This window comes from Magnolia sinica, chromosome 2, assembly GCF_029962835.1.
Source record: "Magnolia sinica isolate HGM2019 chromosome 2, MsV1, whole genome shotgun sequence".
Taxonomy (NCBI): domain Eukaryota; kingdom Viridiplantae; phylum Streptophyta; class Magnoliopsida; order Magnoliales; family Magnoliaceae; genus Magnolia; species Magnolia sinica.
This window is the reverse complement of record NC_080574.1, coordinates 113,258,630-113,319,577: the sequence shown is the minus strand read 5'-3', so window position 1 is coordinate 113,319,577 and position 60,948 is coordinate 113,258,630. Positions and strand designations below refer to the sequence as shown.

Genomic DNA, 60,948 nt, shown 5'->3' with positions numbered 1-60,948 from the left:
ACTCCTTAGTTCCTGAGTATCAAACATCGCATTCAGCCGGAGTACCCAAGACCCTCTATTGGGAACCCGGATTGCGTACTGAGTAAACTTTGCCGGACTCAACCTGATGTACGTGTCTTATCCACGCCGTCCATCTGTTTTCCAGATCATTTTAGAGCATAAGCCCAAAATTCAAGCATATCCAAATCTCAAGTGGACCACACCACAGAAAACAGTGGGAACTGAACGCCTACTGTTGAAAACTTCTTGAGAGTTACAGAAGTTTTGGATGAAGTTGATATTTCTGTTTTCCCTTTATCCATGTCTGTGTGGCTTAATTAACAGGTTGGATGACAAATAAACATCACTGTGGGCCCTAGGAAGATTTCAACGGTGCACGTTATTATCCCCACTGTTTTCTGTGGTGTGGTCCACTTGAGCTTTGGCTATCTTCAATTTTTGGCCCATGCCTTACTAATGATATGAAAAAACGGATGTACGGTGTGGATAATCACATACATCACGGTGGGCCCCACAGAGTTTACTCAGTACGCACCTCTCTTGCACTTTCTTGAATTGCCGACATTTTTGCTTGTGGCAAACTATAACATGGATGGATCACAAAGACCGCAAATGGGAGATGACCGTTGAAATACCTACTTTCTAAACATTTTTTTTTAAAAAAAAACAGAAAAAGTAGAGAAGATTTTGGCGGGACCAGAGAAGATAATAAAAGGAAGAACGGTATTCTAGAAGTAGAAAGCATAGGACAAATCGCTGTGAGGAGACGGTGGTAGATTCCACGCCTTTCCCGCTGTTTTTTGTCGACTTCAAATAGCATCTTTGGAAGCAGTCCAACTGCCTCAAACCAATATTTAAATTAAAAAAATAAAAATAAAATAAAGTAGGAAGACAACCTAGGACCCAATGCCCAAAAATTCTCGTATTCTCTCAAATGCCAATGGGAAAGAGGACAAACACAATACCCCAGCTTGTTTTTGGTTTTTCTCTCAAATCATGACACCACCTAATATCCATCCCTGCATTCCCACTCCCCTCCCACTTTATATTCCAACCCAAACCATCTCTTTTCTTCCCTACCAACTCTCTCTCTCTCTCTCTCTCTCTCTCTCTCTCTCTCTCTCTCTCTAAAAATGCAAGATGCTGAAGAGGAGCTCTTGAATCTTCACCTATCCATAGCCACTTATGCCGGCAAGGACCGCAAGAGGAAGAGAATCCAAGACTTAAACTGTTGTAACCAGTTCAATGGCTATGACGGGAAGGTGCTTGGCTTTCTCCGAACGAGGGACCACATGTTGAAACTAGATCCGAAGCGAGACGGGGTGGAAGATGGAAAGGGCCTCCATTTGATCCATTTGTTGCTCGTATCTGCTACCTCAGTTGACGAGAACAAGATCGCTGCGGCTTCAGAAAACCTGACCGAGTTGTACAAGAATGTCTCCGTGAACGGCGATTCAATCCAGCGGGTCGCCGCTTATTTTGCCGACGGTCTGGCTGCAAGGCTCCTCACAAGGAGATCTCCCTTCTATGAAATGATCATGAAGGACCCCACTCCCGAAGAAGAGTTCTCAGCCTTCACCGAGCTCTACCGTGCGTCACCTTACTACCAATTCGCACATTTCACTGCTAATCAGGCCATTATTGAGGCATTTGAAGATGAGGAAGATCACAATAACCGAAGCCTGCATGTAATAGACTTCGATATCTCATATGGGTTCCAATGGCCTTCTCTAATTCAATCTCTTTCGGACAAGGCATTAAGTAGCAACGTCCATATCTCTCTCCGCATTACCGGATTCGGTAGAAGCTCTGAAGAACTAGTCGAAACCGAGACAAGATTAATGAATTTTGCAAAGGGTTGCCACAATTTGGATTTCGAATTTGAAGGCTTGTTAAGAGGATCCAAATCCATTAGCATTAGTATCAAGAACAATGCAACTGTTGCAGTGAATCTGGTTTTCTATCTACATACATTGGGAAGTTCTTTGCAGATTATTGATGCATTGAAGGCGGTTTATTTACTGAATCCTTCTATCGTAATCTTGGTAGAACAAGAAGGTAGCCGAACCCCACGAAGCTTCCTATCGAGATTCATGGAATCTTTGCACTATTTTGCAGCCATGTTCGATTCGTTGGACGATTGCCTTCCATCAGAGAGTGCAGTAAGGCTGAGCATCGAAAAGAACCATCTTGGGAAAGAGATCAAGGGCATGATAAACTGCGAGGTGGGACACGAGAATTATCAGAGGTATGAGAGATTGGAAGCATGGAAGGAAAGAATGGAGAGTGTTGGTTTTAGAGGAGTTAAGCTGAGTTCGAGGTCGGTGAGCCAGGCAAAGCTTCTTTTGAAGATCAGGAGCCATTGCTCTCCTGTGGAGGTTGATGGAAGGGTTGGAGGATTTAAGGTTTTTGAGAGAGATGGAGGTAGGGCCATCTCTCTAGGATGGCAAGATAGGAATCTGATAACAGCCTCTGCATGGCATTGTATCTAAGGGGACATCTCGTATCTGATCTGGGACGTCCATCAGATGCAGTCCCCGAAAAAGGTCAGCACACTCACCTTGGAGCAATCATACACATCGAAATTACACGGTGTGGCCCGCCTGGCATGAACGGATAGGATTTTTGGGCTGAGGAACAATAATTGCGACTCGGGATGATGGAACTGCATGCACTGGCGCATTCCTCCTTTTCTCCATGCATGTGCCTATAATAACATTCATCATCAGCTCTGTATTGTCGATGGAGGTCTCAGCTCGAACTTGCACTCGACATCCCTTGGTTGGCTTTGATTCATGTCTTAAGTGCATGTTGGTGTTGATTGTAATTGTATTAAGACTAACACTTAGATTAGAGTATTTCCTTTATGTATTGTTACACTAATTTATAATAATCTGTGCCAAAACTTGTAATTTTGTATCAATTATCATCATGATTTCCCATTTTATGTGTTATGTATCTTTTTTTTGTACAAGGATGTTTGACTTGCTTAATGAATGGAAAAGAAAGATTTCCCATTTTATGTGTTGTGTATCTTTCTTTGTACAAGGATGTTTGATTTTCTTAATGAATGGAAGAGAAAGAGTATTGTTGAGAGAGAGAGAGAGAGAGAGAGAGAGAGAGAGAGAGAGAGAGAGAGAGAGAGAGAGAGAGAGAGAGAGAGAGAGAGAGAGAGTTTTCTCAGCTCTCAGCGTGATCGCCAAGTTAAATTCTAAAAGATTTTGTGATGTTTAGTTGGACGAGGTGTAGGTGGAGTTTTCTCAGCATGATCGCCAAGTTAAATTCTAAAATGATTTTGTGATGTTTAGTTGGACGGGGTGTAGGTCTCGAATTTGGCAACGCTGAACATGTGTGAGGGTTGTGGGCATGCCAGAATGATTGGGTTCGATTCAAATAGTGGTCATCGATAGAGCTAGGCATCGACTCGAGTCGGATCGAGTTAGGGCTGACTCGACTTGATCTGGTTTTGAAATATGCCTGACCCAAACTCGACCCGACTTCAGTACTGAGTCCAGCATGCCTGACTCGTTCCGAGGTTGGCATGCCTTGGACTGATCCGAATCGAGTCTGAATTGGTCAAAAGTACCAGGTCGAGACGAGTTGGTATCGAGTCGGATTGAGAGATGAGGGAGGGATGAAGGGAGGGAGTGGTGAGGGGAGAGAGAGGAGGAGGAGGGTAGTGCTGGTGGTGGGTGGCTGCTGGACTTAAAAGAGGAAGATGAGGGAGGAAGAGAGGAAGAGGAGGAGGATGAGGGAGGGAGGGAGAGAGTTTGGGTTCGAATCGGGATTAGATGTGGTAGGTAGGGTTAGAGATACTTAGAAATTAGGGTTATATATATATATATATATATATATATATATATATATATATATATATATATATATATATATATATATATATATATATATATATATATAAACCGAATCCGAGTCGAGTCGGGTTTTGTATCGAGTTTCGAGTTGAGTTACTGGGTAACTTAGACTCGACTCAGTTTGAGTTCGGATTGGGCAAAGCCTACTCAGTTCGGACTGACTCACCCATTCAGTTTAGGTTGAGTCGAATCTGAACGAGTCGAACGAGTCGAGTCATCCCATGCCTAGTTCTAGCCACCGACCCTTGGCATCGAAATAGAGTGAAGTTCGGTCATAAGCTTAATCGTTCATCTATTCAGCCAATTGTCGTATGCTCGTTACTCGGGTGATTGGCAGAGGTTAGGGCTCTTCCTCCAAATGAGCTATATTTTACATTGAACCTTCAAGGACTTTCGAAGGTGTAACGGCTATCTGCTCAAAATGGAAAAGATTAAAGAGAGATGGATTCAAGAAAAAGGCTTGTGTCTTACCATTATGACGGGATCGCCAACCTAGCTGAGAACAGCAAGGTGCTTCCGAGAGAAACCTGGTGATTAGTGAGGCAAAGACAATACCGGGAATTACATGTAAGGTCGGCCTTATGCATGAGTGTAGGCGGATGGATTCTTAAGCTAATGTTTTTTTAGATTTGGCACGCAGGCATAGATGGAGTAGAATTATAACTAATGACTATGGCCTAAAGCCAGTCCGCCATATATGTAGAGATGGACTTAGACTAGATCTATACTAAGGGTCTGCTACTACTAAGCAGTGGAGAACTAAACCTAGATCCATAGTGCTGCACTGTATTTGTAGTTGAGTTTTCATGTTCGGAGGAGATCCTTTTCTCTAGATTTGCTTCTTCTATTTATAGTTTTTTTAGTGAGAGATGGAAGAACAAATGCCAGTCCACATGGTGCCTTCGCATGCAACCAGCTGGAAAAAGAGCAATTACATTTCATTAATCATAACCTTATCTTTGTTGTATGCTTAGAACGTGTTCTAGGGATGACATGACTGGAACAACTACTCGCCTTTATCCAGAGAAAAAAAATGCCGAAAACACCCTTGGAAAGATGAGCCGATCCCCGAATCCCTAAGCATGCATCTCAAATATCTTCTGTGCCACGTGACTAAATCTACATTGTTTATCTGATTCGTATAGATTTTGGTATAAACACTACCCCCTCACATTTTTTGTTATTCGACAAAGAATGGTTGGAAATGTGGTCATGCACTAATGAGCTGGCCACGTGCCAAACTCTGATCTGCTTCTTAAATGTTAAACGGTGTCACTATCCTTTTATTCTTTTTGTCATAAATCTCCATGTGTCATATAAAAACATTTTTGTATGTCTGAAACATCTTTTGTCCCAAAATTTTTCTTCCCTATACATTTATGTTTCATCTTTCTTTCTCCAAAAATCCTAAATTTCTTCTTCACTGCTTGCTACTGGCTCCGAAGAAATCAAAGCTTTTTGAGATTCTGTAATCTCTTCTTTTGTTACTTTGTTAGAACTGCTTTTCCCTCTTGCTTCTGCGGATGTAATCTTCTCTTCTGATTATGATTCTACCTTATATCATAGTCCAACTTTTAATCCCATTTCTTCTCCCGATCTTTCTAAAATTCCCAATTTCTTCCTGACCGATAAGGGAGAATAATTTTTTATTTTCCATGAGTCTTTTAATTAGAAGTATTGAGAGACGGATAAAATTCCCTAATTATGCTCGAAACCTCTTGATGATTGGGTTGATTGGTACAAACGTGTCAAAAAATAAGTTTCTCATTTAATGGACCGAGATTGGCATTGCTGAATGCATTCATCTGTCAATCTACGAGATTAAACTTGATCCGCTCTTCTATCTCATCAATCTCTTCCACGGGTTGACTGCTACTACTCGCACCCCTCCCCCTCTCCTCATTTTCCTTTGAGTGGAAGAAGAAGTACATTCTCCAGATGTCAATCTGTATATGGCATCTTAAAGTTGTGCACATGTCAAGTCCGTGCCAGCATATATCGAATCATCCGTTTGTATGAGCCAATCGTTATCTGCATGTAGCTCATATAAGTAGATAGGGTCAAAGAAAGTAGGCTTTTCTTTCCTAATATAGAATCGTTCTTACAATTTCTGATTTTATTGGAAGAAGACCAAGTTTTTTAGTTTCTTTTGCTTAACATGGTTCCTTTTCCTGGTGTAAATTTGCATGAAAGAAAGTGCATTTAACATTATCTATTTAGCTAATTAGCTTACACTTATAAGTTGAAATTACAATTATCAAACTGTAAGTCTGTAACATACTAACATATTAACATTTTCATTCCAAACTTACCGCCTCAAACGTGCTCTAGTTGCGCTCGTAACTACTAACAGAACAAATGAGTCTAAGAATTCGCATGGCCAGCTTCTTTAGACCTGAATTGTAACACCCCAATTCTCGAAACCCGAGTACACTACTCGTTTTCCAAAAGCCTGATTGTTAACCTTTAACTATTCCTCAAATTTCATATATATATATTTTTCTTTTCTTTTTATCAGAGTTAGTAAACTAGCGGAATGCAAATCAAGTCATGAATGGAGTATCGCGAGATCCTCTGACTCCTCCTAATCCACATGAACACCAGTATGTACATCATCTATGTCTCCTGCACATTGCATACTGTTCGATAGCGTTAATGGCTATCCAGTGAGGTATAACCCCCAAGATTTATCGCAGCATCAAGATAATTAAGCATAGTTATCAGAGACAGTATATAATAAATATTACACAATGATTATCATGGGAATCAGATAAGGTTCATCAGATACGCATTCATTAATGAATCACACAAGATAATCTTGTTTAAATGCATGGATGCATGCACATGCTCATAGACCTGGGGATACACATCCAACTGGTAAAAAGTCACCCAAGGTGAACTAGCCATCCAGAAAAGTACTCAAAGGTACGTCTAAGGATAATCAGCCACCCGGAAAAGACTATATAGACCGCCCGTGGTAGATTAAATACCTGAAAAAGGCCACGTAGACCACCCGCGGTATATGAACTACCTGGAAAAGCCAATGTAGACCACCCGTGGTAGATGAACTACCTGGAAAAGGCCATGTAGACCGCCCGCGGTAGATGAACTACTGGAAAAGGGCATGTAGACCGCCCGCGGTAGATGAACTACCTGAAAAAGGCCTTATGCCATGAAAATGCATGATTAACCCAACCATTATTAACCCAATTTCAAATAATCAATTTAGGAAGCTTAAAGGTCACTATGGGGGGTTTGTTACCTAGCATAGGTCGACCGCTTAGGCATAGTGTCCCATTCTACCATCCCTGGCTCATGAGATTAATAAATGAGGTGTTTAAAGGTAACCTACTCAACTAGTGGCCAATTATAGTTTTACAAGTGAGACTTATCATCAAAGGATTATTTAATAATAATTCATTAAAGCCACAAGGGCAAATAGCCAATCAAAGCCATAAAGGGCAAATGGCCTATTAAGGCTGAAAAAAGGGTAATTAACCAATTAGAGCCACTAGGGCAAATACAAACCACAAAGGCAAATAACAAAAGCCACTTAGGCAATAAATGGTCCATAAGATGATAAGTCCACCATAATTTTATTCAATTCATTACACAAATGACCACTAATTCGAGGACCTTTAAATACGCCATAAAGTAATCGCAAATGGTAAAATATGTCACGTACAACGTCACTAACATTTACACATATAAAGTGCACATCTTAAATCAGATTAGAGATACTAGAGATTCATAGCATGTTAAATTACTTGAATTTAAATCTAAACATGTTGCATTTATAAAAGATTACTTAAATGGAACTTACATTAATCATTATTTTCATATTGCACTATATTAAGTAATCAACAAATTAATTAAACTAAGCTAACTATTATGATGAAGGAAAAGCTTGAAGGGTGATCCTCACCTTCAAGAGTCGGTTCGTCTTCCAGTAACGCTAGAGATAGTTGTACACACCCTAGGATCAAGATCTAACAAAATTAGAATGCTTTAAGTGGTTAGATTACAACGTAATGAAATTTATATGGTTAGGATTAAAGTTTAATGTTTAGAACATGTAACTTTTAGGGCTTTATCCAACCATTTAAATCTAAGTATAGGTCTTAGAACTTGAACTCTAACTTTTTGCGTAAGGAATAAAATAATATTACTAATGATAATTTGTGAATTAGTATTATTTCTTCCCAACAATATTTAATATGATTTTCATAAAAACGAGAGTTTAGTAAATGCTAAATGATAAAATAATTATTAATAATAATCTAATAAGAACTAATATTAATATTTATACCAATCTAAAATGGAAATGACAATATTATCTAATAATGATAATGATTATAATTATAATAGCTAAAAATAATGAACCTAGCCATACTAATTATTCTAATGATAATAACCAAAATTATAACAAAAGGTAAACCTCGAAGTACCTTGTGTCGAAACTCGACCTAATAACGTCTGAAATCGACCAATCAGTGACTTAAAGACCTAACTTGGTTTTGAACTGAGTCAGCTCAGTGACTCGCCTCACTTCCCCTTCTTCTCTCTTTCTTACTCTCCATCATCATCTTCTTCTCTTTTCTTTCTTCTTCTCCATTCAATTCACATCCATCCAATTTACGGGTCTCAACAGAACTCAACTCGGTGGAATACAGTGAGTTAACTCAGCTGTAGTGTGGAGTGCCTTAAACAACTCAGTTTCGAACCCAATTCGATTCTCGATTTTTTTTTTTAAGAAAGAGCACTATTTTGCATTAACCAGAAGCCAGAGAAATTACAAGCACTGAACTTCGGGTGACCAGCAAGCCACAAAAAACCAAGGCTCAACTACCTATCATAAAGAAGATATACAAGGAGAAAACTCCAAAAAAAAGAAACAACCCCAAAAGACTAGCCCAGAGGCCAATTCCGAATCGCCCCAAGCCCTGCTCTATCGAGGAAAATGAGGACTCTAACCACCCGAGGGAGGTCAGACGTGGAGGACAAGAAGGCAGAGTCTTGCTTGGTCGAGCCCTGCTCTATCGAGGCAAATGAGGCCCCTAACCACTCGATTCTCAGTTGAGTTTCTCTGCAACTTATTGAAGACGCACCATCAATGGAGCATTTTTTTTAATAACAATATTTCCATTAACGAGAAATCAACAGATTTACAGGAAACGAGCTTCAGGAGGGAACCCAAAAAAAGCTAGACCTCTCTTATCATATACCCTACACATCAACAAGAAAAACAACCAAGACAGGACCGGGGTCCACTAAAAAGGAGCAGATCTGAGGGTCCCCAATTTGGACCTGTCTAGAACGAGCATCCCTCGCAGATGCCATGGAAGAGAGTGAGGATGCTCGTGAACCAAGTCCACTTGGTGCTCACTACCCATCCGCGCCAAAGCATCCGCAGGCCCGTTCCCCTCTCTGAATGTATGGGAAAAGGAAATGGAACACTCCTTGAGAAGGGCAGGAATCTGGACAACCCAAGGACTCATTGTCCACGGGATACGGGATTTTCTAAGAATGACGCTAAGAGCAAACTCGGAGTCCGATTCAACAATGATATCCTTAAGACCCCTCAACAGACAAAAATAGATGCTATCATGTATTGCCCTCACTTCTGCAATATTATTGGAGCACACCCCATAGCCTGAGGAGAAGGAAAAAATCATATGGCCAGTGTCCCCATGACAGACACCCTCGCCTCCTGACAGGCCCGGATTCCCTCTAGAAGAACCATTGACGTTAAGCTTGACTCACATGGCTACTGGCTTGTTCCATCTGATTATATGACACCTCATCGGTCTATCCTTGGGCGAGGAAATGCCCAAGAACCTTCTGCCCCTGCTCGAGTTCTAGTTAATCACTGCATCCTTTTGAAGGATAAGGTTTGCCCACCATTTAATCCGAGCAATGGAGGACGCGACCCTCATCTTGCGACCCTCGAATTTAGCTTCATTCCTAGCACGCCATAATTCCCAGTAAATGAGAACAGGAAGAAGGTACCTGATAACAACTGGGGCACTGTCCGTAGTCTCCGCAAGACGCCACTGCAGCCATCTCCCTAGGACGTGTTGATCTTGCATGATTGGGATCGCACAGTAGCCACCAAAATGGGACCATATGGCAGCCGCGTGCTGACCGTGTAGGAACACATGATCAATAGTCTCAGTGTGCGGCGAAGTTTGTTGAACATCACCCGAGTAGCAGTTGCAAATGGACGCCAGAGCAACTCCTCTGGTCTGCACCTAAGCTTCCACTGCAATTGCCCCATTCAGTAGCCTCCAGCAGAAAATTGACATTTTTGGGGGCAGGTTTTTGATCCACAGCCACTTGCTCCAGCTAATGGTCGGAGAAATAACCTGACTCACCTTCCAAGACGAAGAAATGGTGAAAACGCCTGACGGGTCAAAAGGCCAAAAATGTACATCATCTGCATCTTCATTGATCGCGAAACCTTTATTAAAAATGTAAGAGAGTACATGGTTGGGTAGGAAAGAGAGAACTGACGACGGAGGGAGAGGGCCTGCCGTGCCCAAGAAGTCTCTAAGCTTAAATCCCTTAGCTCCGTGGGAATAGGATCGGGAATGAGGCATCGAATAGGACCTAATCTAGTCCAATTTTCCTCCCATAGATTTATACCCCCTTGCCTCACCTTCCATTGAACACAGTTGGCAATAAAGGGGAAAAATTGCCTGATTTTAGCTCGCAACGGGAAAACTGATGCAGAAACACTAAATGGGGAGCCTTCCCTTAGATCCCTATGGTACTTGGCCCGCATAAGAGAGGCCCAGGGACTGACACTCTGCCCACACTTCACTTCCCATGCCATCTTCATCCTGAGAGCGCCCAGAACTTCTTTTAGATGCCTGATCCCAAGTCCCCCTTCTTTTAGGGGTCTAGCAAATTTTTTCCAAGCTACCCAATGCAGTTTATGTTTGCCATCTGACCACCCTCAGAAAAAATTTGCAAAAAGCCTTTCCAATCTTCTGATAACTTGACTTGGAACATGCATAGCTGACATGGTATGGATGGGGATAGACCCCAGAACATGCATGATAAGAGTCAGTCTACCCGATTGAGAAAGGAATTTAGACTTCCACCCACTAACGTGACACGTGATCTTGTCTATCACGAACTGGAAATGAGCTACCTTTGATCTACCTCGCTGAAGAGGCACTCCCAGATACTTCACTTCATCAGACGCCCTCGAAAAACCTAAAAGACGTTCAATGTTTCTGGCCCTCCCAGCTGGTAACCCCTTAAGGCTGAAAAAATAACTCTTCCTGCAGTTGATTTTTTGCCCCGAAGCTTCCTGGTACCTTTCTAGAAACCGTTTGGCTACCTCGAGCGAGCTGCGACTCCCATTAAGAAAGAGGAGAGTATCATCTGCAAAAAGAAGGTGGGAGAGGGTGGGGCAGCCACGTTTCTGCTTGAAGGGCTGAATTATATTAGCTTCCATTATGCTTTTCAGACCTGCTGAGAAGGCTTCTGAGGCGAGGATGAATAAAGAAGGAGAAAGAGGATCACCCTGACGAAGCCCTCTCAACGAATTGAAGAAACCTGCTTGCTCACTATTCACCAAAATAGAGAACCAGTTATTGGCCCAACACTGTTCCACCAAGGAAATCCACCTTTCACTAAAGCCGAACTTGGAGAGGGTTGATTTCAGGAAATTCCAATCCACACAATCATATGCTTTTTCCACATCCAGCTTGATAATAATGATATTTCCCCCGCGCACCTTTCTGTTAATATCTCTCATCAACTCTTGAGCCAACGCTATGTTACTAGAGATATCCCTGCCTTGAACGAAAGCCCTTGCTCCTTTGAAATCAGCTTTGGCAGGATTTTAGCTAACCTTGTGGCAATAACTTCAGCGAATATCTTGTAGATGACATTACAAAGGCTGATTGGTTTGAAATCCGAGAGGCGGAAGGGCTTTTGGGGATGAGACAGATCAGGGAGGCGGAGAAGGCTCTCCGCATCTCCCCACCCGCAAAGAAGGCAGCCACAGCTTTGTGAATGTCTACCCCCACCGTATCCCAACAATCCATGAAGAACGCCACTGAAAAACCATCCAGGCCAAGGGCCCCATCTCTCGAGGACGCAAAGGCCGACTCTTTAACTTCAGCGAAGGATGGAGCAGCAAGTAAGTTCAAATTGTCTTCCTCTATGACTAGGCAGGGGATGTGATGGGTGAACTCGAGGTGGGAAGAAGTGTCTTCCGCCGAGAAGAGCTCCTGAAAAAAGGACACCGCTACTACCTTGATTTCATCTTGCGAGGAGAGGACATTATCGGCGTTGTCCCGGATGGATAAAATGGTCGCTCGTCTAGCTCAGTCTCTTGCCGAAGCATGGAAGAAGCTAGTATTTCTGTCTCCCTCCGATAACCAAGAATTTCTCGCCTTTTGTTTCAAAAAGACCTCCTCCATCAGTTGGAGATGATCGATCCTTTGTCTGATAGCCACACTCTATTGAATGAGATCATCCTCAACCTCATTCTATAGCCGCGCATCAATGAGCTAAAGGTCTTCCTCCACCCTTTGGATTTAATGGAAAATATTTCAGAAAGTTTCTTCATTCCATACTTTCAGAAGCTTCTTGCACTTCTTCAACTTGAGTTGCACATTTATCATAGGCATAGGGGAGCATTCTCCCTCCCATGCCTTCTTGATCAGTTGCTGGAAAGGCTCATGCAGTGACCACATCCTTTGGAAGTGGAACGGCTTGACCTTAGGCTAGAAATTGCTAGGGAAAGAGAGCAACAAAGGGGCGTGGTTTGACTTATTCCTCTATAAATGCTGAACTTGGAAGGACGGAAAAATAGTCCCCCAACAGATGTTGAACAATACTCTATCCAGCCTGGCCTAAACGCGGGCTGCCCCCTCTCCGTTGTTGCACCATGTAAACCTGTTGCCTGAAAAGCCTGCGTCCTGCAAAGAGGAGCCTTGGACTACCTCTAAGAAATCAGTCGAACTATGCGAATCAGCCATCTGGGCCCCAGCTTTTCATTCACATTTAAGACCACGTTGAAATCTCCTCCAATTGCCCATGGCCCCCGAATCGAGCTAGCCAAATTTGTAATCTCGCTCCATAGAGATCTTCTCTGAAACCTATTGCAACTAGCATATACAATGGATATGTATGTCGGCTCCTGAACACCCTGCAACGTCAAACTAATCGAAAACATTTGATCTGATGAATTGACAACAGATACATTAAGGGAATGGTGGTGAAAAACCCAGACTTTACCCCCTGCGTCGAAGTTAGAAAGCGAGGAGTGAAACCCGAGCTTCAGCCCGATAGTGACTCTTCTATCTTCTCTCAGCATTGGCTCCAAAATGGCAATAAAGCAAGGATTGAACTTCTGGATAAGGTCCTTTAAAGATCTCAAGGTAGGCGAATTACTCACCCCACGAGCATTCCAAATGATGGCTCTATCCATCCGTAACGCATCCGGAGTTCACGGCCCTTCTCTTTAACCTCCTCAGTCTGCTAGTCCATATTCCTGCTTCAAAACACTTGCTAGATTTTACCGCAGCGGTTTTTCTGATTTTCTATTTTTGATTGGCAACTGGATGTAGGGATGGAGAACCTGTTGAATCTGCTGCTATTGAATTATTTTGTTGATGAGCATCCTTCTCACCCTTGTCCTTGATAGGGACTGAATTCTGATCAGGGTTAGCGGAGTATAGCTTCTGGAAGAATGGCGAGAGATCTACTACCAGCTGGGGATGCGCCTCATCATCACTGGACATCACGTCTTGCTGCATTGGATAGTCAGTAGCACCACTCACTAGCTGAGGTTTGAGCCAGGGAGGATCTAGCCATTTGCCAGGCTCCGGGTGCATTTTCAATGGAGCGGCTCCAACAGATCTGGATCTAATCTTAAGAGGGAGTTTAGAGCTGCTGGCCCCTGAGAGCTGAGGGAGGGTTGCTTCAATCTGCAGGTGATCCCCCAGCTGAACCTCAGCAGCTAAGCTGGGGACCTCCGTGGAAGGGAGAACAGATGCTAAACAGGACATGTCTGATCGGAACGCAATCCGTTGGACGAGAACGACCCGTAACTGAGTCAAACAGGTTCGAACTTAGCAAGTTACTGAGTCGACTCACCCGTCCCACCATTTCTCAAGCTTTTCTTCTTCTCCTACCTTTTCTCTTTTCTAGCTTCCTTCTCATTTCTCCCCTTGAAACCTTATGAATAGACCAGGGAAGACTCGGACTCGAACTGTGTCGTCTTGACTCAGTGCGGCACAACGTGTCGACGACAAGGTGGAAAACGGCGCTACTCTCTCGATTTTCTCTCATTCTCTTACTGGCTTTCCTTTTTCCCAGAAAGGGATGCCCTAAAAGACAGGCTTTAATAGGCTATGCTAACATGTTTCTAGATGTTTCTATTGCCACTAATATGCGAATTAGTTACAGGTTTAGTTGCATAAGCCGGCAAGATATGAGATGATTTTATTGTATTCTATTCGCAAGGCTGCGATCAGACTATTTGGATGTTCATTTGAGGCTATGAGCCACCAGATGGACAATTTAGATCGAGGAATGGGGCCCATTTCCTAAAGATGGGTGTCCACCGTTAAACGGAGAAGAGGATGGGGCTACTCATGGTGGATTTTGATCGGCCTCATCATTCTTCAAACCAATCACCATGAAAGGTGCAGATAGGTCATAGTGGCCTTGTGGGACCCATCTCTTGAATGACGGATGTGGTTTTTGGGTGGTTTGGGCTAATCCTATGGCTGTGAAGGAAAGCTTCCGACGGCGGCTGGAACCCTAATCGTTTCTTGGGAAGCTTCTAGGCTCTAGTTTAGGGCTTACCTGGATGCACGGGATTGGTTAGAGGAGCCACGTATGGTGAGGATGGGATTCCACTCTCCACGCTAATAGCTGAGTCGAAACAGAAAAGATTCTGTCCTAATCCTTTCCAACTAGGAAAACCCTATCTTGGAGGGTTGTGATTGTCCATGACAGCTGCACATGGCTTGCTAGCTCAACTAAGAGCAGAATTTCCTCTTTCGGAACACCTATTTGCACGCAACTTGCTTTGTGGTTGAGATTTTAAGTCCGTAGTGTATGGATATCATTGGAACTATCAGGGTTTGGTCGAAATTTTCTTCTGAACAAGATAAACGGCTTGGATTTCTTGAGTGATCACTTTTAGTGGACCATAGCCAACGTACACGGATGATGCCCATTCAAATCGGGTTCGGGCGGGAACGAAAGTAGAGAAAAATTTCTCTTTTTTAAGCAATGCTCGGGTCAACATTCGTTTGACCAGCTAGCTGGTTCAGTGTACTATGAGTGCATGTGCACGCTGGTATACACACAACTAAGGTGGGGTCCATTGTAATGCTTATGAGAAGTCCGCTCCATCCATTTGATACTATGGGTCCAATCAAGGCCCTTGGCCAACAGTCAGGCAGATCCAAGGCTCAATGGGCCATACATTTGCATTTTGGCCTTCTAATTGTGGATTCTTGTCGATTCTACGATTAGATCGCATTTGATTTGATCGTCAACGGTCATCAGGGTTTGTAGTTTAATTTTGAGTAGATTGGGTAACCCTACAACTTGATTAAATGGGCAGTTACGAGATTAAATGACTAGATCGATTCATAATTGATCCTCTAAGGTCTAGGGGTCCTTTAAACAATCTAGATGAATCTAATAACTGGTTTTAATGGTTAGAACCTTTATCGAATAATGTAAGCTCTAATTCTAATAACTAATCTCACACCCCTCGATTAATTGATAATTTGATGACCAGGTCTTGAAGTCCTACTATAAAATTATTCTAAAATCAATTCCTATTGGTTGTGAGTGTCCTAAATCTTAGCTAGGTGGGAAATGTAGCTTTGATTTATAATTAGATAGTCGGATGATTAGATTTATGGATAAATATTACTCTTAATGTATAAAGTGTAAGCGAACGAATAAAAAAGCTAAGTACTTTTGGTAACACCCAAGTTCTTGAATACGGGGTGTTACATGAATTCTTCTTGTTCAGGTCCATTTCATAGGCAGCTCACTAGTTAGCTGAGAAAAATAATTTAAGTTAGACTTTGTAAATTAGATTATATATATAAAGACATTTATACTACTTACTAGGAAATTTTATTGTTTAATGCCTGATGAAAATATCCCTTGAGAATATGCCCTCACTTTTTGTATAGAAGTCCAGTAGAGTTGAGATCTTGTCATGTTTTTCTCTATATGGAATCATTTTTTATAACATATCAATAAATTCAACCATATGTATAGTAAGTGCTTCTGACATATTAAAAGAAGCGAATAAATAGATTGGGTTAAGGATGTAAGTAGCCGAATATAATAGAGATGACATTTAGTTGCCCCATCTTTTATTTACAATATCTATAATGAGCTTGTAATTAAACTCTCTATAGTTAAAATAGTTCATGATCTTATTTCTCGCCATCTCCATCGCATCATATATGTAACCCCCATTGGAGGCTTCTTATCCCCGTCCACCAATCACAATATAGTGACTAAGGGCTTAGATGCTTTTAACGCCTTTACCACTTCAGTACAAAACTTTGGGAAAAGAATTTTTGTTGAACTTGTTTCCCTTCAGCCTTCTTTGACCAAGGCCCACTTGTAAAATTGGCCGATACTACAAAGCTTCTAGTTTCTAATATTTTTGCATTTAATATTTGTAGTGTTAAGAAGGGTGTAGTGAAACGGTTGACTGTTGAACGTAGTAAGTTACTCCTAATGTATTTTCTCATTTGACTAAGAAGAATGCCATTTTTGTACCTAAAGATCGTGATTCTTCTAACCGTTGCAATCACATTTAAAAATAACATACGTATATCTTCTAACATTAGATCAACACAATGGGGTGCATAAGGGCTCTAAAATAAACGGCATCTCTTCTCCATAAGAAGATGACTGATGGCTACATATGAGGCTGCATTGTCTACAATTACCTGGATAACGTATTCCTTACTTATTTTCTCAACTACACTATCTAGTAATTTAAATAAGTAATCTTCAATATGCGAATGACCCAATGCATCCATAGACTTGAAGAACATTTTCTTAGCAAGACAAATCATCAGAAAGTTAATAAGAGATCAACCAAATCTATCAGTTTATCCATCGGTCATGAGTAAACACCTATATATTTTTCCATGATTCTTTATATTCAGCTATGAATGATCGTGTATAATCAACTTCTACGTTGAGGCACATCTCCTTCATTTTATGATAGGGAGGCTTAAGCTCAGGTCTAAATCGAACTCTAGCCTTAACTATAACTTTAAAGCTTTTCGATTTAACTATATTAAAGGTAATGCCGGTTTGGTAAAACCACTTAGTAATATATTGAATAGTGGTTTTTTTATCTTTTTGTTTATACTAGTTTTTTAAAGTTCTTTAAACCGACCCTTTACATCGACCCCTTTAGTCGACCATATTCTTGGGGTGTGGTCTATACCATCTATCTATAAGCCCATGCTCTCGATCTCTTTTCAAAAATTGTTGGTGATTTAAACTGGCCCGTTGATGTAGGGGAAGTAGGACTAGCTTCATCAACTACGTTTATATCTTCGTACGTATCTTATTCCATATATTCCTCTTTATGTATGGTATTATTGCATCTCTTTCTTGATTATTTATTCATATACATTATGATCTCCCTTTGAATTTCTAGAGTAATTTTGTTGCATGCTTTTGCATTTGACCCTAGTAAATGTGTAAAGTGTTGCTTGTATCGCGTAATGCCACCGGAACCCACATACCAACATAACTCACATAATATGTGAATCTTATCCATAACATTACGATAGTGCCCATACTTTCAACTCGGGTCATTTGACTTGGGTTTAAAAGAGGGAGATTAGGAAGTAGATATGGAGTGTGGTGTGGGTGTGTGTTTATTCTTCTTATTATAACTTGTAAGTTGTAAACTAATAAAAATTAAAGTAAAGAGTCAAGGCTACAGAGATGGGAGAGGGAGGGAGAGAATGAGAACTAGAGATTAAAGAGGGGGGGGGGGGGGGTTACACACTTACACTAGTACTAGAAACGGAGAGGGCAAATAAAAGAAAAAGAGCGGGAGTTAGAGTTACACTTGTAGTAGAAGAGGATACACATACACTCAATTACACAAATTACACAATTTAAAATTCATAAATATATTCTTATTTTGACTCTTGAATGTTGTAGACTTGTAGTTGTAATCTTGTACTCTTGTTGCTCTTATAGAATGTAAATTCTTACCTTCTTTGAACTCTTACTTGATTCTTAAAAGTTGAATCTTATGAATCTTCTTGTAAGTTCTAAGTTGTAATTTGTAACAAACCAAAAATAAAAAATGTTTTGAGTCACTTGACTCTTGAATGTAAAGAAAGAGAAATTGAAAGAGATAGATAAATGTGGAGATTAGAGAATGATGAATGAATGTAGATTGTTAGAATAAAAATGAGAATCTAGAGAATGATTAAAGAGATATAACACTACCAAAAAAATGACCAAAGGCTACGGACTATTTTGGTTTTTGGCTACGGCTATAAACCGTAGCTCATTTGCTACGGATTAAAACCGTAGCTAAAACTGTCCAAACCGTAGCAAAAAGATAACTCCGCCAGATGTACGTACAACCTTGGATACGTCATAAGGGACTCCACGAGGCCCATTAAAATGTGTGTGTTCCATCTAATGCGTCTATCTATTTTTTAAGAATATTTTAGGCGTGAACCCAAAAAATGAAGTAGATCGAAAGCTCAAGTGGAACACACGGTAGGAAAGAGTGGAGATTAATCCATTGATCAATGGTGTGGTTCAATTAGACCTTTGATTTGCCTAGATGTTGGGTTCATTTCCTATAAAAAAATATTACAAAATTAATGGACGGAGTGGATATATCGATTACATCAATATGGATCCCACAAAGCCCTTGACAAGGCCATCCGTCCAGATCCCGTCAAATGTGAGCCGTGGAGGGCCTATTATGGATTGTTCAATTGCTACGGTTATTTTATCTTTTAGCTATAGTTAAAAATCGTAACAAGACCGTAGTAGGTAAAAAATGCGAAAAACCGCACTGCCTTTTGTCTTTTCCCCCTATCGTGAAATTCATTTCCCTCCACTCACTCACCCCTGTTCCCTCTCATGTCCGTCCCTTTCTCTCCTCTCTCTCCCTCTCTCTCTCAATCTCCCACACCCCTCTTCTCTATCTCTCTCAATCTCAATTTCACACCTCCCTTTTCTCTATCTCTCTCTCTCTCTCATATCCCATTTTCAAAGCCCTTGCAATCTTCTCTCTCTCTCTCTCTCTCTCTCTCTCTCTCTCTCTCTCTCTCGCTATCTCAACGGACGTGGAAAGGTGAGCGATTTCTCCTATTCTGTTTATTGATTTCCTTATGCATGTTTTGTGAATCTTCTCCGATTCTCGACCGAAGATCTCGATTATCAGTGAAGAAATCGAATCTTTCTGTTATGATTTTTGAATTTATCACCTCGTTTGTTGCATTTCCTACGTGTTTTGCTCTTGTTTATCCATTTAGGGTTTTGTTTATGTGGTTAAAACTGTTTGATAACATCTATTATATGAGCCCCCTCAATATCTCCTTAGTACGCCAAAATAAAATTTAAGCCGATCTAAACTCAGGTGGGCCACCATGTAAAAGCATGCCTAAAGCATCTCAAATCACGTGGTGTGGTCCACCTTAGTCTTGGAATGGACTAATCTTTGGTGTGTCCGTCTATCCTATTTGGGCGCATCTTCCGAATGGATTGGATGGCAGATATGAAACACGATGGCCCTACATATAATGTGGAAAGTTTTTAATGATGAGCAACCTCACCTCAACTGCCCCATATGGTTTGGCCCGCCGGAGCTTTGGGTTGACTTGATTTTTCGGCACCAAGGAAATTGCATGGTGGATGGATTGCAGCACGCAAATGGTATCTAGCATCAAAGAATGTTGCTGGAAGCTTTTTGCAGTTCTGATTTTTCTTTTTTGTTGGTTTGATATTCTTTAATATTGATATGTAAACTCCAAGAACTGCAGCATTTGTTGTTTGCTACAGAGGACTTGGATGATACTGTGGCAGGGTATGGTGGGTGATAATCATTCATGCAACCACCATGCACATGGTCCACATTTTGCTTTTTGTGGATTTGTTTCAACTCCGACTGTCCAAATTATGGTAGTGTTGTAATGGAGTGTATGCTGGATTGACTATAATTCTTCCATCATTGGGAATCAGCTGGCTAGCTAGAATGAGAAATTTCCAACTCACATAATTCAATGGGCATGTCTATTGATTGGACATTATGATTGTCAAGTCAGTGTGTTTTTGTAGCAATGACCCACCCCAATGGGTCCACACATTGGACTGACTGGAGTGAGTATGTGTCTGTATCTTCCAGGTGGATTCATGCACAATATGGTCCATCAAACTCTGCCCTTGGTATGATACAATTCTTCTTTTCTAACACATGCATGCATGAAATCACCACTGTTTATGAATAGCTACAGATATTCTTCTGATTGCATTATAATACAGAGTGCTCCGCCCTTCTGAAACAATTATGGATAATTCATGAAATTTTTTAGGAAAAAGGATTTTCCTGAGTAATTCACAAATTATCTGCCAGCTATGAATTATTCACAAATGAGTGCCAGGCTAACTTCATAAGGATCAAGGGACCTGAGCTACTGACTATGTGGTTTGGAGAGAGTGAGGCTAATGTGAGGGAGATATTTGCTAAAGCTCGCCAATCAGCTCTGTGCGTGCTTTTCTTTGACAAGCTTGATTCAATTGCAACCTAGGTAATCTATGCTCTGTACTTAACTCTTATTGTGATCCCTGATGTTCCACTCAGGGAATCAAAATTGTCTTGGAGAGTAACTCAGCTATCTATCAGATCCTAAATGTCACATTCCAGCATGGTCAGAATCCATGCATGTATGATTTATAAAGGATTTAACTCGGAATGGTGATGGCTGAAACTGAGTCGACTTGGATGAGTTGGCTTGGTGTCAGGAAGTGTTGATGCCATTGTTCTAGTTTGCAATCTCCACCCATAGCTGGGGCAACATATAAAACTTGTTTTTGTTAAGTTACTCAGTTTCTTCTCAATTGCCTTAGTATTTTTTACTTGCTGATTTCGATAAGATTGTCTGTTCAATGTGCACAGAGAGTTGGTGCAAACACATCTTCTAAGTCCCACCATCCAACAATTTGTGGGTGTGAATATTAGCATGCATTTCAAACTTGAGTATTGAGAATTCAAATTTCAAAGTGCCTATGGATTCCTGCCAGCTACCATTAAATGGTGGGAGTTGATGAATTGTTTGGTCCTTCTATATGATGGTTGGCTTTAATGTATATTTTTTAGTTGTGGCAGTGTAAATTTTTTAGTCCACAGAAATCTCATTGAGGGGCCAAAGCATTTGGATATGTTTGAAGTTGATTCACGCTTCCACTGCCGCCATTTCTAGGACTGATTGACGCCTCACCTACACTAGTACCTACATGGTTTGAAGCTCATATTGGATGAAGATGGTAATTTCATATCACAATCTTAAATAGTAATCTAAGAAAGAACCAGTTGGGGTGATCTCAGCAATGGAATTGGCCTGTTTCTCCATGTCAACTTGTACTATAGACTCAACATGTCAAATCTAAATGGAAGTTCTTGACCATCAAATCTGTCCTTTTCCCAGGCTTTTGTTTTATTTTTACACAATCATTTATGTATAGGCTATTGATCGAAGTCTATGGGCATGCTCCATCCACACCGAGATCCATCAAATCAAGTCTGGATTAGCACCTGCACTGCTTGTAGAGAATTGACCCAAGACAGTTTTCACACCCCAATGCACCATGGTGCCCATTGCTTCTGTTCTGCTCATGGTATGCTTTAACACAAAGAGCAGCACATTATTTTTAGGTTTTAATTTGATTATTATTTTTTATATATGTTCTTACTTTTATAGGATAATCTACTAGGAATACTGAGGTGATTGGACATGATGTAGAGAATGGTCATGAATGAAAATATATTTCCCTTTTATGGATTTTTGCAATTCAATTAATTAGTGCATCCAAATGCAGCCCAAATGTAACCAACATAAATTCATTAATTTGGTTCTTGTTTTCAATAGGTTTGCTGGTAATTTACTCAAGGGGCAGACAGTTGGAGTGATTGAAGCAGGTTATATTGGATGAAAGAATAAAATCTATTGTTTCTATGTTTATTTCCAATTTAGTTTATTCTTTGATGCACTTAATGATTTGTTAGTGATGGCCTTGATACATGAAATCTAGAAACTCCTGCATCAAAAACCAATGAGAACAGATGGATAAGAATGAAGTGCAGCCACAAGGTCCTTCCCAATGCTCCAAAGACAATGGCCACATCAAAAGAACAGGTGGTCTTCATCAATTCAACTTCTGTGATTCTCTTTTACTCAGAACTAGTCTTTATTTTTTTTTTCTTTTTGAAAAATTCCCGTAATTTTTTCATCTTGGTTTTTTTCTTTTAAGCTATAGATGCCTTTTTCTCATCTTTGTGGTGACTAGTCAATGGTAAAAAAAAAGAAGAAGTGAAAGTCTGGTCAAAGACTCCATGCGCAGAAGCTGTTTCTTGAGGGGATTGAATTTGTTTGTGTTTTTTGAGTATTGGTCCCTTTATTTGATGTTTTATAGGCCTTTGATGGAGTGGAATGTGGGAAAGATTGGATTTTTGAGGAGTTGGTTGAGACTTGAGAGTTTTCTGTTGGTGGAGGCTTTTGGCATTGAAAGTTGGGATTTTATTTTATTTTTTGGTCTGAATCTTTGTTTTTGGACATTTTTTATCTGAAGGGGTGTTTGGTTTCTCGGTTTTTGTTAGAAAAAGGGGACTTGAAGTTAGAGGTTTTTAGGTTAAAAGATGGGGTCTTTTGTCTGAATTTGGGGTCCCTTTGGTGTTTTTGGTTGTGGATTTGGAGAATTGAAGTTGGTTCTTTAATTGCATGATGCTTGACTTTCACTCCGCTTGCTCCCTACTCTGCTGTCAGCGCTCTTGCCCCTTTGATCCTCGTGATCGGGGTCAACATGGTGAAAGAGGTCATCGAAGATTGGAAGTGGAAAATGCAGGCAATTTCCTTTCTGAATTGATATTATTAGTACTTCTTTGTATATCTGTAATATATATCTGTATGCATTGCTATTGATAGGGGATAATTCAGTAGCCATTGATGCTTGATGTTAGTGATGGAGAGCTGACAACTGGATGGGTTGAACCATCTAATCACTGCAATTTTTGGCCTCTAGCCCATCCATATATGGCTCACCAAATCAACAGTCCCAATCGCAACATATGTTTTCCAGGTCCACTGTGTAGGAGCTGCATAGATCTTTAATGGCAAAAACTGGGCCCCACCACCGTATAGGTGCTATGGCCTAAGAACATGTAATGATCCTGCTTTCATAACAGAATTTATCAATCAAAAACAGAACAAATGGGAGAAAAATAACTGTCTAATGTTGAATATTTCAGGTGAAGTTAAGGTTAAGATATGTCATGTGTTTGCATACCTCTAAAGAAAAACATAAAATAGTGTGTTGAGCCCTACCCATCTACATGCAAGGACAGATAACAACATGGAATACAAGCTCTGGCCTGAAAATAGGATTGTCTCTCTCGAGGTGGGCCAATGTTCAAAACAAATGGATGGCAATGAAAGAATGTTGTAATGTTCATTTGTTTGAATATTGTAGCTCACCTGATGAGTGACACTTTTTTTCTTTCTTAAATGTAGATCTAAATAGTACACCTAACTAGATGGAAAGCTCGGATCTTGCACACATGCTTCTGTGCATTTTGGATGGGCGGAGCTCCACATGTAAGCTTTTAGCAGGCCAAAGAAATTTCACTTACGCAAGGCTGTCAGTGGCCAGGCCCAACCCTATTTTATAAATTTGGCTTTCCTCATCATGGGGTTTGACCCATTGACAGTCTCACAGGATAGTATTGATCTGGTACAAATTTTGGGCATAAAGGCAAAGATGCTTTATCCAAGGGTTCAACTGTTTACTAAGTCAATCCCAAAATCAGATTGGTTGAACAATCCTAACCTTTGATTTGTTGGAATCCAGTAGTCAGATAATCAAATAAGTGGAACCAAATAGCTCAAGGGGGATTTTAGGGCTGGATACAACTATGGCAGGGCCAAACAGTTTAATGGCCTGAGTCAACAACCCATGCCATGGGGCCACACTTCAACATACACTTGAGGTCGTATTTTGTACAAATGACCGTTTTCTTTTAGAAATCATTGGATTCTTGGCGACCACATGTAGGGCTGTCAATGAGCCAGGCCCAGGCCAAGCAAATTTTTTTTTTTTTAATAAGATCGTCCTGATGGCTCGGGCCTACCAATTTAGAGTCTAGGCTGAAGCCAGCCCTGGGTCTACTGTTTTAAATGGTTAAGTCTCAGCAGCTTGGACATGTCGACTTAGAGTCGGAGGTGATTTGTGTTGTTGAAACAGATTGGGTCTAGGCAAGTTCGTTGACTTGGACATGTCGCATGGGACTCGATCCAAGTCTTAAGACCATGATTTGGAATGATTTCCTCATTCCCCTCCCTCTCAAGTAAGGCTGTTAACTGGTTGGTTTCAAGTCAGGTCCAAGTGTATTCATACCTAGACTTGCATGAAGTGGTTGTGCTTGGGTTGTTGCTTTTAGTTCCAGGTACTGTGTTTAAACCCAGATCTAGTTAGGTTTGGATACCCTCTTGTCTTGGGACCTTGTATTTGGTTAAGGTTTGGATTTGTTCCAGTTTAGGGCAATTTGGATTTAACCATTCATGTATATTGTTTCATTCCTTCATGTGATATACTCGGAAAACTATTGATTTCATCAATAGGTATTTAAAGATTTTCAACTTATCATGTGCAATATGTTGATTTATAATATGTTAGCACCAATATGATTTCAGCAAGCATCCATGAATTTGGGGTTAGGATTTTTCAGCCAAAATGATTTTGGTATTATTACATATCTATATTTGAGTCCCATAATTTGGATTAATTAATTTGTGTTGATGTACCCATCTTAACTGAACCTGATCCAATTCAAATTATCACATGAGACCTGACATGACCCTTAAAAAAATAAAAAATAAAAAATCAGGTCTAACATTGTGGACCTATGACTAACTTGAATTTTAAATGGGTAAAGGAAAAAAAAGAAAAAGAAAAAAAGAACCATGATCCATTTAAAACCGGATCGGTAGTGACCCTGATCCACTTTGGACTGCTTGACTGTAAGCAAATTTTGTGACCTTATGAACAAGTTGGATGAAAATTAGCCATCATAGTAGCCCTGTGAAGGTTTCAAGGTGGGTGTCATTATCCCTACTACTTCCTGTGGTGTTGTCTACTTGAGCTTTGGAATTGCCTCATTTTCTGTTTCATGTCTAAAATGAGCTCATAAATTAATGGACAGCTCTCCATTCTCATTTTTCTCAGCCCTGCATTAAGAGTAATAATAGCACACTAAGAGAATGCCGCCTCTCCATTCTCATTTTTCTCAGCCCTGTAACCCAAAAGAAATTGGCAACTGCAACTCAGCAACATATCAGTTGTTTGGATGTGCCAATCTATGAGAAAAAGAAAACACAAAAGAAGTTCTAAGTACTTCCTAACAGCTACTTCTTGAAACAGTTCACAATAGAAAGCTAAGGTGCATACAGCTGATTAGTTTAGAGGATATTCCACGGTGGGATGTGAGAGTTCTCAAAACTACAACTAAGAGAACTGAAATTCACCATAATCCATGGGTTGCAATCTGTGTTATGATACATTCATGTCTCTGATGCCCCACTGAGCTTGTACACGTTGGTGTTCATAGACAGAATAAAAGATCATAGGCATGTGAAGGAAATGTTAAGGCCCTTTTCGTCAGAGGCCTGAAAATGAGTTCATCCCATTTTAGTTAACAGTAATTATGTATTACAGATCCTGATCTGTAATACATAATCACTGTTAATAAAGAAGAAATAAACTCATTTTTAGGTGTCTACCAAATAGGGCCTACACAACAATTAACAGGAAACGTATCTGAGCTTAGAGTAGGCAATTTGCAACTATTTTTTCCAGAGAAAAAAATAGTTACAGGGGTGGATTGGATTATGTTATAGGCAACCTGCAGCTTTGGTATTGTTCGAGAACATAGTATTAGTGTAACACATTATATGCAACCTGTGACTTTGCTTATTGCATGCTGAATTTCAATTAGGATAAGTGATGCCCATGGATCAGTAATCCAGACCATTCATCCATTGCATCCCAGTGGACAGATTGTGCCTTAAGAATCCCCTGGATTTGTTGCATCCTTTTAGCAACAAATCTGGGACTTTTCTCAATTGGAACTGACCACCTATAGGCACCTATACTGCTATCTGTGGTACAAGACATTTTTTAGCTCTGAGATGTAAAAAAGGTTTTTTTTCCTTTTCTTTTTCCATTTCGTGGCTCAACACCCATACTGCAAATTGTGGTAGAGGTGCCTGGAGGTTATCAGTTCTCTTTTTTAATTCAGTGCGGGTCACTTGATTTTCCTACTATAGTCCACAAATGGAAAGGTTAACATTGTCTCACAGTAGATTCTTTTTTTTGCTAGTTACGTTGTTTGTCGAAGATCCTGAAATTTGATATGGGTTTCAGGAATTTGTAGCCCCAAGCAAATCACTGTTCCAAAATTGAAAGCCTACCTACTGATTTGTAGCCCCAAACAAATCACCAAAGAAGAAATTGATGTATCAACTCACCAATCGAAAGTTTCCCTATGCAGGTAAGTTGTGTACACATATCCCTTTTTATTTTCAAGGCATTCCCTTGATTTATGCAAAACTAATCTACCCAAAATTTATGGACAACTCCCATTGCCTTTGATCTACTAGAACTAGCATCTGTGGATTGGCAAAAGTGCGAATGCACTTGGCGTAATAATTATTAGCGGTGAGGATCTCCCACAATATTGATAAAACTCTATAAAATAGGAAATAACTCAAATTATTATCATAATATGTTGTCTACTCTCTTGGGGCTGTGTATTGGGGCTCAATACACAGTCATATTGTTGTGTATATTCTACCATATGAGGAATTTCCTACATATATACCATCAATATGATTGTTTTATTTATGCACAGAGATAGACATGCTCTAGGGAGTAACATGAAGAAAACGTAGAATCAGTATATATAGGGAGTAACATGAAGAAAACGTAGAAACAGGTCCCCTGGAAATGCATATGTTGAAGACGATGCATCAAGTGCGAGTTATTTCCTAGTAAGCGCAGTAGTCATCGGTGGCACTGTCACAGTTGAAGGTTGCAGCACAAGTAGTTTACAGGTATTACAACTCTCTTCCATGTCTGCATTTGCTGCTTTTTGTACTCATGTACATATCATCTCACAGATCTTACAATTAGACTATCAGTATTGGACATGACTCCATTTACATTCAACATCAAACTGGCTGCAGTTGCTTCTTGTAAGGAACACATAAATTATCTGGAGCAATGGCTGAACGAAAATCTGAGCACATACAAGGATACTTTTTTTGAGGTGATTCACATGCTTTATTTCATTCCCATTGTATGAATGAACTTATCCTCAATATATGTTGCATTTTTTTTTTCTCTCTTAAAGCTTCTTGAACATGAAAATGTTTAGAGCCCACTCATGGACATGTCTTTCTTTCTTTTTTCCCAGGATTGCCTCAAGTTCTTAAAAGAAGTACCTTCTGCAACAACAAATGATGCATCTGCCAATCCTTTCCAACATTCCATTGAAAATCCTTTTGCAGATTTTCTATACATTAAATACCATTGAAATTCCTTTTGCAGATTTCTAAGGAACAATGGAACAATGGAAGTTGTTATTCCAAACTGACAGTTGTTATTTAAATATATCTGAATGTTGTTGCTGTACAGAACAATGGTAGTAGATTTTTGAAGTGTGTGGAACAGTTGTTGGGGTATGAAGGGTTTGGTTGAACAGTTGCTGTTGTATAGAATAGTTGGTGAAGGGTTTTGTAGATTTTCAGAGAGAGATTTGAATTTAGCTTTGTTCTTTTCCTCTTTTTTCTTGAATTTGAGGTTGGGAGTTTGGAATTTCAGGTCCTCAGGGAGAGCAATGGATTTCAGTGTGATCTTTAGTCTTTCTTCATGAACTGGAAGTCAGTATTTAGAATTCTTCAAGAAATATGACAGTCCCGAATAAAGTAAGTTTGCTTATTCTATGTACTTGCTATGAATTTCTTAAATCTATATATGCTTTCTCATCACTGTGCCTTCTTTTCTTGTAGTTCTTGAAGAATTCTTTCATTTAAGACTTGAGTTCTATGTAAAGAGAAAGGTAAGCTTTGATCTAGGCCCCCCATTTTTCTTTTTGGTAATTGAGAAGATGGTAGTATTGACTTACTACTTTCATGCAAAAAGTAATGTTCGATAATCTTGAAATAAAGTTGTTGAGATTGTCTAACAAAGTCAGATTCATCATTGGGGTGGTAGAAGGAGAGATTATTGTGAGTAACAGGAAGAGAGCGGATCTGGTTCTCGAGTTGCAGCAGAAGGGTTTCACACCGTTCCTTAAAACCAAAGGCATTGATACTAGCAAGGCAATGGAAACAGAAGAAAATGAAGAGACACCGGAGGTGGGAAGAGTTGCAAGAGCAAGTGATTACGAGTATCTACTGTCGATGCTGATTGGAACCTTGACGCTGGAAAAGGTTCAAGAGCTGTTGGCTGAAAAGGGAAAGCAAGAAATGGAGGTGGAGGAATTGAAGAAGGAAACTCCAAAGTCTTTGTGGATGAAAGATCTTGATGCTTTCATTACGGCACTTGATGTGAGTCTCGTCTAATCCCAATTTGAGGACATGACTTTCCATTTATTTTTATTTTTTTAGGTCTTTCTTGTCTGATTTTCAATCGATGCAGGCATGAGAAGGAAGAAGCCCAGGTGGAGGAGGCGACAGGACAGATGGAGGGTAGGGAAGGTAAGCCTCTGGCTAAGGCTTCTAGACAAGTTGGAAAGAACCCAAGAAAGAACAACACCAAGAAAGCCAATGAAGCAGATACTGTTGTTGAATCTGTAACATCAGTTAGCACAACAGCTGAAACTGGTAGGCATCATTCTTTTCTGATGAATAAAAAATCATCTTTGTCAGTAAGCCAGTGTTTGGACGTATACGCCAATCGGCAGCAGAGAAATTGAAACCCGATTGGCGTGTTTAAACGTACATGCCAATCGACAGCACAAAAATTGAAACCTGAAATGGGTGGATTGTCAGTTACCATTTTTTTCCCATCTTGAAGATTTCATTCATCTCAATGCATGTTATCTTTTTCTCTCTGTAGGACATGTTTCCGAGGGGGGCAAAACCCAAAGGCAGGGGAGCTCCGAAGAAGGCTCCTGCTAGAAAGATGTGCTTGCAAATCCTGAAACTTCTTATTTCCCAAGTATCTCCCTATTTTTGTGGACTTCTCATTGCCTTTTTGGTTTGGGTCTTTCAGTAAAAAATGCCGACTGCCGTTGATAGTGAAATGGAAGATGATGAGGTGCTCGAGCTGAAAGAACAACTGGCAGCATATAACATTGATTCTCCTTTAGATCAAACAGGTATATGATCATCCATGTGCAGTAAGCTTTCGGATCAAAGCGAAGCTGAGAATAGGGTGTTAGTTGATTGCAAATTGATAACCAGTAGATGCACATCCATGGAGTTTTCGCTTGCGATTGTTGAGAAGCTATTTGGCTGCGAGAAGGCATTGGATCGTGCTGTTAATGAGAACTTTAAATAGACATATAACTATTATGTTGGCATTGTACTTTTGTGAATGGAAATGAATGATTATGTTTGATTGATTGAATGAATGAATGATTGTGTTTGATTGGATGAATGAATGATTTAGCCATGAAGTATTTATCTATATTAGCTTATAGGAGTTATCAGGGTGTACTACGATGGTAAGAGCTGCCATTACTAATTAATTTTTTTAATTAACAATAGGCATTAGCTACGGCTATTAACTGTAGCCCTTTGGTGAAAACCGTAGCTCTTGCTAAATTCAGCTTTTTGTTACAGTTCTCATTCAAATTTTAGCTCTAGGTAAAATCCGTAGCTGTATATAATTTTAACCTACGAACAATATTGCTACGGCTTTATTCCGTACCTATAGTTTCATTAGCTACGACTATTAATCATAGCCTTGTATATGAAAACCGTAGCTGTTGCTAATTTAAGCCTATTGCTACGGTTCTTGCTCAACTTTTAGCTACAGATATAATATGTAACGGTAAATACTTTAGCGTTACAGAAGCAACAGCTACGGATTTAATCCATATCCATTATCTCTATGGCTATGAATTGTATCCGTAGCCATAGCTTTTAGACCTATGGCTACAGCATCAATGGCTACGGTCGTGCTATGGATCTTAACCGTAGCTATAGGCTTTCAGCTACGGTTTTTATCCATAGCCTTTGCCCTGTTTTCTAGTAGTGTAGAGATGAGAATAGAGATTGATGAATAATGACTAAAGTAATGAATGGTTAAAGAGAGATAGAAATGAGAATAATGATTGATGAATGAGTGTAGATAGTAGAATAAAAATAATGAGAATATAGAGATTAAAGAGATATAGAAATGAAATGAAATGAAAGGAGAAAATAATGAATAATGAGTGACTAAAGATTAAAAAGAAAGAGTAGAAATGAGAACAATGAATGAATGTAGACGTAGTTAATACTTGTTAGTTATGCAGAATGAGAATCTAGGGAGATATACAAATGAGATGGAATGAATGTAGAGAAAATGTAAAATGTACAGAAAGAGAGAGTGTGCATGATTATGAATGAATATTATGTAACTATAGAATGAATATAATAAATAAGAAAATATAGAAAATAAAATGAATGAGAATTTTGAGATGTAGAAAATTAAATGATATCTAGAAACTAGAAAGAGAGATATCGAAAATGAAATGTGAGACTTGACTTGGAATTCGATTTCGATGTATTTTTCCTTCTACTTTTTTGAATCTTGATTGAAACTTAAAAGAATATGGAGCTAGAGCCTTAGAGACTTTGAATTTGAGAGTTGAAAGATGGAGATGTAATTATGTAAGAGAGAATGTGAGATTTGAGACTTTGAAAGTGTATGAGGGTAGAGAGAGTTTGAGTGCATGTAGAATGCAAATAGGAGGGTATCAATGTTTTTTTTAATAGGGAAAAAGGTTAGATTTTGAAGGAAAAAAAGTTTCAAACAGTCAGATTTCTGATCGTTGGGCCAATATGCGATCACATATGCTATATGCGATCGCACACATCGCATATGCGATCACATATTGTCACACACGATAATATATCATCCCATATGTGCAGGGATCGCATATGCCAAAGTCGCACAAGTGATTTTTCCTTGACTATTTGCATATGCAAATGTACGGTCGCACATTACAACATTGCTACCGATAATGACTCCTAGGCAAACTAAGGAGATGGAAACTAGCCTTCTTAGGCCATTATATAAAATTTAAAACTTTCTAAGAACACACTGATAATCGTTAAGTCAGTTGTACTCTTTTACGAACTTGAGACTTATTTGGTCGAACATCGATAGAACAATATTTTCTCCTTTGCTTTATTTGTGGATAATTGTTGTGTTCGTCGCGTGATATTCGACCTTATGTTAAAATGACCCTAGTTTGTTTATGATGTAAGCACTTATCATGATGTGCTAAAGCCACCACTACTCAGATTAATTGTTTTGCAGGTTGAAGACTCTTAGGTCTTGCGTGTGCACCTCGAAATCCAAAAAAGTTGTTTTTTGAACGAATTAACTGAAGACGTGCATTCTGCCATTTGTGGTCACATTCTCCTTAATGAGAAGTGTGGCTCACTTGATGTTTATAAATAGTAAATCATAACTTTTACCTATCTATATTCTATTTTGTCACATTCTTGTAACATGGTAATAGATTGGTTAGCCATGCAGGCCTTTTTCTAGTTGCCATTTTTGAATTTGACTTAATATCCCTTCATTTAGTAGAAAGAGGATAATAGATTGTGACTCGTCTTTTATCGCTGGAATCGATGTTGGTGCACAACACCTGGACTTGCCTCAATGCAGATATCCTTCATGAACTTCAACACATCGTAGAATATTTTGATCGGGCTACCTTTTTCCACAAAGTATTAACTCAATGGATCGAAGAGATGCATGCAAAGAAGGAGCAACTCGAACATGATCACCTTCAAAACATTCTCCCTATATTTCACGCAGCTTACTGGAATGCTTGGCATAATGCTAGAGAACTTCACCAACTTATGAGAGAATTAAAGTAAGAAAATTGAAATGGAAATCACCCGGCTAATTCAACAGATCAACTTTGCGAATTAAAGAACCAGCATCACTCAACTCATCATGAACTTAGCTTGGCCTTTATGAGATGGACCTAGGCAGAGGCTACCTTTAGCCAAGAAGAAATGTCTCTAAGAGAATTGTAGGTCTTCCTTGAATTAGAGAATGTCGAATTGTCTCAATGGACTTCTTGCAAGCTGGAGGTAGAAAATGCAATGGCTAAGTGCATTCAACGATATGAAGCTCTTCATAATGAGATGATTTAGAGTCTTATTTTCTTTCCATATATCTCGACCTTTCACTTGTACATATTTCCTTCTGCGTTAATGTATAAATTTGTTATTGGTCTTTTTGTACATTTGGCATAACATCATAATTGAATATCTTTCCTTGAAATATTAAATATTACCATGAAACCACTCTATGTGGTTATGATACAACGAATGTGGAGTCAGACTTGCTGGTTTTTTTTTTTTTTTTTTTAATTATTATTATAAATGGTTCCTTGGCTAAATTTTGTTTCTTCATTTATGACAAACTTTCTGATTGAACAATGGCCTTTAATACAATCACCTTTGTCGGAGCTTTCCTAATTGCTACCTTTGAATTTTATCTTCTCTCCCTAAGCCTATTAAGGAGAAGAGAGGAGATAGATACCCACTTAATAGCTCTCTAACCCTTACTAGCTGTTAACAATTGAGATCAAATCTATATGAACCAATTGCAAAAACTTTGAACCATTCTCAAAACATTCAAATGAGCTCAAACCCTTCATGTCCTGGTGACTAAATGGCTTGAAACCCTTCAATCCTTACTCATAGGACTGGAACAGAGAAAACTAGAACTCAACGGCCTTAGAGATTCTATGGCTAAAATTTTCTGTAAGACTCCTATCAAGTGGGCTACACATGATCATCATATCTAACCGTTGGATTATTCAAATTGAGTGATGTAGTGGTCCCCACTTTAGTCGTGATCATTGTAAATAGGTTTGGGGCAGGACGCTTGAACCGCAATCCCTATACTCAGTTATCAAGTCAGATATGATAACCTACGGTGTGGAGACCATAAAGGAGAGAAGTGTGATGGGTAAGCTTCTAACCTTTTTTCTTATAAATAGATGTCTTGGTCCACTCACCAACACAAGTGAGAAAACCCTAGTCTCATTGAAGGTTCTCTTAAAGGTGTAAGGTGCAGAAGATCAAGATTTCTATGGGTGACATTGAGGCATCGAGATGTCTTCCCAATCAGGTATGCCTTAAGATTATTGTGTTGAATCTCCTTTATTGATGTATAGATGATCTGTCAATTCCGCAATACAGCTATAACATTTGGTATCAGAGCACCAATGCATGGATAAGGTAGATTTCAGATTTCCAATCTTCTCAATCTGGCAAATCCAGAGCCCCATCTGCATCAACTCCAAACCGGAATATCAAATTTAGAGGTAGTGGTGTTGCCAATGCCATTCGGCAAGAGATTTTTTTTTTTTGGAACCCCATCATAGTAGGCCCATTACTAGATCTTGATCCTCCTTGGCTATTTAAGGAGAAGCCAAGATCGTGGTAGCGGGGGGTTTTCCTTTTTAAACAGAGTTGCCATGGATTTCGGTGCCACGATTAAGGGTTTTGGATCCTTGGATATGGCACCCACGTCCATCTGCTTCAGTGGCAATCTTGCAGCCCATCTTTTCCAGTGCCTCCGACAGCCATCAATGGCTGAACCCATCTCCGCTTCTCCTCCTCTTCAATCAGATGTGGCAGCAATGGCGTTGATCAGAACCCCGTTGCTACCTCTCTTCTTTCTCCTTAGATCCATGTGTTAATCGATTTTTCGCTGCACTGGTGGTGCTATTGTCAACACTAAGGAAGATGCTGGGAAGGGCATTGGTGGATGGGGTTTTCCACCTGCCATGGAAGCCAATGTGATGGCCAGTCCAACAGCCATGTTGATGGGAGTCGATCATGGGGCAGCAGCGACTACTTCTCCTCTGGTGATGGGGATGACACGCGGTTGCTACCATGTATAGCCGACAGCAGGGCTTGCTATTTTGGATCCAAAGAGGCATGTACTAATTCTGGGTTTGTTGGGCCAGTATGTGGAATAGGCCATTGGGCCTGTTTATTGGTTACAACACATGGATTCTCTATTAGGTCTGTTTGGCATGTTCAAATTGGGCCAGCCTTTGGGAATTTTTCTAGCAATTTGGGCCCATTTGAAGCATGACTTAGGCTAGTTTAATGCTCATTCTAGGCCCACTCTTGGAATAAGGATTGTATTGTCTCTTTGTAGATTATGTAACCGTCTTTGGAATCTTGGGCCCATTGTCCAAGATTATCCTAATAATTGAAATAATGACTTGGGCCATTTCAGATCAAATAAAACCTAAATAAGAATAAACAGATGGTTGGTAGGTTACATTTGTTAAACGGCCCTGGTAATTCATGAATATGATTGGATACATCATTAAGTTCTGATTTAACCCTAAATAGGGCCATTACCCATTTGTTTAAGGCTGATATTAAGTTGTTGACCATCTAGAATTTAATCCAACCATCACTTTAGAATATGTTTAGCCTATGGGTAGTCAACATTAGCCGTATTTTGGCCTAAATCAGAACCATTTTAGAATGGTCCGTTATGGGCATGACCATGTAGTAATCCTTGGGTGTGGGAGTGGTGATTGGAGTTGGTTGTGTTAGCCACCAAAGTGAACTCAATCGGTGAAAATTTTTTACTTTCAGATTTCAGTTTGTGGAAATCAGTGACCATCCATATTAGAATTGCATTTAGTTGCGTTCGTTTTCATAGCGGGTGGTGGTCAGAACAAAGAGGTATCATCACTTGGAAGGATATGAGCGGGGTGAAGTGATTGGTGATAGTAATATAAGTTTGAGAGATTCATTTTACCCAAAGGTGATGGACGTCTTAGATTTATTTTACTAGCACTGATCAGCTTCATGGTCAGTAGAGCCTCTTGTATGTTGCAATTTCACCTAAAGGAGGAGTCACAATGATATGTCGGGCTCTTGCCAGAATTTGATGACTATGGCCCATCATCATTTTAGGTCATTTGGTTGAAGGCCCAAATCAATCGAATGTTAATATATGCATAATATTTGTAGTTTACATTCATGTATGTGGGACTTGTTTATTCATTGATGTGAGTGTTATTATTATTATTTTAATGTTCAGCCATGATTGTTTCTAATGTTCTAAACTAGTTTGATTCTATACCTTTACGTACTGGGTCCAATTTTAAGAAAGGAAGCACTATTTAGGAAATCGTTCTTCGGGTCCTGCAGAGGATTGCACACAATTTAAAGAATGTGTTGTTTCTAAGGGTAAGAATCAAGTTTTAGTCTATTTTAAATCTAATTTAGCTGATATGTCCATAGACTCCTGGTGGATAGACTCTAGTACAACTATTCACATATGTAATTCCATGCAGGATATGCTCCAAAGCTGGACACCAACTGATATAAAAAGATTGGTTTATATGAGGAACAACATTAGAGCAGACGTGGAAGCTATTGGAGTCTGTAGGCTTAGGTTATCATCGGGACACTTTCTTAACCTAGTAAATACTGTATGTGTGCCTTCTATAATTGGTTATGAGCTTAAATTTGGAAATGAAAAATTAAGTATTTCCTATGATTCGGTTATGATTGGTTCTGACACTTTAGTCAATAACCTTTATCAACTAGATTTGAATGTTTCACATGTCTACAATATTAACTCATCACATGGAAACTCTAAAGGCATCAATCGAAAGTTAGATTGTGAAAATTCCTCCATGTTGTGGCACAGGCGATTAAGCCATATCTCTCGAGAGAGATTGGAAAGGCTTGTGCGTGAAAGAATTCTTCACTCTCTAGACTTCTCAGACTTTGGGGTCTGCATAGATTGCATTAAAGGTAAACAGACTAGGACCAGAAAAAAGGGTGCTACTAGGAGCATAGGACCCTTGGAAGTGATTCATACAGACATCTGTGGACCGTTCCCTTCAGTATCTTCAAATGGGCAGAAATATTTTCTCACTTTCATAGATGACTACTCTCATTATGGGGTACTTATACCTTATTAACGACAAATCAGATGCCCTGAATACATTTAAGATATATAAGGCTGATGTTGAGAATCAACTTGATAAAAGGATAAAAGTCGTCAGATCTGATCGTGGTAGTGAGTACTATGGAAGGTATGACGAATCTGGGCGTAATCCAGCACCATTCACTAGATACCTACAAGATTATGGTATCGTCGCCCAGTATACCATGCCTGGTAGTCCAAAGTAGAATGGTGTAGCAGAAAGTCGTAATCGCACCCTAAAGGATATTGCGTGATTTATGATTAGTAATTCAACATTACCAGAATTTTTATGGGGTGATGCATTGAAAACAGCTATGCATATCCTTAATAGATTCCCAAGTAAGACTGTAATAAAAGCTCCCTATGAATTATGGACAGGGCAAAAGCCTAGTTTATAATACTTTCATGTATGGGATTGTCCTGTAGAAGCCAAACCGTATAACCCGCATGAAAGAAAGCTTGATCTTAGAACGGTTAGTTGCTTCTTTATTGGATATCCAGAAAGATCCAAAGGATTCAGATTCTATTGTCCATCATATTCCATAAGATTCATTGAGACTGCGAATGCTAGGTTTATTAAGAATACTGAAGATTGTGGGAGCATGAACTTAAGAAACATTGTGTTTGAGGAAGAACGATTTGTGATTCCCACCACAATCATTCAGAGCAGGTGGTCGTTCGTCAAGCAGCGGACCCTGAGATCCCTATGGATGACCATGCAGAGCCTCAAATACAACTCACTGATGAGGAAACAGAAAACCCAATTCAGAATAATGAGCCTTTAAGACGATCACATAGAGAGAGAAGATCTGCGATTTCAGATGATTACATCGTCTATCTAGGATCATGACTTTGACATTGGGGCTGAAAAGGATCCTTTACCTTTTTCACAAGTCGAACAAAGTGTGAATTCTTCTCAATGGTTCAATGCCATGAAGAATGAATTGAAATACATGAAGGATAACAAAGTTTGGGACCTTATTGAATTTCTTAAAGGGATTAGGTCGATTGGTTATAAGTGGGTATTCAAAACCAAATGGGATTATAAGGGCAATATCGAGAGGTATAAAGTCAAACTACTTGCAAAGGTTTTCAGTCAGCGTGAGAGCATTGACTTTAAGAAGACTTTCTCACCGTTGTCCCAGAAAGACTCATTTAGGATCATTATGGCTCTTGTGGCTCATATGGATTTAGAACTACATCAAATGGACATGAAAACAGCATTTCTCAATGAAGACCTAAGTGAGAATGTATATATTTTGTAATCAGAAGGTTTTAAAACCAAAGGCTCAAAACATCTGGTCTGTAAGCTTAAGAAGTCCATTTATGAGTTGAAATAGGCATCACGACAGTGGTACGTAAAGTTTCATGAAGTTGTTTCCTCATATGGTTTTATTGAAAACACTACAGATGAGTGTATATACGTGAAAATTAGTGGGAGTAAGTTTATTATTTTAGTCTTGTATGTTGATGACATTTTATTGGCCAGTAGTGATATTGGATTGTTGCGTGAGACTAAGAAATTTTTGTCTCAAAACTTTGAGATGAAAGATCTTGGTGATGCATCATTTGTCATTAGCATTTATATTTGCCAGGACAAATCACGTGGACTGCTTGGCTTATCACAGGGGGGCCTATATTGATAGGCTTCTTGAAAGGTTTAACATGTAAGGTTGTGCTCCTGGCCAAGCCCCTATTGTAAAAGGTGACAGGTTTGGCTAATTTCAGTGTCCTAAGAATGACCTAGAGAAGGACAAGATGAAAGATATTCTACATGCGTCAGCAGTAGGGAGCATCATGTATGCTCAGGTCTGTACGTGTTCGGATATTTCTTTTGTGGTTTGAATGTTGGGCATGTACCTTAGCAATCCAGGGATGAACCATTAGATAACTATTAAGAAAGTATTGCGCTACCTGCAAAGAACAAAAGACTTCGCACTCACGTATAGGAAATCTGACCATTTGGAGCTGGTTGGATATACAGATGCAGATTTTGTAGGCTGTCTCGACAGCAAGAAGTCCACCTCAGGCTATGTATTTATGATGGGTGGTGGAGCCGTATCATGGAAGAGCGTAAAACAGTCCATTACGGCATCTTGTACCATGAAAGCAAAGTATGTATCTTTTCATGAAGTCACGAGTCAGGTGATCTGGCTTTAGAGTTTTTTCGAGTTGTGCAAATGATCCCAAAACCATTGAAAATCTATTGTGATACTTCAGTTGCGGTTAACTTCTCCAACAACAATAAGCATTCATCAAGGTCAAAACATATTGACATTAAGTATCTTGTTGTGAAGGAGAGAGTTCAGAATCATCCGGTATCTGAAGAACTCATCGGCACGAGGCAGATGATAGCGGATCCTCTCACTAAAGGTCTTCCTATTACGCTCTTTAAGGAACATGTGACGTCTATGGGAGTTGTAGATCCCAAGGATGTATTTCAGTAGTGGGAGTTTTCAGCTTTGATCCGATTATGTACAAATATTTCAGAGATCTCTTTTATATGCATTGATGATTCTGTTATTCAGTTTATATCTTGCTTCTCCTTCAGTGTGCACTTTCAGTTTTGAGTAAGCAAGAATTTGGTTTGTGTCTTAGTGACACGTTCAGATGGACCACTTGAAGATAGGCACGTATGATCACATTAGATGTGCAATCTTCATACCACACCCCATATCTTTGATCCATGTCGTTGAGGCTATTGGTATTCGTGACCATGATTTGTCGCACTTCGAAATGTATAAATGTTGTGTTGACTACCATGATTCAATATCTGTAGTCTTATGGACCATATCTGACAAGCGTTGCCTATAATTATCCAACGATGTTGTTTTAAAATTCAGTAGGGCGTCCATTAGGAACTTTAAAAAGTAAATGCATTTTATAAATTATTTTTCACAAATAAATTAAAATGTTTTATTTTCTTTTGGAGATCAGTGTAGCCTAAGTGGGAGAATGTAAGACTCATATCAGGTGGGCCACACATGATCATCATATCTGACCGTTGGATTATTTAGATTCAGCGATTCAATGGGCCCCACTTCAATCGTGATCATTGTCAATGGGTGGGACACTTGAACCGCAGTCCCTATACTCAGTTATTAATTCAGATATGATAACCTACGGTATGGAGACCCTAAAGGGGAGAAGTGTGATAGGTAAGCTTCTAGCCTTTTTTCTTATAAATAGATGTCTTGGTCCTCTCACCAACATAAGTGAGAAAACCCTAGTCCCATTGAAGGTTCTCCTAAAGGTGTAAGGTACAGAAGATCAAGTGTAACACCCCGTACTTTGCAATACTCGAGTGTTACCATATAAATTAATTTAATATAAATGTATAAATAATGCAACCTAAATATATAAACTATGAAGTGTATGTACTTTGTAAAGATGGAAAATTTCATGTTAAAATGATATGTAACTATAATCCATGTTATGTGCATATACTTACAACCTCATTAACATAAATTACGAACTATAGAATCTGTAATACATAAAAATAAAATATACTAGAAAATCTAATGACTTATATAAAATCTAAAAACCTAACACATATATGACCATACAAATAATAATATATATTTATTAATCTCTGCATACTGATATTCATATAATTTATATATTAACAATTTGTATTAATATAAATTATATATGACAAAATATATAAAGGAAAATAATAATAATAATAATAATAATAATAAACATTAAAACTTATTCTAGTAATAGCATTTAATATTCTAAATCCATAGCGTAAGTGGTCTCGGTTGCCTGAATAGATCCCTTAGCCCTTTTAACCGTTGTCGTTCAAATTCGATATGATCCGACCGTTGGAATTGCAGGAATCCACCAATACGACCCAAATCAAGTTGTGGGCCCGACCTAGGCTTTGGATCCACCTCATCTTTAGTTAGGTGACCTAATATGACCTCTAGAATCATCTAGACGGTGTGGATTTCTCAAAAACATCACGGTGGACCCCACACCTGCGTCGCATGTGCACCACAGGGGATGCACCCGTTGTGCACCAGGCTGGTTAGACCGGTCAGCACGGGCTGACCCGTGCTTCTCCAAAAATGGAGAGTTTTTCTCTCTCCCTCTCGTTGCGCCAGCTGACGGACAGCGTCCGTTTTGGACCCACCATGGCCCACAAATGTGGACCCAAGTTGATGATCCAGACCGTCCATCGTGTGTGCAGCATGGGCCTGACTAGAACCATGTCACTCATGCAAGCCCCTACACATGTGTGTTCACACAACAACCAGCACAAGTAGGACCCGAAAGCACATATCTCCCCAAAACGGAAACTCCATTTCTCTCTCCACACGCCAGCTCAGCGATCCGCGTGAGCTGCTCCTACGCCATTTCAACCCTCCATCCTAGAGGGATCTCTACCGTCCATTTGCTTAGGGCGTTTCAAAAAAAATTGTGGACGGTTTCAATTTTACCCACCGTATTTGAAGACGGTTTCGAGCAGGCCAAATCCTTACCATCCAATTTTCATTCAACGGCTCTGAGAGTTAGGTTTTGGCCATAAGTAAGGAGTGAAAATGACTCTCTCCCAGCTCCTACAAAAACCTAAAGAGAATTACAGCCGCCCGAGGAAAAACCATCCTCCTCCTTGTTCTTCTGAACCCACCAACCAAACGGCATCCAAGCTCCATTCCATCCTTTCACCAAGCTCCAATGTACCCTTAGGAGTTGTCCCATGCCGTCAGAATGAAGGAAGGAGTAGTGGGTGGGAAGATGCCATTAACGCTCGATCATCTTCCACGGTAAGCTTGCACCGTCACTGCTGTTTGTGGTGAGGCTGGTCATGGATTTAAATATGTAAATGTGTGGCCCAATCATCGCAGTACAAATGATGGGAATCACGTCTGAGAGAGGAAGCAGAGGTGAGGAAAAATAGTGCAGTTGTGCTGCTGGCTGGCCATGGCCACGTTAACTTAGCGAGTTCACCGAGTCTGGTTCGAGTTAGACAGGGCTTGCTGTGTTGGGCCATGACTAAGTTGAGTCTAGACTCACTCAGCCATGAAGAGATAGGGAGAGCAGGTTGTTGCTGCACTCACATCAACTATGTGGCCATGGTTGGTACCGCACTGAGTCGGGCCGACTCAGTAACTGGGTTCTGGCCCGACAGAACTGCTGGAATGAGTCCAGCCATACCGGTCTGGTCCAGCCCGTACTTCTTGCTGGACTTCCAGGAGGTGGAAGACATGTAGAAGGAGATGAAGGAGAGAGTTGGAGTTAGGAGTAGGAGAGTCAACTCGCTGCATTGCTGACTCAATTTTCTCCTTGAGTCGAGTCGAGTCACTGGACCGAGTTGGGTTGCACCTGGTGGTTGTTGCTGGATGTTCAGCAAAGGGAAAAGCAGAAGGAATAAGAGAGGAGAAAGAGGAAAAGAGAAAGAAGGGAGTTGAACCCTGACTCACTGCCAAGTTAACTCACTAGAATAGGAGTTGGGCCACACTTAACTCCTGCTGAGGTATAAACCCTCCACCCTCTTATGTTGTGAATTATCATTATAGGTATTGACTAACTAATACTTCTACTATGAATATTAGCTAAGAATAGCCATTAGTAAATTATCTATACTAAAGTTAGTTACGTTAGACAAAAATAAAATATAATAAAATAATATCTAGACATTGGTGCTTTGTTTTGACACTCTTGAATATTATTATAAATAGTGGGTTATAATGCCAATTATCATCATAATGATTAGTATTAGTGTGTTAGATAATATAAATTATAACACTAACACTAAAAGTGATCTTGAAATTATTAAATTTATATTGTAATTAATGGCACGCCAACTAGAGCTCAAATCCTAAAATCTAAGTTTAAGACTAAACCCTAAGATGAAAACCCTAATCCTACATTAAGCCCCTAAGATAAATAATCCAAACCCTAGGTTATAATCTCAACCATGAATAGTTCGTAAAACTCGATCTAACCATGTAATTTCCTAATTCATGATAGGACTCGATTATAAGGGACCACATGTCCCCTAGCCATGCTGGTAGGCGATCCAACTGTAAGGTGATGATTCTTCCCCTTGAGCTTTTCATCTTCTCATTAGCTTAAGTTATAGTTTTTATTAAAAATTATAATTGATATCTCTCTCTTATAATCACATGTGTTAGCTGGTGGAAATTGAATTGTTATATTGCCTGCTTAATGTTCATCCTGTATATTTGTTCATGCTTGTGGATTATTTGTGTATTGCTTATGGACTTTAAATTGGTACATCAGTGGGAAACCCCCACCTATAGATGTACACCCATACTTGGGATGTAACCTGACTAGTTTTGATTAAAATGGACCTTCGACTTAGTGGTTATTGAGTGGTTATCTAAATGGATCATTGATGTGGGCCTACCATCCAGGGTTATTATGTCCAAATGGTTTTCAAGGATGGTCTTTTATCGCATGGTTTTGACACTCGCCCTATGAGGCCTATTTTGATAATTGCCCTATGTGGCTTGTTTGATATCGCCCTATGTGGCTTTGTTCTGATATTTTTCCTATATGGGTTCGATGTTTTATACTGTGTAACCATACGATGGTAAGCCCCATATATCGTAATATGATTAGCCACTAGTTGACGGGTTTCCATTAAACATCCTAAGATGGTAGCCTCATGAGCCGGGGATGGTGGTAATGAGACACTATGCCCGAGCTGTCGGCCTACGCTGGGCCATGTGCTCTCCGTAGTGACCTTTGAGCTTATCTAAATTGGCTGGTTGTAAATGGACTAATAATGACTTGGCTAATCATGCATGCATGGCATACTACGACGGCTTAGATCATTATGCCCATGCGATTACGCTGCGAGTTGCGCTAATGACCAGCCGATCGATTTATGATGATGACTTGGATCACTCATGCCCATACGATTACGCTGCGTGTTGCGCTGATGACCACTCACATCTTTGGGTGATGACCCCATTGCCTGTCTGGATGTTTTTCCTGGAGCTCCGACCGTCTGGATGATTTACCCGGGTCGATGATTGCATTCATGCATCCATGCACCTAATAAGACTGCATTTACTCTGTTTTGGTTGTCTGGATGTTTTATACTATCTCTTACCTAATGCGGCGGTGTGTAATCTTGAGGGGAATTCACACTGAGTTGGCCACTCATCCATCAAATATACAACCGTACAGGTAATACAGGTGACTTTAGTGATATGTATGTTCAGACTTGATGAGGAGCAGGGTACGATCGCCAGGAATGCATGACTGTATTTACCTGGAGGAGCTGCGTGATCTTGCTGTTGACATTTATATGCTTTCCGTCATTCTTCATGTATTAAATTCTTGTAAATCTTGTACTTGTTAAATTTAGAGACATTAGTTTGTATAAGTCATTATGGGCAGCTTCTTGTAAATTTGAATGATAATGAAATTTTCCTTTATGTCGATTTGTCCATACTACACTCATTTGCTTACTCTGATGAAGAAAAAAAAAATGTACACTCGAATTCGACCATCCTTTAAAGTTAACACTCGGGTTTTTGGGACACGGGTCATATACTCGGGTCCTGAAAACCGGGGCGTTACATCAAGATTCCTGTCAGCAACATTGAGGCATCGGGATGTCTTCCCAATTAGGTATGCCTTAAGATTACTATGTTGAATCTCCTTTATTGATGCATAGACGATCCATCAATTCCACAATATAGGTATAAGATTTTCACGGCCTATCGATGAATCCAGCATCAAGTTGAAAATCTTTAACCACTCAAGTGTAGGTTAAGAAGAGAATTCTGCCATGGAAATCGCTCCATCGACCTAGAAAACCGAGGCCGTATAATTTAGCTTCAACTTCGAGCAACATTGGTCATTCCACATCATGTAACCACTATATGGAATAAAGCTAAAGCTATCACTGACCAAGAAGAAGGAAGTGTAGCTATTAGGCGAACCTTCCCTTAGTAGGAAAGAGCATATCGACCTCAACAACTAGTCTGTCAAGGCCAAATGGCTGACTTGATGGCTAATTATGTGGCTCAATATGAAGCTCTCCACTATTGGCTACATTGAGACTTCATCTTTTTAAGATTATATAAAGAATTATTTTTTAACATAAGGAATTAATTTTTATTCCTTTGATTCATCTCCATCGATCTTAATAAAAAAAAAGCTATGACTAATTTTACTAGTCGAACTCAATTATGATCCATTCCTTCATTGAGCTAGATGATTGAATTAATCAATCTCAATTGTAGATTCATATACCAATGACGATTATTCATTGAATCGTTGTGTTCGATAACATTTACTACATGCCTTTTCAATCCCCAAATCTACTTATTGGGAACTAAACCATTCTCATAAAAACATGAAATGCCGCTATGCAATCATTAATTGTTAGCCAAATTGCACCAAATGCAGGATTTCTCTCTAGGGTTTGACTTATAAATAATTGCCTAGGCCATTCTTCTCTCCAACCTTACACTCTCAAATTCCTCTATGAATGGCTTCCAATATAATTTCCTCAGCTAGCGACCTCATAGAAGATATCTTTAAGTTTAGCTTACGAGACCTATGCAGAACAACGTGGTCAAAGACATTCCATCATGTCTTGAAGCAGTCCATTCCCTTGAGTCATATAATCAGACTGCACAAGAGTATGGAGACATCCTACGCAAAGTGCAAACCATCTTGCATAATTACAATGATGCTTAGTGTGTTCGTCATTTGGCAAACCAATTTCTTAAAGCCCTATGGAATGCTAGAAAGCAACTTTCCCGACTTCGGTGAACACATGACTCTGAGCTTGTTGCGGTAGAAGCTCTTCACATAGAAGTTTTAGATACTAAGACTCTTGTTTAAGACTTGTCTAAAAAGCTCTCCGAACAACAACAACACTATAAGTGCTAGGATGCTGAGCACACATAGGTTGTCAAATTTCATAAGACAAAACCACTTCAAAGTAGATCTTTAAATATCGGTCTATGTTCAAGAGAAGATCAAGCTCAAGATCGGTCTATGTTTTAGAAAAGATCAAGCTCAAGATCGGCTTATGTTCAAGAAAAAATCGAGCTCAATGTTGAGGGTCGAATATTGCATATCAGACCCAGTTATTGCTTGGATTTATAAACATGGTACCGTTGAATAGCCCATTTTAATCATGTTTATGTTGCAAGGTGGAATTGCGAGCTGAGACTGGATCGGGATGCTAAAAGTATGGATTTAACGTTCAGAATGCACCAAGGCAAGGGACGGACTCCAGGGGACTAAGATCAACGGAATTACACACCAGGGATCTGCGAAAATTGAGAAACTGAAGCTCAAGCGGCCTGAAAGTCAGCCAGAATGCAAGATCACTGGGTTTCCATCATCTGTTTGGCTCGAAACTTTATACATGGCTCGAGGACCAAAAACTAACCGTACACGTCAAATTTCAGCCATTGGATCCTCGTGAAAGTGGCTGAACTAATAGATCAGCTCATAAAACCCTGATTTGGGGCCCACCCGCTTTCCAGATACGCTTTAACTTCGGCCCCCACGACTCAAATGAAATGGGGAACAAGATGGATGGTGTGCATTTCTCATAATCATCATACAGTGTACATAGTACACTTTTTGCACTAAACGTGCATGGCAACACAGGAAGCAAATTTCGATTTTTCTGCTGCTGCGAACGCGAACAGAGAGCTTGCGGGTGGGATCTTGTGGGCCACCAACATGCTCCAAAGGTCTGATCTAGACCGTCCATCAGAAGACCACGCTTCCTCTTATCATAGCCTAGAGGACAGAATTGCATATTGGGATGATGATCAAGACGTACGCGAAGTGGTCGGTCAGTGCAATAAGAAATCCAATGGACCACATCAGAGGACGTCCAAAACTAGTCTTTTCCAACCGGTTTTTCGAGTAGAACGTAATGGACGTGGTGGATTTCTCCGATGACATCAATAATGGGCCCCACCATCCCACCAGCGTGAACAGAGCTGCGTAAGCTCTGTTCTGCGGCTGGATCTGTCGACCCAGGTGGGCCACCATGGCTGGCCAAGAGGAAGATCCGACCGGTTCATATTGTAGGAATTCCAAAATCAATCGAAGTCATGCTGATATTTGGCGGCCATGTACATTCACATGATTGTTATAGTGATCGCAAGAAGACCGTTTAACTGCCGTTGCAGCCTGATTATCTCAGTGGGCCGCATCAACGGACGACCAGAACCGACCATCTCCGGTCGAAATTTCAAGGAGAATCTGGTGAACGGAGTGGATCTCCTGTTTGAAACCAAGAATGGGCCCCACCAGAAAAACACCGTAAGAAATCCATTCCTGCTACGATTCGAACTGCGAAAAGAGGACGACTCCAACTCCAGCAACGTGCGTAAGGAGCTTCGGCTCTCTCCTGGCCCACGTCCTTTTAGCTTATAAAAGAAAGAAAAAGTGAAAGGAGGAGGGGGGCTTTTTAGACGGAAATTTGGAGACATCCTTTGACGCGTGAAGAGAGTTTTGTTTTTTTCCTTTTCCTTTTATTTTTATTTTAATTTGTTTATTTTGTTTTTAAGAGATCCAGCCCATCCATGTCCGGCTGAACCTCTTAGCTAGGGCTAAGAGGTGAAGCTTGCAGCGTGATGGGGGACCTTTTTGCTTGTGCCTTTTGTTTAGACTGAACTGATGTTGATTTTAGTTGATTATTAAAGGAATGTTTTTCTTAGTCTTTAATGGTCTGTTGTGACTGAAATTACAATGGGTCTGCAATGGCTTTGAATATTTCTTTTTCCCTTTGATGTTTATAACGTCAGGAAGCCCTGTTGTTCACCATCGTCTCATGGGCATGGTTGGATGATGGTACCCTTCCTGACGTTCATAGCATGTTGATTGGTTGGTAATTAGTTTAATCCTATTGTTTGCTTTGTCTCCTGGGCATGGTGTGGTGATGGAATCCATTCTAATTCATATACCTTCCATCTCTTGAAAACCAGATCAAGTCAGTTCAGTTTAAATTCAATAAATCTTGACGCAGGCATAAGATCCCCCTGATCTCTACAAGTGGATCCTCTGAATCCCTAGTTTCCTTCCTTTGAATTCCTTAAGTTATTGGATAATTATTCCACAATTACTCCTTAAATTCTATTTGATTTAGATTGCATCTTAGGCTAGTTCTATTTCTATCTAGTTTCAGGAAACGTACAAGTTTCAGTCCCTGTGGATTCGACCTCGGTCTTACCGAGTTTATTACTACATCACAACCCTACACTTGGGGAGTGAACAAGTTTTTTGCGCCGTTGCCGGGGGCTGACGGTTACGATTCTTTGAAATTAATTAGTTTTAGAATTAGTTTGAGATTAGGATTTTACTAACTTTAGTTTTAGATTTTTATTTTTATTTGATTTTTAGAATTAACTTGTTTCCTGTTTTGTAGGATCCTGACATAAACTTCTAAATTGGTAATCCTTTTCTAATTCCTCTACTTTTTCTATTTTTAGAATTAGGGTTTGAATTTTAGAAATTTTCTAATTCTAGTATTTTCCTATTTATTTTATTTTATTTTATTTTTTTTAGAAATAGTTTATTTTTAGAAACTTTCCTCTTTTGTTTTTAGAAACTTGGTTAGTTATTTTTATTTTTTTTAGAGTTTCTTTCTAATTTTAGAAACTAACTCATCTTTCCTTTATTTTTAGAAATTTTCTAATTCTGGAACTTTCCTTTTTAGAAACTAACTTTCTATTTTTATTAGCTTTCTAATTCTAACTCTTTTAGAATCTAACTTTGTTTCCTAATTTATTTTTAGAAATTTTCTACTTGTAGACTTTTTGTTTAAAAACTAACATTACTTTAGAATTTTTAGATTTAGAAACTAATTTTTGTTGTTTTCTTTTGCAGGATCTTAATATAAGAATCTCTAGTCTGGTAACATCTTTCTAACTTCTCCTCTTACTTTATGTATTGCTGTAGGATTCTTCTTTTTTCAGACTCAGAGTTAGGGTTCTACCATGGAAGCGTGGGTACGTGCATATGCCGAGATGGATAAGAGATATTGAGGAATGCCTGAGGGTTGTGGAATTCAACTTATACCTCAAGATTTTTCTCCATCAAGAACAGACATTGAGAACCGACTAAAACGTTATGTTCCATCTGTTAATAGGGCCATATATGATCGTAATTATGGAAACGAAGATTATTATCAACCATCATATTCTCCCATGTATGATCAGTATGACTATTACCAGGGGAAACATCAAAATTTGGAAGATGAACTAACTATATGTTATAATGATTATCCTCTTGGATACCCTACCATTGATATCCAACCAGAAACAATCCAAGAGGATTCAGCTCAGCGTAGCCTGGCCTATCTCACGGAAATGAGAAAATCGTTGGAAGCACTTAATTCGCGCCTTGATAAGATAGAGGAGGCTCGGTTATCTCAGCCACAATTCATTCTAGAAATACAATGCGAGAAAAGTGATCCTAACTCGCTTTGGAAGAATTCTGGAATTACAAATGAGGAGTTGGATTCTATCAATGAGCATATGGTTCAATTTCCTGATGAGTTGATCTCGATGACTGTTCAAAGGAATGGTCAAGATGCGTGGGTATCTTTCAAATACAGTGATGATGACACACTTTCCTCACATGACACACAGGATCTCAATGATGACATAGAGGTTAGTTTTTTCAAACCTCAACCGAACTTAGGTGTAGAATGTGGGGAGAGCGACCCCATCCTAAGTGTGTACTGCACGGAATTAGACAATGATGCTTATTGGGATGATGATCATGAATATGCGCCCAAAGTCCCCTAGAATCAATCTCAAGTTTGGTCCAGGTCAATGATCAAGATGTACATGAAGTGGTCGGTCATAATGAGCCACTTCCCTCACCTGACATGTCTGATTTTAAGGTGGAAGATGAGCCCCTTACAATCAACCCTTCTAACTCTTGTGAAACATGTTTGGACCACTTCTCTGAATTAAATGATGATGTGATTCGGGAGAAGGACGAGTTGCTCGCTACGACCTTGGAAATTAAAACCACTAAGTTGAGGCCACCATCTGAGCTGTACACGTTTGACAATTCAACACCTCGATTGAGTAGTTTCAATGAACAAAGTGATCACATCGATGCTTCCCCTATTGATTTTCAATCTATCTGTGTAGGGCTGGAGCAAGAGAGCACACCTCCGTTTACCTTTAAAGACAATGGATTCTTTGGGCAGATCATCACAAGTTTTAATGTGAAAAATGAGTCACCCTCAGCTGAATGTCCCAACTCTTTTGATGATTGTTTGGCACACTTTGCAGATTCAAATGATCCCATGATAAGAGACATAGTGAATGCCTTGCAAGACAACATCTCGGTAGTCATCACTGACCGAGAGAACCCTTACTTTGAAGCCCCTTGTTCCACAGATCTTGAACGTTTACCATTAAGGAAGGAGGAGCTGAAAATTGAACCGAAGTCTGACACTTCGGAATGTGTTGAGACTACATTACTTCTTGTGAAGTTTTCTAAACTTTATCTACCTGGAGTTTCTGATTCACTATGGGATACTAACGTTGAAACTTCTTCTGTCACAGGTGAATCATATATACTATGGATACCTCAAGCACTTCAACGGAAAATTTCTTATGAGGTACATAAGTTTCTATGGAAGGTCATGCTCCAAGGCGTCCAAGCCTATTGCAAAAAGGGCTTTTGGATGATCCTGTTGAGGAACTTACTGAGAAACTTATCAAGATACTGGCCGAAAGAGGAACCTTGCGACATGATCGACTAGCGCTGTTGCTTTATTTGTCTGGTTAAAGACGGTAAACTTAACGCTCCTGAGAGGCAACCCAACTCTTCATTTCATTTCGTTTTTATCATTAGTTAGTTCAATGTTTGTGGGTAACATTACTGCAAACCCTCACGAGACTACAACTCGTCCACTAGGGGCAACCTAGGGGTTTAAAGGCTTGTTGCATACGCTAAATGCAATCGAGAGCACCTACGAAAGTGGTATAGATAGGATTTTATTTTTATTATTTTATTTTACTTATGTTGGTTTTTCTTTTGTGCTGACCCGCTCTTACGTAGATATCTTTGGAAAGCCTCTTGATTCTTTTCATCCAGGTACTATCTTTCCATCACTCCTCCTATATTTCCGTTGTCTCATGTGTATTGCATGTTTATTTCTTTTACATTGAGGACAATGTAGATTTTTGATTGGGGGTGGGAGATTAGGTTTCCTAATCAGTGTTTTCTTGGTCTTGAGCAAAAGTTGTGAAATTTTTTTAATTTTTCAGGATTTCTGATGAATTCGAAGTGATTTTGACGGCCATCTAGGGCACTTAGAATTTCAAGATGCGTGATGTTGGTACTTTATGACTCTTGGATTCAGTTATCTATTGAATTTCACTGCTAAGTTTGAATTGTTAATCCATTATTAAAAGTTGTAAACATTGATTGAGTCATGGATTCACAGGTCACATCTCGCTTGCACATTAAGGTTTCAGTTCGATATTGAATTATAACTTGGTGATCATTAAGCATGGAAGGAACCAACCTGGGGAATTGTCCATCTTGTTCAATACAAAGAATAAGAAAAAAAAAAGAGAGAGAGAAGAAAAAAAAACCGGATGCCTTTGGAAATGGTTGGGCAAATAATCTTCACCATAGGTTTGCTCCCTTTAGGTGTAGATTTAATTCCCTATGAATGATATGTGAAAAAAAAAATTTGGTATACAGTCTTCATCATAGGTTTGCTCCCTTTAGGTGAGGATTTGATTCCCCTTCTTGGCATTACTTTTAATGGAAAAATTAAAAATTAACAAGAATAAAAAGATAATGTGTGAGGCAAGTTTGAGTTATCGTGAATTCTTTTATTGGTTACCAATGATATCCTTAAATAGAGAGGTGAATCTTAATGTTGACAAGTCAAGATTAGACGATACACCCATGGAATTCAATATTTAGAATCGTTCTAATTAATGGATTAATACTTGAGCTTGATTATGAAGTTTACCGTGAGCTTGATTTCAGGAGAAAGTAATGCCAACATTCATGAATCTTAGAAATCGAGTATCTGAATTGTTTCATAAATCTCTTGAGTTTGTAGAAATTGTTCTGTAATTCTCAATTTATTTTTCGCATACCTTGCTCGGGACTAGCAAGATGCTGGTTGGGGGTTGTGTTGAGGGTCGAATATTGCATATCAGACCCAGTTATTGCTTGGATTTATAAACATGGTACCATTGAATAACCCATTTTAATCATGTTTTTGTTGCAAGGTGGAATTGCGAGCTGAGACTGGATCGGGATGCTAAAAGTATGGATTTAACGTTCAGAATGCACCAAGGCAAGGGACGGACTCCAGGGGACCAAGATCAATGGAATTACACGCCAGGGATCCGCGAAAATTGAGAAACTGAAGCTCAAGCGGCCTGAAAGTCAGCCAGAATGCAAGATCACTGGGTTTCCATCATCTGTTTGGCTCGAAACTTTATACATGGCTCGAGGACCAAAAACTAACCGTACACGTCAAATTTCAGCCATTGGATCCTCGTGAAAGTGGCTAAACTAATAGATCAGCTCATAAAACCCTGATTTGGGGCCCACCCGCTGTCCAGATACGCTTTAACTTCGGCCCCCACGGCTCAAATGAAATGGGGAACAAGATGGATGGTGTGGATTTCTCATAATCATCATACAGTGTACATAGTACACTTTTTGCACTAAACGTGCATGGCAACACAGGAAGCAAATTTCGGTTTTTCTGCCGCTGCGAACGCGAACAGAGAGCTTGCGGGTGGGATCTTATGGGCCACCAACATGCTCCAAAGGTCTGATCTAGACCGTCCATCAGAAGACCACGCTTTCTCTTATCATAGCCTAGAGGACAGAATTGCAAAAGACAGCGAGAATGGGTTCCCTACCTTTCAAAAGTAGGACGAGCAGTGCAATAAGAAATCCAGTGGACCACATCAGAGGACGTCCAAAACTAGTCTTTTCCAACCAATTTTTTGAGTAGAACGTAATGGACGTGGTGGATTTCTCCGATGACATCAATAATGGGCCCCACCATCCCACCAGCGCGAACAGAGCTACGTAAGCTCTGTTCTGCGGCTGGATCTGTCGACCCAGGTGGGCCACCATGGCTGGCCAAGAGGAAGATCCGACCGGTTCATATTGTAGGAATTCCAAAATCAATCGAAGTCATGCTGATATTTGGCAGCCATGTACATTCACATGATTGTTATAGTGATCGCAAGAAGACCGTTTAACTGCCGTTGCAGCCTGATTATCTCAGTGGGCCGCATTAACGGACGACCAGAACCGACCATCTCCGGTCGAAATTTCGAGGAGAATCTGGTGAATGGAGTGGATCTCCTGTCTGAAACCAAGAATGGGCCCCACCAGAAAAACACCGTAAGAAATCCATTCCTGCTACGATTCGAACTGCGAAGAGAGGACGACTCCAACTCCAGCAACGTGCGTAAGGAGCTTCGGCTCTCTCCTGGCCCACGTCCTTTTAGCTTATAAAAGAAAGAAAAAGTGAAAGGAGGAGGGGGGCTTTTTAGACAGAAATTTGGAGACATCCTTTGACGCATGAAGAGAGTTTTATTTTTTTCCTTTTTCCTTTTATTTTTATTTTAATTTGTTTATTTTGTTTTTAAGAGATCTAGCCCATCCATGTCCGGCTGAACCTCTTAGCTAGGGCTAAGAGGTGAAGCTTGCAGCGTGATGGGGGACCTTTTTGCTTGTACCTTTTATTTAGACTGAACTGATGTTGATTTTAGTTGATTATTAAAGGAATGTTTTTCTTAGTCTTTAATGGTCTGTTGTGACTGAAATTACAATGGGTCTGCAATGGCTTTGAATATTTCTTTTTCCCTTTGATGTTTATAACGTCAGGAAGCCCTGTTGTTCACCATCGTCTCATGGGCATGGTTGGATGACGATACCCTTCCTGACCTTCATGGCATGTTGATTGGTTGGTAATTAGTTTAATCCTGTTGTTTGCTTTGTCTCCTGGGCATGGTGTGGTAATGGAATCCATTCTAATTCATATACCTTCCATCTCTTGAAAACCAGATCAAGTCAGTTCAGTTTAAATTCAATAAATCTTGACGCAGGCATAAGATCTCCCTGATCTCTACAAGTGGATCCTCTGAATCCCTAGTTTCCTTCCTTTGAATTCCTTAAGTTATTAGATAATTATTCCACAATTACTCCTTAAATTCTATTTGATTTAGATTGCATCTTAGGCTAGTTCTATTTTTATCTAGTTTCAGGAAACGTACAAGTTTCAGTCCCTGTGGATTCGACCTCGGTCTTACCGAGTTTATTACTACATCACAACCCTACACTTGGGGAGTGAACACTCAAATTCAAGATGAAGTCAAGCCCAAATTAAAGATGAAGTTCGAAACAAAGTTCAAGCCAAAGTGAATCAGATATTTGATATATCTCATGTGGTATAAATACTAGAAAGACCTTAGGACTAGGTTCTTTCAAAAAATGTTTAATCATGGATTTTTTCATTTGTTTTTACCTAGAATTCGGCTAACCTAACTTCTGGTTTGGCTAACTTAAGCTTCCTTGGCCACCCTAACTTCAAGCTTGAAGCAAATAACAACTTTTGTTGCAAATTCGGCTAGCCTGAATTTTGGTTCAGTTAGCCAAATCTTGAAACTCGGCCAGCCTAAGAAAGTTCGGGTCAAATTCTAGCAGCATCGATTTTCAGCATTCGTAGGAATTCGTCCAGCCAAATTACACTATTCAGCTAGCTGAAGTTAACCTCGGGCCAACCGAATTTTGGATAATTCTTATCCCACACAATCTGAAATCTATTGAACAGAATCCGCTAAACTTAGGCTAGTTGAAGCCTATCTCGGGCTAACCGAAGTTCTAACTTCTTTGCTTATAAATTGAGTTCTTCTCTCATTCCGAATTACACAAGTTAATTATCAGAATTCTTCTGCAAGAGAGAAAGAAGCTCAAGTTATTAGCAAGCTATTGGTTGGTATTTATAATTTATTTAAATAGCTTTTTCAATTCCCTTTAGTCTCAGATCTTTTAAGTTTAATCTAAGAGAGTAAACTATACTCCTCTTTGAAATCTAAGAGAATTGAATTAAGTAGCATTTGGGTTTAACAAAATTAAAATCGATAGAAGCCTAAACGCTTTCTATTTGACTAAACACAACACCATCTACATTCAAGAAAGAGGTCCTTCTTCTACAAGCTTCTGTTACGTCTTTTACGGTTGAAGATAAGTATACCTTCTAAAATTCTGTTTAGGTTTTTTTGGAGATCTTCTATGAAAATCTCAATTGAAGTTTTGTTTGAGATAGTATGTGAAAATCTCAGTTTGGGTTTTTATTGTGATAGCCCGTAAAAATCACAAGGAACTATATTAGTTACTAAGGTGACTCTGTGAAAACCTTTTTATAGTGAAAGCCAAAATTACGAGGGACCTCGTAATTTTTGGAGTGGAGTAGGTGTGGCAGTTTTTAAAACACCGAATCACTATAATTCTTTATGCCATGTGGTGAACGCCTTGTTTTTATTTTTGGTGGATTGGAAGTATTTAATTATTTTAGTTGTGTGGTGAATGTTGTAATTCTTTAATTTACTCTTGCTAGTTTGAAGTTTTGATTTTGAAAACGTTCGTGACATAAGGTTGTCCTGCCTAAAATTTTAGGTGAAGGTTGTCATATGAATTATTTGGAATCAAGGTTTCATTACTCAAGCAATTGAGATCTTTGTATTATTTACATATTCCCCCACCCCCATCCAGGACATCATAAGCTCTCCTTTTCAAATACCTAAGGGACAGAGGTCCTCTTGCAAAGTTGGAAGAGAACATTGCGACATCGGAGACTCAACTCTAATATGTCAGGCATTAAAAATTGATAACCAGAGAAACATTAGCTCTTACATAGACACATTTTGAAAGCACAAATAGCAATTTCGCTAAAGCGACAACCTTTTTTTAGTCATGCTCGATAGGGTCTGATATTTGGGAAGACCGGGGAACCATAGAAGTGGATATCATAGCCAATTGCGTATATCAATACGAACGGCTTTACTACCAACCATTTTGAATTTCCTTTTGTTTAAAGATTTTGTAAATACAATTTTATTTTTTTTCAAAAATCTGTAACTCTTCATTTCAATGAGAAAACTATACAGCAAGTTAGTTCGGGCAGGCCCGCTAACAAAAGAAGTAGGCCCACCTATCATAAAGGCAAAGAAGACACTAGACAAAAGAAATTAGGCTCTTCATAGGTTTTCGAGGCCCACTTTATCGAGAAAGAGGAGGCCACAAATGGAGGGGGGAGCTCTCTTGAAGGTTGGAAGAGCTGGCTACGCTGCCCCATGCTCTTTAAATGGGCAAGACCATTTGCCACTGCATTAGCCTCTCTAAAAGTGTGCGCTAGGCGAACCTCCATTATGTGCATGATATCACCGATTCTAGTCTTCTAATACCACATGGACCACACCGAAGGAGCTTGCTTCAAGAGAGCTGAGACCACAATCTTTAAGTCACTCTCCACCTCTACCCTCGAGAAGCCCTACCTCTCACACTCAGTGAGCCCATCTAGAATCACTCTGATTTCAGCACTCGTATTGGAACCAAACCCATAGGGAGTGGAGAAGGTGAAAAGAAAGTTGTCTGAGTGATCCCCCCCCCCCCCATCTCCCCCCCAAAAAAAAAGCGCCCAAGTTGCCCAGAGCTAAACCATCAACGTTGATTTTAATCCACCCATGGAGTGGTCTAATCCACTTGATGATATGGATCCCGATCGGTGAGGGCGCAAGCCTAGCAATTCCTAAGGCACCGAGGTAATCCTATTAGATAGATTAGGAGTCTTGGGCAGCGGAAGAAAGGGGCCAATTTGGTGGATCCAACAGGTGATGTTCTGAATAACTAAAGTGATACGCATCACCGTCCTGTCGAAGTGGGCCACATTCTTGACCTTCCATAACTCCTAGAAAATGAAGGCAGGAAATAGACCCCTAATGGTAGGAAGACAACCCCTAGAATGCGGTGTAGCCCACCAAGAATTAGCCCTACTAAGAGCCAAAGAGGATGTATGACCGTGGACGTTGAGCAGGGGTCCAAAATGAGATTAGACTTGCAGGGCCATGATGGCCCTAGAGAAAATATGATCAACCAATTCAATCTGCGGCCTGGCCACTGGAATGCAACAGGTGCACATAAAGGCAATGCTGATGCCCTTGCACTGAATATTGTAGTCGACCGGGACCGCATTATGGACGATTTTCTAGGCTAACAAGGAGAGGTTAAGGGGGAGTTTCACATGTCAGACCCATCTAGACTAGGACCTCACCTCCCCACGGGGTCCGGAGCAGTCCCACGCGAGAACAAGAGTGAGCTCGCCGGAGGTGGAGTCAGCCCAAATGCACTTATCATCAGAGTTGGACGTGTGAATGCCCTCATCAAAAATATGATCGATCACCACCTGAGGGATGAGAGGTTCCACCTGCGGCAAGGAAATCTAGCCAGCTGGACCGTTCACGTCTCTAACCATGATGGGCAAGAGGAGAGATGGAACTTGTTATAGCTTCCAAAAGCGAAGGGGCCTCAGTCCAAACCAATCAATGCTCCAGAAATCACAATCACCCCGACCAATTAACCAATGAGAACAGGAAGCCACGCCTGGAAGCAACTTGCAATTGCTCTTCCAGATTGGCGAAGCATAGGAGATTAGGCTGGCTCCACCCATAGACCGCAAATCAAGCTGGTATTTTGGAGCTAAGAATTTACTCCAACAGCTAGATGAGCCCCTAAAGCGGGTCGTCCAAGCCATCTTCATACGAAGGGCCATCATGACATATTTAATACTTCTGAGACCCAGGCCACCCTCAGCTATTGGAAGCGAGATCTTCTTCCAACTCAGCTAATGACATGATTTTCTGACTCCATCCCATCCCCAGAAAAAATCAGCGAAGGCTTTCTCGAGATCCCCCAAGAGGCTAGAGGGGAGGTCTGTAGCTGCGATCATGTGTATGGGGATGCTAGCCAAAACGTGCTTGATTAGGGTCAGCCTACCTGCTTGGGATAGAATTCTGTTCCTCCAACTTGCCAGCCGCAATTGGATTTTCTCCATCAGAGGTAGGAAATACATCTTCTTCGGCCTGCCCTTGTAGATGGGGATCCCCAGGTATGTGAAAGGCGAATTACCCCTGCTAAAGCCTAAGATTCTTTCAGTCGATCTGACTCACGCTTCCAATTGACTTGTCGAGAGTACAAAGAAACTCTTGTGTGTATTGATCTTCTAGCCTGACAAACTCTCGTATTCTTCTAGGAACTTGGAGATCTTTAGAGAAGCTCTACTCCCATTCGCAAACAGGACGGTATCATCAGTAAAAAGATGCGATGCAACTGGACAACATTTATAGGCTAAGAAGGGATGACAAGAACCACTCTCCACAAGACGGCTGAAACCTCTTTCGAGCACTTCAGAAGCCAATATGAAGAGACTCAGCGAGATAGGGTCACCCTGGCGCAGCCCTCTAGTGGACTTGAAGAAACTGCAAGCTTTTTCATTTATCAGGATGGAGAACCATGAATTGGACCAACACGTGGTGACCATATCAATCCAATTTCTGTTGAACCCGAATCTAAGAAGAACCTGCTCAAGGAAATCACACTGAAGTCTGTCATATGCTTTTTCCATATCCAGCTTGATAAGGATGTTAACCCCTCTAACTTTGTGGTCAATGTCTCTAAAGATCTTCTGGGCCAGCGCACAACTTTCAGCTATCATTCTCCCGTAGACAAAAGCTCCCTGCTCAGTGGATATAATTCTAAGAAGAATCCCCCCTAACCTGTCAGCAATAATTTTAGAAAAAATCTTGTAAACACAATTACATAAGCTAATCGGCCTAAAGTTCGAGAATTAGGCTGACTTTTGGCTATATATATGTGTGTGAATCTGGCTTTCAGCTATATAGTCTATTTTTATTTCTTTGATTCAATTTTCAAGATCTAGGTTTGGCCAAACATCGTAGCCGAATTGGTTTTCTATTCTCTTGTGTTTTTCATTAAGGTTTCTCACATGTCAAGAGTAAAATTTTTTAAATAATGGCCATTGATAGCCGATTTCTCAATATTGTCATCTAAATCTTTTAATATGTAAGCTCCTCCTTTAAGTACTTTATGAACAGCATATATGTCATCCCAAGTTGGCGACCATTTACTCAATTCGCCATTGTCTAAGCATCATTTGGCAAAATTGATTAACAAACTAATTGTCCTTTAACAAAGGATTTCTCTTTTACCTTTTTTATTATAAACCCTAGTGACACGACCATTATGCCATTTCAAAACATCTAATGCTTTTAACCAAATTTCATCCAACTCTTTTAATTCAATAAGCATAGCCTCAGTGAATTCTTATAGAGTTAATTAATTCCGATAAGCCACTCTTAAAGATGGGACTGTTATTTACATTGGTAGCACCTCATAATGGATGTAAGTCAAGGCAAAATGGCTAACATGAGTGCCCGTCTTTAGAGCATTCTGACATGCCTTGAGTGCCTTGGGTAATTTCAAATGCCATGCTCTTAGATTATCACCTATCATCTTCCTAATAATGTTCTTGAGGATCTTATTTGTAGATTCTACTTGGTCATTCACTTGTACATAATACAGTGATGACTTCAAGATCTTAATCTTGTATTCTTCGACGAAAGCTTTAACTACAGCATCATTGAACGTAGTTGCGTTATCGAAAGTAATGACTCTGGGTTACCAAACCTATGGATAATTTTCTCTTGAATGAAGTCAATCACATTAGTATGCTTGACCTACTTCATGGGTTTAGCTTCTACCCATTTTTTGAAGTAGTCTATTGCTACAATGATGAACTTAGTCCCTTTCAAAGATTGAGGCTTTATCATACCAATCAAATCAATGGCCTATTCCCGAAAAGGCTATGGTTTTACAATCAGGTATAATATTGTTTCCGGTACATGTTGCATAGGACCATGTTGCTAACAAGGTCAGCCACCATGTACATACCTAATACAAAAGTCTATCATATTCAGCTAGTAATACCTGTATCGCAAAACTAGCATCCTTATTTCTTCCAGCCTGATGTGCCCCACAGATACCTTCATGAGCTTCGGTTGTAACTCTTAATGCTTCTGTGGTTTTCAAGCATTTTAAGACTTTCATATCCCTTTCTGAACTATACATCGTTTATCAGGACATAATTGTGTGCCATTCTTTTAAACTTCTGCCCAACTTTCATACTTGGATTCTTTAGGCATTTAATTATGGGTAATTGTCAATTGGTTTGGTTGACCTTTACCTTCCAGACTCTTAAACACGGTTTCCACTCATTTATGGATGTCAATGATCACACTTGAACTTTTACAGTTCTTTCTACAATTGTCTCCGGCAGCCCAAGACTTGAAGCTAATTATGTCATTTCGTTAGCATCAACAATTTCTTCCCCCGAATAAAATTCTGTCGTAACTTTGTCAAAACATCTTAGCAATTTCCCAACCATAACCAAATAAGAGATTAACCTTTCACTTTTACACTTATAGCCCATATTAACTTGCTTAACCACTAGTTGGGAATCTCCAAAGACAACAATTTTTCTAGCCTTCAAATTTCTCAATATGTCCAAGACAATAATAAAAGCCTCATATCTAGCTTGATTATTAGTTCAATTGAATTCTAATCGAAAAGTGAATTCTTTTCTTTCACTAATAAGAGGGATAATAATGATGCATGTTGCCGACTGATCAGTTTTTGAATTGTCAAATGGGAACGTTCATGATTACATATCCACATAACATATCTCGACCATCTCTTGTGGCATTAATATATTTTTAACTGGATGATTGGCTATAGCTTGTCCTTTGATGGCCTTTTGAGGAACATAACTGAAACTAAAATCTGACAAAGCTAAAATTCATTTTCCAATTCGACCTCTTAAAATAGGCCAAGTTAACATATACTTAAAAACATCAATAGATGCAATTACATGAATAGTATTAAACATTAAATAATATCGTAACTTTATGGTTGCAAAATACAAAGATAAACATAAATTTTCTACTTGAGAATATCATGTTTCAGTATTATTCAACCATCTACTTAGATAATAGACTGCCTGCTCTTTTCGATCATCGTTCTCCTGAGCCATCAACACTCTGACAGATTCTTTGGTTGTAAATATATAAAGCCAAAGAGATCTCTCTTTTCACGGTAGGATTAGAATGGGCAACTTTGTTAAATAATCCTTTATTTTATCAAAAGCTTGTTGATGACACTCTTCCCATACAAATATTTCTCATGTTTCCATCTTAATTAATGGGGGGGGGGGGGGGGTGGTTGTTTTTTATGCCGATTTTGAAATGAACCAACCAAGATAATTAACTTGACCAAGAAAACTTTGTAGTTCTTTTTTGTTCTTTGGAGGGTGTGCTTCGATGATAGCCCATGCTTTATTTCAATCTATCTCAATCCCACTTTGATGCACTATGAATTTTGAAATACCGAATGTAAATTTCAAATGATATCTAATTTATTATCAATTTGTGCAATTTCATTTGCTCAAATGCCTATTGTAAATGGGTCAAATGATCAA

The 60,948-nt window shown here is 39.7% G+C and overlaps 1 protein-coding gene and 2 long non-coding RNA genes across 9 annotated transcripts; all 3 read left to right on the top strand.

Annotated features, from left to right (window-relative positions):
* Window positions 1-723: 723 nt before the first annotated feature.
* LOC131237411 (GRAS family protein RAM1-like) lies at window positions 724-2,915 on the top strand. The gene has a single exon (XM_058235147.1). The coding sequence runs from the start codon at window positions 1,134-1,136 to the stop codon at window positions 2,490-2,492; it is 1,359 nt and encodes a 452-aa protein (XP_058091130.1). The 5' UTR covers window positions 724-1,133; the 3' UTR covers window positions 2,493-2,915.
* Window positions 2,916-19,166: 16,251 nt separating this feature from the next.
* LOC131237410 (uncharacterized) lies at window positions 19,167-22,538 on the top strand. 7 transcript variants are annotated; one of them, XR_009167225.1, is made up of 5 exons: window positions 19,540-21,422; window positions 21,621-21,773; window positions 21,857-21,904; window positions 22,025-22,074; window positions 22,188-22,538. It is a non-coding gene; the product is annotated as an uncharacterized LOC131237410 (long non-coding RNA). The 7 variants fall into 7 exon arrangements; XR_009167223.1 differs by lacking the exon at window positions 21,857-21,904 and adding an exon at window positions 19,167-19,233 and having other exon boundaries at window positions 20,471-21,422; window positions 22,025-22,538; XR_009167224.1 differs by lacking the exon at window positions 21,857-21,904 and adding an exon at window positions 19,199-19,233 and having other exon boundaries at window positions 20,512-21,422; window positions 22,025-22,538.
* Window positions 22,539-42,188: 19,650 nt separating this feature from the next.
* Window positions 42,189-43,784, top strand: LOC131230227 (uncharacterized). The gene is made up of 2 exons (XR_009163913.1): window positions 42,189-42,401; window positions 43,530-43,784. It is a non-coding gene; the product is annotated as an uncharacterized LOC131230227 (long non-coding RNA).
* Window positions 43,785-60,948: the final 17,164 nt, after the last annotated feature.

What these genes read in the sequence shown, in the direction of transcription:
- LOC131237411 (XM_058235147.1), top strand. Translation starts at nt 1,134, where the DNA reads ATGCAAGATGCTGAAGAGGAGCTCTTGAATCTTCACCTATCCATAGCC.